This window comes from Carassius carassius, chromosome 6, assembly GCF_963082965.1.
Source record: "Carassius carassius chromosome 6, fCarCar2.1, whole genome shotgun sequence".
Lineage (NCBI taxonomy): Eukaryota > Metazoa > Chordata > Actinopteri > Cypriniformes > Cyprinidae > Carassius > Carassius carassius.
Genome location: NC_081760.1, coordinates 30,800,381 through 30,854,638, shown reverse-complemented (window position 1 = coordinate 30,854,638; position 54,258 = coordinate 30,800,381). Strand labels below are relative to the sequence as shown.

General features: G+C 40.1%; 2 protein-coding genes and 2 long non-coding RNA genes across 9 annotated transcripts in view; 2 read left to right on the top strand and 2 right to left on the bottom strand.

Annotated features, from left to right (window-relative positions):
• The window catches only part of LOC132141982 (uncharacterized), a 9,547-nt gene extending 8,274 nt beyond the window's left edge, over positions 1–1,273 (bottom strand). The window contains exon 1 of the long non-coding RNA XR_009433986.1: positions 1,259–1,273. This is a non-coding gene — a long non-coding RNA (uncharacterized LOC132141982). The remainder of the gene's footprint in view (positions 1–1,258) is intronic.
• Positions 1,274–12,101: 10,828 nt separating this feature from the next.
• On the top strand, positions 12,102–28,690 carry LOC132142621 (spermine oxidase-like). Of its 2 annotated transcripts, XM_059552623.1 has the most exons (7): positions 12,102–12,253; positions 21,566–21,800; positions 21,917–22,143; positions 22,820–22,993; positions 24,461–25,160; positions 27,011–27,171; positions 27,861–28,690. In XM_059552623.1, the coding sequence occupies exons 2-7, from the start codon at positions 21,593–21,595 to the stop codon at positions 28,011–28,013; spliced, it is 1,623 nt and encodes a 540-aa protein (XP_059408606.1). In that variant the 5' UTR covers positions 12,102–12,253; positions 21,566–21,592; the 3' UTR covers positions 28,014–28,690. The 2 variants fall into 2 exon arrangements, with proteins under 2 accessions (XP_059408606.1, XP_059408607.1); XM_059552624.1 differs by lacking the exons at positions 27,011–27,171; positions 27,861–28,690 and adding an exon at positions 25,815–25,992.
• On the bottom strand, positions 25,767–26,491 carry LOC132142622 (uncharacterized). Its single transcript, XR_009434088.1, has 2 exons — positions 26,362–26,491; positions 25,767–26,004 (listed from the first exon to the last, which is right to left on the bottom strand). It is a non-coding gene; the product is annotated as an uncharacterized LOC132142622 (long non-coding RNA).
• An 11,184-nt stretch (positions 28,691–39,874) lies between the features above and the next one.
• LOC132142620 (atrial natriuretic peptide receptor 1-like) lies at positions 39,875–53,888 on the top strand. 5 transcript variants are annotated; one of them, XM_059552621.1, is made up of 27 exons: positions 39,880–40,314; positions 40,522–40,716; positions 40,809–40,930; positions 41,265–41,354; positions 41,465–41,610; positions 41,937–42,058; positions 42,161–42,307; positions 42,396–42,550; positions 42,765–42,900; positions 43,092–43,183; positions 43,310–43,439; positions 44,612–44,690; positions 45,061–45,160; positions 45,436–45,528; positions 45,682–45,759; positions 45,853–45,957; positions 47,043–47,114; positions 47,205–47,367; positions 47,506–47,658; positions 47,778–47,952; positions 49,395–49,538; positions 51,055–51,178; positions 51,794–51,862; positions 51,952–52,126; positions 53,040–53,138; positions 53,325–53,416; positions 53,815–53,888. In XM_059552621.1, exons 1-27 carry the CDS (start codon positions 40,308–40,310, stop codon positions 53,860–53,862), a joined length of 3,111 nt encoding a protein of 1,036 aa, XP_059408604.1. In that variant the 5' UTR covers positions 39,880–40,307; the 3' UTR covers positions 53,863–53,888. The 5 variants fall into 5 exon arrangements, 4 of the variants coding, with proteins under 4 accessions (XP_059408605.1, XP_059408603.1, XP_059408604.1 ...); XM_059552620.1 differs by lacking the exon at positions 53,815–53,888 and having other exon boundaries at positions 39,879–40,314; positions 40,525–40,716; positions 53,325–53,789; XM_059552619.1 differs by lacking the exon at positions 53,815–53,888 and having other exon boundaries at positions 53,325–53,789.
• Positions 53,889–54,258: the final 370 nt, after the last annotated feature.

Here is a 54,258-nt window from a genome sequence, read left to right as displayed (position 1 = left end):
GCTTGTACACTTTTTTCTACCACATTTTTTCCCTTCGCCTCTCTATTAATGTGCTTGGACACAGAGCTCTGTGAACAGCCAGCCTCTTTTGCAATGACCTTTTGTGTCTTGCCCTCCTTGTGCAAGGTGTCAATTGTCGTCTTTTGGACAACTGTCAATTCAGCAGTCTTCCCCATGATTGTGTAGTCTACAGAATTAGACTGAGAGACCATTTAAAGGCCTTTGCAGGTGTTTTGAGTTAATTAGCTGACTAGAGTGTGGCACCAGGTGTCTTCAAAATTGAACCTTTCACAATATTCTAATTTTCTGAGATACTGAATTTGGGATTTTCCTTAAATGTCAGTTATAAACATCAAAATTAATAGAAATAAACATTTGAAATATATCAGTCTGTGTATAATGAATGCATATAATATACAAGTTTAACTTTTTGAATGGAATTAGTGAAATAAATAAACTTTTTGGTGATATTCTATTTATATGACCAGCACCTGTATATAAAAAAGAATATGGGTGAGGTTCCATCTTAGTGCTTTCGTGGCATGTTTGTGGCTGCCAAGTTTGTTCACTCTCATTGGCTATTGTGGATATCACGACAGAGGCAGCCCGATCAAGAGTCGGAAATATTAAACATGTTTTATATTTACGATTTGAGTTCGGAGACCCTCGGTCTCGATCAGGAGCAATTAAATAATCATTATCAAATCATCACAATAGAAGATTTTTTGGACACGTCAAGCCTTGAATTGGGCCATGCCATGCCACCCCCAGGAGACGAATCATTTGTAGCCTTGTCATTTACCTTATTACCAAAGGTTGACGGTAGTGTTTATGTAAATTGCTGATTTTTATCTAAAAATATATGAATTTAATTATGTCATAGTTTAAGATTTAAATGAAGCCATTATAGGTCTGGGACAAAGATAAAATAATAAAATCTATACATAAAGTGTATTTGAAAATTCTCAAAAATAAATAAATGCTGTAAAATGTAATATGTATAAAACAACAAACTAACGTAAATTGTACAGTCAGTTTTACAAAAATAAGTTAAAATCCCCTGGGACATAAAACTGTCCATTAAGATAAAGAAACATCCATATCCATATGATCCATTTGAAAAGACAAATTTGGGGGAACCTTAAACTTCCCTGACGCAATCCAGGCATGATCCCTGTTATGACAACACCACAAAAAAAAAGAGGTTTATGAAAAGCCCAAACCAGATTCCTTATGTGCAGAGGGTCTTTAAACTCACCCCAGGACACACTTGCAAAGGACCTGTGTCCTGTCCCCCACAGAGATCTAAAACTCTTGAAGGCAAATCTAGTCCATCCTGCTCACTCCAGTGGTGCCTTTTCCATTTTGAGTTAATACCTTAGAGGAGGATGGAGATAAATTGTTTGAGTCCATCACAGTCACAGGCATATTTCCTATGATTCAGAGAGGAGGATATAGCCATTACACACCCAAAGTGAGACCTCACCCATAATACCAGTGTCACCCCATCCATAATATCACTGTCACCTCACCCAGAATTATATAGAGTTATATATATTTTTTTTATTCAATACATTTCAGTTTGGATGTATATGTATTATAGTTGGGTAGATTAGATAGCAAAATTTGGTGTAGAAACTATTTTCGCTCAGAAATTGTTAGTATATCTAATAGAAACAGAAAACCGAGGAGCACAGAATTAAACATGGTTTTATTTATTTTATTTTTTTCAGTTTAGTGGCCAAAGAAACAAATGTATTGTTTAAATCCAGCTTTGAATTAAATCACCAAATAAACATTTTTCCACTCCTGTTTCTATTTAAATAGGATAACAGGTATTTCAGCATAGTTTACAAAACACAAAGGCCATTTAGGTGTGCACTGATGACAGAAGCACAGGTGCAGCATGAATTAATAAATAAATATAACCTTGTCCTGAGCACAAATTGTGGTTTCATGTTCCTAAGTAACATATTTGTTCTTTAACTGTTAAGTCTTTATATAAGCAGCTTAAAGTGGAAGGGTGTGTGCAGGCCTGATGAACTGTGGCACACTGGAAAACAAAATTATTGATAATGCATGGTAACACAGCGCTGTGCCACATAGCCTCAATGAAAAGAAAGCCAGCTCCCTAGCCAAGAGTGTTGCGCAACCAGAGCTGTGAGGAAGCAAGAGTGAGATAGTGAATGAGAATGGGCAGTGATGTGACTGTCTTGGTTTGCCTTTTCTGACTGGGACTCATTCATTTTGGTTGCAAAGAACCAAGTCTTTATGTGTAGTCAATTAAGATTCCTCTCACATTAGGTACAGCATGTTACAGCTGACTGTGTTTGCAATAAAATATTTTGCATGTTAATGTGGAATATTTATTGCCTTTATTAGGCTTTTATTAGTAGGGAGTTTGTTACACACACATTAAGGTCATATACCTGTAGTGCTTAACAAATTTTTGGTGGACACATGATGGTGTCTTCAGAACTGCTGGAATTAAAAATGTTCTGAACTTGTTACATGGAGGAACTACACACGTGGTCAGGATTGCTGGTACCCTTGGTAAATATGATCAAAGAAGGCTATGAAAGTAAATCTGTATTGCTAATCCTTTTGATCTTAAAATCTAACTTTTCATTGGAGAATAAAAATTTTAAATGGGGGCAAATGTCATTATGAAATAAACCTTTTTCTCTAATACATATTGGAAACAATTAACGGTACCCTTTTATTATATAATATTTGGAACTGAAAAAAAAATTACATTGAAATACTTGGCAAAATAGTATAGGAGTTTACGTCTATAATGCCTGATGAGCTTAGAGAACACCTGACAAGAGTTCAAAGACCATTCCTTCATCAAGAATCACTCCAGATCCTTCAGATTCCCAGCTCTATGACAGTGCTTCTCCTCTTCAGTTCACCCCACTCTTTTTCCATAAGGTGCAGGTCAGGGAACTGGAAAGGCCATAGCAGAAGCTTGGTTTTGTGGGCAGTGACCCTTTGTTGTAGTTGTATTTAAGTTTTTTTTTAATATATATATATATATATATATATATATATATATATATATATATATATATATATATATATATATATATATATATATATATATATATAATTGTCCGGTTGGAAGATCCAAACATGGCCCATCATAAGATTTCAGTCACTTTTAAGTTTTTTTATCTGTTGGTATTTGATAGAATCAGTGATGCCATGTGTCTAAACAAGATGTCCAGGACCTCCAGCAGAAATATAAACCCACGATATTAAAAATACAGCGATGTATTTCACATTTTCATATTTGTGCACACTTTTTATTCCTTTGTTCACCAAACCTATCCTGAGTGTTTGCTGCTAAAAAAGCTAAAGCTAAAAGCTAATTCATTAGTTACATTTGACCATATTAGTCCAAATTCCAGTTGTGTCTGAAAACTGAGTATGCTGGAAATTGTTTTCTTTGGTGAAAGCATTTTTTCTTTTCTTGATTTTTTTTCTTGAAGCCCTCTCAAACAATGTGATGTAGGTGCTGTTTGATCTTTTTTTATTTTTATTTTTAAGTTTTCTGACCCTGAAATTAAACCTTTTTCTGTATTTATCCAGCTGTGATCCTTGAAGAGTCTTTGGCCACTCAAATTCTCTTTCACACCATGCATTAGGACGATACAGACACATGTCCTCTTCCAGACAGATCCATAACATTTTCTGTTGATTGGAACTTCTTAATTATTGGCCTGATAGTGGAAATTAGATTTTTCAGCCTGATCTGATGGCAATTCATACATATTTTACGAGGTGGCTTATTTGTATGAATTTTTTTGACCTCATTCGTACAAATTCATACAATTTGTGCTTATTCATACATATTTTACAAGTTGCACAATTCGTATGAATTTGTACAAATGACATATACCTTCAAAAAATTGTGAATTGGATTATTATGAATGGGATTATATTTCAGATGTATTTTACTCCTAAGAATTTCTAAGGTACAATTAATTGTGTCCAACGTGTATTTGGAAAAAAAAAATCATAGTGATACCCCCCCCCCCATTTTAAATTCTTGTTCTCCAATGAAAGGTTAGAGTTTTGTGTTTTTTTTTTATAAATTATCAGAAGATTAACAATCTTAACAACTGCTTTCTTTTTAATTATATTTTAAAATTACCATTTTCCTTTAAAGTTGAAGATTAAATTTCAGTAGCCATTACTCCAGTCTTCAGTGTCACAGTGTTATGACTTGGTGCTAAAACAAACAAACATTACAACTTATTAATCACAGATGAAAACAGCTTTGCTGCTTCTTTTTAAAAAATGATATGCTTTTCTGGATTCTTTCAATAGTTCAAAAGAACATATATATATATATATATATATATATATATATATATATATATATATATATATATATATATGTTATATATATATATTTATATATATATTTATTTTTATTTATTTATTTTTTTTATTTTTTTTTGGAACAATGTCTTTTGTAAAAAAGTGAAGACATTGAAAAAACTTGTTCTACAGGTCGAACCAAAAGGCAAACAAAAGTTGTTGTTTTTTTTCTTTTAGGTTAGGTTTCCCAGGCTGATCCTGGATCAAATGGCTCTGGTAAAACCTTTATACAGGGAACTGTATTTGAGTTTGGCCTCAATCTTTAGAGAACAGCAATGATTTTGTGCAAGTGTTTTATTTATTTTTTATTTTTTATTGAAATATATGAACTATTCCTACAAATTTCAAAAGAAACCATTAAATAAATTACTGTAAAAAAGCCTCCCAGACAAAATTATATCATTATTCATAACAAGCAAAACAACTCAAATCTGCCAACATTCACAATGAAGCTGCCTAATGACAAGGATTCCACCCAGTTCCTGTGCTTGCTTTTTCCTCCCAATCATGAAAAGACACTTTCTTCCTTCTTTTTTGTACTGTTGAGGCACATGGCCACTGGCCAATGCCAATTGGACTGCTAGAGAAAGGCTAGGCGGGCAGCATTCACAATATGCAGGCTATGCACCCCACTGAAGTCACCAACAGAAGAGCCATTCTAGTAGACTAGGCCACTGGTGAAGGCCTATTACCACATTCCACTTAATTCCACATATAAGAGGCTCGTGTCTATTCACGTGCTGGCCACATAACAGCAACCTTTCTATGTTGCCAAGCTTGCTTTGAAATCATCAAGATAACAGATACAAAAGTGGAGCCCATGTATTACTGAAACCAGTGACCGTGTGGTTTGCATGCAACTACATGTACTTGACTTGTTTCATCTGTTGTTCAGCAAGTACAGCGATTCAAAGTGGGTGATCTCTCAAAGATTAGAAAGACTCATTGTGTTTATACTGTAAGTAATTATGCCCGCACACATGTATGTTTGTGTGTAATTAAACTCAGTCAACAGATAACTTCTATCCAACAACAGCCTTTTCCTTCCAGTCAACACCAATTTAGAGAATTTACAAAACAGCACCATAAGCATCTTAATTGGTGTATGCGAGTGAAATACTTCATACGCCAACGGCAAATTACTTTTTAAAACCAAATAGAGGATGTTAATGAGGTATTTGCAGTGTTTTCAAAACAGAGAATTCTGACCAGCATTTAAATGTGAAAAATTATACCATCAACAAGTACCCCTGCTTTACCCGGCACATTTTTTTTTTGACCTGAGTATATGTAAAACTGAAATTTATTTAGATTAAAACTTTTTAAGTCACTTGATGTAATAACATCCAAAATAAAGCTTTAAATGACACAAATAATATTGCTATATAATGAAACAGTCCAGAACACAGGCTGGTATTGGACCTTTTTAACTACTGTATATCTGGAATCACAAGTATTTTTTTTTCCAATTCCCAAATGGAATGCTACTAATCCTTAGTGTTTTAATTTTAATGAGTTGTGCTTTGGCACTCATTCATAAATGGGTTTTAGCTTTACATCTCAGGAACATACTGACCACTGCTAATCCTCTTGTGATTTTTCTTCTTCTTTTTTTTTCCTTTTTTTAACCCAAAGCCTGTAGAAAGCAGGCCTTTAATAACATGACACTGGGATATACCAGGCATTTACTAAATTAGATTTCCTAATATAAGTTATATTTTGTATTCTAGATGGAGTTATTAATCTGAATTTGTTGGTGATGAACATAGTTGTCACGGTTCGCGAATGCACCGTCTCCAGCTGTAGTCATGTTATGTCATGTTGATTGGTTCTTGTGGGTGTTGCCACTGATCGCCTGATCAGCGGCAGGTGCATCTCATTCCACCGCCTATTTAACGCCCTGTCTTTCGTCTCCTGTTTGTCAGATCGTTGTTTGAGGTCCTCGTGTCGATGTCTGTTCGTGCTCCTGTGTTCCTGTCTTTGCTCTGTGTCCTGCTTCAGTCTTCATCGGATATTCACAGTCATTCACGGATTATCACCGCCGATCACCGATCTACCATCACCGCCATCGCTACCAACGCACTCCAACCACCTACCCACCTGTCTGTGCTGCCATCGTGGTTCCTGCGTCACTCACCAGCATTCATCCATCATACTTCTGTCAATAAACTACCTTTACTTGCATCTGCCTCCTGTCCTCCATTGTTAGCGTCACAGAACGATCTGACCAACATGGAGGCAGCGAGTAATCAACCCTCCTCTCTCGAAGCTTTCCTCAGCGCCAGTGTTCGGAGGATGGACTCCCAGGAGCGGACTCTTAACGACACTGGTCGCGCGGTTCAGGCTTTAGTGACGCAGGTGTCCGAGCTCACCCAACAGTTCCAGCTATTACGAGCTCCCACTGCGCCACTCACACTGCCTGTTCCACCAGCACCATCGGAGGCCCCCTCCCAGCCGGAACCACGCCTCCCGATTCCGGAGGCTTACTCAGGTGAACCCGATTATTGTAGAGCTTTCCTTAACCGTTGTGATATGCATTTTGCCCTCCAGCCTAGAACGTTCGCCACTGAGAGGTCCAAGGTGGCGTTCGTCCTGACCCTGCTCTCTGGGAGGGCGGCATTGTGGGGAACAGCGGTGTGGGAGTACCAGGACCCATGCTGCGCCTCGTTCCAGGCCCTCTCCGCCGAGATGAGACGGGTCTTTGATGAGACGGGTCTTTGATCAGGGTCCGGAACATCGAGTTCCGGACCCTGGCGGTGGAGTGCCATTGGAACGAGGAGGCGCAGTGGGACATGTTCCTGCATGGGCTGGCTGACCGCGTCCAGAGGGAGATCTACGCCCTGGACCTTCCCCCGTCATTCAATGGACTCATTGAGCTGGCCCTTCGGGTCGACGCACGTCTGGCACGGATGGAGAGGAGGGGGCTACTCAACACCCCATCCAGGGGACCGGCAGACGTGCGGTTCAGCGGCGGGGACGGGGCCAGCCCCGTCTACGATCACGAGCCCATGCAGGTAGGGCGAGCTCGGCTTTCCCGGGAGGAGAAGGAGAGGCGGAGGTCCCTGGGCCTTTGCCTTTACTGCGGGGGAGCCGGACATCAAGCCCACGCCTGTCCAGTAAAAGGCCAGGCCCGGTAGTACGTATGAGGCTACTATCGGGTGGGATCTCCGCCGAGAAGACCTCATCATCATCATCATCATCACCATCATCTTCTACGCTCCTTCCGGTATGGCTGCGGTGGTCAGCACAGACACATCACTGTCAGGCACTACTGGATTCCGGGGCAGAAGGTAACTTCATGGACAGCACATTAGCCCACAAGCTCCACATCCCCCTCAGACCTCTTCCGCACCACATCACGGTTCACGCCCTCACTGGTCAGCAACTTCCCACCATATCATACATCACTGAAGACATTACACTCATCACCTCTGGCAATCACTGCGAAACCATCTCTTTTCACATCCTTGACTCTCCCCTGGCACCCATTGTCCTCGGACACCCTTGGCTCCTCCTCCACAACCCTAGCATTGACTGGCTCTCTAACTCCGTTTTGTCTTGGTGTAAAAGGTGTCATGAGTCTTGTCTAGTGTCTGCCTGTCCGTCTGTGTCTGTGTCTGTGTTGCAGGAGGAGGCGGTAGATTTGTCTAACGTGCCCGCTGAGTACCTCCATCTGAAGGAAGTGTTCAGTAAGTCTCGGGCTGCTTCTCTTCCTCCGCATCGTCCTTACGACTGTGCCATAGATTTACTATCAGGTAAGTCTCCGCCTAAGGGCAAACTCTATTCACTTTCTGTTCCAGAGAGGGAGGCTATGGAGAAATATATTTCTGATTCTCTAGCTTCCAAATTCATCCGCCCTTCCTCTTCTCCTGCGGGGGCGGGGTTCTTTTTTGTGGGAAAGAAGGATGGATCTCTGCGACCTTGTATTGATTACCGGGGACTGAACAACATCACGGTAAAGAATACTTATCCTTTGCCGTTGATGTCTTCGGCCTTCGAGAGGTTGCAGGGAGCGTCAATTTTCACAAAACTGGACTTACGCAATGCGTATCATTTGGTTCGGATCAGGGAGGGGGATGAATGGAAGACCGCTTTTAACACCCCCAGAGGGCACTTTGAATAATTGGTTATGCCCTTTGGGCTCTCCAACTCCCCAGCGGTCTTCCAGGCACTCGTCAACGACGTGCTGCGAGATATGATCGATCAGTTCATTTATGTCTACCTGGACGACATATTGATTTTTTCCTCTTCTCTCCAGGAACATGTGCAGCACGTCCAACGAGTGCTTCAGAGGTTGCTAGAGAATGGGCTTTTTGTCAAGGCGGAGAAATGCGAATTTCATGCACAGTCAATTCCATTTTTGGGGTATATCGTGTCGACTGAGGGAATACGCATGGATCCCGAGAAGGTTAAGGCTGTGGTAGAATGGCCAAGCCCAGATTCCCGTAAGGCCCTACAGAAGTTTCTGGGGTTCGCTAACTTCTACCGGCGTTTTATTCGCAACTTCAGCCAACTAGCCGCACCTCTGACCGCCTTGACCTCCGCCAGAACTGCGTTCAGGTGGTCGGACACAGCTCAGGCTGTGTTCGCTAAACTGAAGAGCCGTTTCATTTCAGCCCCTATTCTGATTACCCCTGACCCTACACGTCAGTTCGTGGTGGAGGTCAACGCATCAGAGGTGGGGGTAGGAGCGGTGTTATCGCAACGTTCTCCCTTAGACGACAAGGTCCACCCTTGCGCGTATTTCTCATATCGTTTATCTCCGGCAGAACGAAATTACGATATTGGTAACTGAGAATTGTTGGCAGTCAAGATGGCATTGGAGGAATGGCGTCACTGGTTAGAGGGATCGGGGGTTCCCTTTATAGTATGGACTGACCACAAGAATTTAGAGTACATTAGCACCGCCAAGAGGTTGAACTCCAGGCAGGCTCGGTGGGCACTTTTTTTCGGACGTTTTGACTTTACTATCTCGTACCGCCCGGGTTCCAAGAATATCAAACCCGATTCTTTGTCGCGTATTTTTGACCATTCCGAACGCCCGTCCACTCCCGAGTGTATTTTTCCTGAGACATTAGTGGTCTCCACTCTCACATGGGAGATCGAATCGAAGGTCAGAACGGCCTTAGAAGGGGTAACGCCTCCGCCCGGGTGTCCACCGAACCGTTTATTTGTGCCGGAGGGATTAAGGTCCAACGTTATCCAGTGGGGACATTGCTCGAATGTAGCTTGCCATCCAGGGGTTAACCGTACTAGATTTTTAGTCAAGCAACGATTCTGGTGGCCACTTATGGCTCGCGACATTCACAGTTTTGTTTTGGCTTGCTCGGTTTGTGCCACTGGTAAGACTTCCAATCGGCCCCCTGATGGGTTACTCCAACCGCTGCCGGTTCCTTCGAGACCCTGGTCCCACATCGCTCTAGATTTTATTACCGCCCTCCCGCCCTCCCAGGGCAACACGGTAGTTTTAACCGTGGTGGACCGGTTCTCGAAGGCAGCCCACTTTATTCCCTTGCCCAAATTACCTTCAGCCAAGGAGACAGCGTTGACTGTCGTAGACCACATCTTTCGTTTACATGGCCTCCCGATAGATGTGGTTTCCGACAGGGGACCCCAATTTGTGGCTAAATTTTGGCAAGAATTCTGTAGACTACTGGGAGCGACTGTAAGTCTGTCCTCAGGGTTTCACCCCCAGAGCAATGGTCAAACCGAGAGAGCCAACCAAGATTTGGAAAGGGTGTTGCGATGTTTGGTCTCCAAGAATCCTTCCTCCTGGAGCCAACAATTGTCTATGGTGGAGTACGCCCACAATACCTTACCAGTATCTGCTACGGGCCTATCTCCTTTTGAGTGTAGTGTAGGTTACCAGCCACCTATTTTTCCTAGTATGGAATCCGAAGTTGCGGTCCCCTCCGCTCACGCCTTCGTCCAGAGGTGCCACCGCACTTGGACCAGAGCTCGTGAGACTCTACTCCAAGTGGGGGCGCGCACCAAGGCCAAGGCCGATCGCCACCGGTCTAGGCCTCCCGTATACGTCGTGGGTCAAAAGGTGTGGCTTTCAACCAAAAATATTCCTCTCCGGTCCGTATCTAATAAGTTGGCTCCCAAATTTATTGGCCCGTTTACTGTCACCAAGATCATTAGTCCGGTGGCAGTCCGCCTTAAACTCCCTCCTACGTACAGGAGAATTCATCCCGCTTTTCATGTGTCCAAAATCAAGCCCGTATTTCATTCTCCCATTAATCCGCCTACCCCGGTCCCTCCCCCGCCGCGTCTCGTAGATGGGGAGACCACCTATTTGGTAAATCGTATTCTGGACTCTAGAAGGAGGGGACGCGGATTTCAGTACTTGGTGGACTGGGAGGGTTACGGTCCGGAGGAGAGAAGTTGGGTACCTGCTAGGGACATCCTGGATCACTCCCTTATCGATGATTACAATCGACAGGTAAGAGATTCTGGGGACGCCAGGAGGCGTCCTTAGGAGGAGGGGTACTGTCACGGTTCGCGAATGCACCGTCTCCAGCTGTAGTCATGTTATGTCATGTTGATTGGTTCTTGTGGGTGTTGCCACTGATCGCCTGATCAGCGGCAGGTGCATCTCATTCCACCGCCTATTTAACGCCCTGTCTTTCGTCTCCTGTTTGTCAGATCGTTGTTTGAGGTCCTCGTGTCGATGTCTGTTCGTGCTCCTGTGTTCCTGTCTTTGCTCTGTGTCTTGCTTCAGTCTTCATCGGATATTCACAGTCATTCACGGATTATCACCGCCGATCACCGATCTACTATCACCGCCATCGCTACCAACGCACTCCAACCACCTACCCACCTGTCTGTGCTGCCATCGTGGTTCCTGCGTCACTCACCAGCATTCATCCATCATACTTCTGTCAATAAACTACCTTTACTTGCATCTGCCTCCTGTCCTCCATTGTTAGCGTCACAATAGTAAGGTTTAAATGTGAGATTTATAGCATAACTTCCTTCTTTATAACAAGCACATGATTTTCTTCTTTTTCACATGTGAGTGTTGAACTATAATACCTCAAGGCTAATTTGGAGGAACACTGAGGAAAAACATTTTACAAAGTACAGACTACAGAGATAAATGCAAAAACAGCACATCCAGAACTAAACCACCATCACGTTTTATTTCCATTCCTAGGATAAAATATCTGTTTAGGATGAATCATATCAGAACATGAATTGTACAGACGTGACTCTCTGTTCCACAACAAGGAAACAATGTTCCATTGAACCTAAAAAAGGGAAGTTGTGAATCTGCCGAACTGGGTTTTTCATATATATATATATATATAGCCTAACTAACTAACAAGCTATAATAGCTATAGTTAACTAACAAGATGAGAGCTAGAAAAAAATCAGTGCAAGTCTAATGGGATGAATCTTTTTAAAGATAAAAATACACATTGAAATCAGATTGCAAGTTGATACAATCAGTCTCAAAGGATGCATTTAATCTTCGTATTCTGCATATAACGTAATTATAAATATAGTGTATAAACACTTAATTTGAAATATTGATTAATTCATTAAATGCATGCTTAAGAATAGGCGCTTGGCGTCATCTAACAAGACTGAACAAAACCAGCTCTACTCTCTCTTTTGGTGTTGTGTTGGTTCAGATGCCCTGTGACAAACCGTGAGTCACGCCGAGACTCGCTCGAGCGCCGGTGGTGGTTCCGTTGCTGTACGTCACGGGTCCTCATATTTATTCAGCGAGGAGGCAGCGGCATCGACTGAACTGGCTGCTTCTGGTTTCAAGACACATAAATACAAAGAGAGACGCTGCGAATATACAAAGAACAGAGGAACGATCTCCGCTTTACGCTGAAGACGACAAAGTCCGGTAAAGACCATCCTAAATAAGATGATTTGTGTGCGGTTTTTACCATTAGGCTACAGTACTGCGCGTGTTAATGATGTAGGCTGTTAACGGAGAAATGGTGGATCCAAACAAAACTGTAAACAAAACTGACTCGCAGGACTGATCAGTGCTTTCATATTGGACATTAGGTGCTTCTGTCTTATATTCGTTTTTCTTTCTCGAAAGCACAGTCCATTGTCGGTTACAATTCTTTTCACTGAGCTGCTTCTAACAATGCGCTGTTATATTAGGATATATGCTATAAATTGTGACTTAAAGGTTAAATTAGCTGAAAAAATGTAGTATAGTAAAAGGTGATGGTTGATTTCATGAAAAGGATATTTGGTAAATGTTAAAGGTTGACGTTTCTTTTCTTATTACTGGAGGCCACTCGCCCGTGACAGTATGTACGTGGCAGCGCTGACTTTGTGCTGCTACTTTATCAGAAGCCAAACTTCGCTTATATAAACTCAAATGACACGCTGCTATCTTTTTTTCTCTCCATAGCCTATACGTTATTATTATTATTATTAGTATTATTATTAATGAGCATAACAATAATAATAAGCTAATATAGACCAAACCTATTTATTTGGATAGATCAAATCCTTTCCTGTAGCTACTGTACAAGACTGTATCTCACCAGGAAAGAGATTAGGCTACTCTGCCGGCTTGGTGAAGGTCTGTTCTGTTTTATTTCCTGTATTTGGATTGTAAGTCTTAAATATCGGTCTGTTTAACAGTTCCAAGTCTGCTTTAGATAAGGGACCTGCTGATAATGTGGGATGGGATGAAGGGAAAACTTTACAGTGATGATGTACTTCCTTTGTCTTACAGTGTGTGAGTAGAGGGACAGGCATCATAGAGGTGTAGGGTGTGATTTCTAGGTCATCTAGACTAGAGTGTGTGAGTCCCTCAAAGCCCGCCCTCTATGGCAAGTGAGATGCCAGGACATGTTTTGTAATTATTATCCTGCTACAAGGTCCATTAAGTCCACAAAAAAAAAAAAAAAAAAAAAAAAAAAAATATATATATATATATATATATATATATCCCCCAAAGCCACAGTGATGTAAGATTAGTGCTATGTGAGGTTGCTGAAATAGTGGAATTTCAAAATACATAAGTTAGTTATCTTTTCACAATGTCTTTGGTTCATTCTACTTTATTTTGGCATCCGATTTGCTGTTGTTCTGAAAACTTAGCGGTTTCTTGTGTTCTACACTGTCTAAAGTACTAGACTCTGTTGGTAGAAAAGGGGCAAAAGTGCCTTCAACATCAAAACTTGTAGTTAATGCTAACAGGGAACCTACTGCACTCTTAAAAAAATATGTTCATTGTGGTTCTATATATTCTCTACTCAACTCCAAAGAGGTTCTATATAAGGGGAAAAAAACACTTTTTGGCACAAAAGGGTTATTTGGGCTAAACAGTGCTTTGCTGCTGTGATACCTGTTAATCAATGAGCATAAGAAAAAAAAAAGAAGAACAATTTTTAAATAAATGTAATGTTCAATGGCTATAGTCAATGGTTAAATATTAGTAAAAAAAAAAATCGATAAAAATTCAAAAAACCTTTCCTTGACAATTTAGTATTACTATCAGTGATGCTCACTTTCAGACAACAAAAATATTTGACTGAACAAATATAGAAATATATATATATATATATTATAAAGGGGAAGTCGTGGCCTAATGTTTAGAGAGTTGGACTCGCAATCGAAAGGTTGTGAGTTCGAGTCTCGGGACGGCAGGAATTGTGGGTGGGGGGAGTGCATGTACAGTTCTCTCTCCACCCTTAATACCACGACTTAGCTGCCCTTGAGCAAGGCATCGAACTCCCAACTGCTCCCTGGGCGCCGCAGCATAAATGGCTGCCCACTGCTCCGGGTGTGTGTTCACTGCTCTGTGTGTGTGCACTTTGGATGGGTTAAATGCAGAGCATGAATTCTGAGTATGGGTCACCATACTTGGCTGAATGTCACATCACTTTTTTTTTTTTTTAATATATATACACACTGTCTGTTGTTTTTGCATTTGAAGATTGAATGTGAAATTATTGCAATATAAACTTATATTTATTGCAAAATAAAAGTTTAATCGCGATTCATTTCAGAAAAAAAGTGTGATAAATCAGTGGATGGACCAATAATGCTAATGAGAGTTCATTTTATAGCCTGTTATTTTCTTTGTAATGTAGATTGTATTGTACAGTACCTAAAAAAAACATATGATGAAACAATGTTTCAGGAGCAGTCAAATCACAACCAGATTGCAGTCATAAAACATAAATTCAAGAGAAACCAAGAAGAACAAAGAGAAAAGCTGATGGAGATATATCAATTTTTTTTCTGCAGACAACTGAAAGTATTTTGTGTTTGCTGTTATAGTAAAATATCATTATTTGTTTTATTGAATTAATTAAGCTAAACACACTGTATTTGGTTGCTGAAGATGCATTATGAAATGAAGATGAGAGCACTTTTAAGATTTTAACCACCAACCTCAACAGAGTGGTGAAAAGTGGAAGTCAGAGGATACATGACCAACCTGCTGCAAAACAATGACACAAAAAGGTACAATATTTCTTTTTCCTCACTGTATCAACTTTGGCAAACTCGTAAATCTACTAATCAGAAGTTACTGACATCTTTTTTTTCTATTTTCTGCATTTTATCATGCAGGTTCCAATGCTAATATGTTAAATGCATAATAAATAAAGAATTTCTGTTTGCACTGTCACTACAGTTCTGGGGTGCGTTCTCCGAAACTACCTTAACGCTACGTTGTTCTTAAGTTGTACCTTAAGAAGTACCTTATCATTAATACGTGGTTTCCGAAACCTTCTTAGTTAAGTATAGGCCTACCTTCTGTAAGTCATGCGTTCGTAAGGTTGGTCTGGAGCGCTCTTAGCTATACCTTATCGCTGCTGACGGTTCATACCGCTAGTGGCCACCACTACGCAAAAATATTTTTTACATCGCAGTTTAATTACACATAGAAAATTTTATATGAACATTTAATATAAAATCTGATTTAATATTAAAATTAAATTTTTACTTTACTTTAAAATTATACACATAAAATACTTAAGTTGTTATAGCCTACACCCAGTGTATGGAAGTGTTTTCATTAATAAAGTTTCCATATACTAATGGTTGTTAGCTTTTTTTATTACTATCCTAAGGCACATCAGCTGGCGAACCATTTGACAGAAAAGGCTTAGGAGTCTATATAAAGAAAGATGAGTTTACACAAACTTTATAGCTATGGCAGCGAGACAGCGAGTAGCCTACTTGTTTTAAATCAAAGACGGCGGCGTCCGCGGAGCCAGTTAGTGTATGTCAACTACTTTATAAGAGAACATTTTAGTCCACTGACTACCATGTCAGAAGAGACCATTGTAAAAAAATTTCGCCTGCCACGGGAGCAAATTCTGCAGCTCTTGCATCTTGTTGGCCCAGATTTGTCAAGACAAACTCGACGGAGCTACCCCCTCAGCCCCGAAATTCTGCTGCTGGCGGCTCTTCGTTTTTATGCCGTGGGGAGTTTTCTGGAGGTTGTTGGGGATGGATATGGGCTGAGTAAGACCTCAGTGTGGCTGGGCGATCTCTTTTTGCGGACTTTTTTCCCCGACATAGTGAATGTCGGTATGTCTCTCATGTTTGCGCTTTTATTGAGGAAATCATCCAATTACACAAATGAGCGATTTACGCCAATAATGTGATACGGCTGGTGGATAATCAGCATACGTTGTGGAGAACATTAACGCACTTATGGCCGTGAGGGTTTGGGATTGTACACTTGCTAAATTATAAACACATACTCATATTTATTTCTGCATGTACTTATTTCAATAAGCCCCGATAAATGCAGTTTGTACTACTATTCTTTATAAAGAACTCTCGTACTCTCGCTTCTTTATAAAGAACATTGTTTTCTCAATACTTTACCTATACCGCTGTGAAGGAAAGAGCGCACAATCGATCATCGAGGCGTCGATATCAACCTATTCAGCACCTCCACCATGGACAGCAACTGCTAAGGTCGAACTTAAGAAGGTTTACCTTAAGCAACATATAACTATACTAAGGTATAGTTCGGAGAACACACGTAGCAAAGGTATACCTGTAGTTAAGGTGTACCTTTTGAGTATTCGTAGCGCGCTAAGACACAACGTTATCGGAGAACGCACCCCTGGACTCTGGAGTACAGCATTACTTGTTTGGTCATCTGCATTCAGACGATATCACACTTCTCTGATTTGAGTAAGTTTTAAGATTTTATCCAATTGTGTGAGATTCCTCTCTGTTTTCCTTTGTATTGTATATTCTCAGTAGGTCTAATAAACGTTTCTCCGACTTGCATCTCCATCTTAGGATATCAAGCCTCTTCAATGCAAGTGAGTTAGCATCAAAATGGACATGTCACTGACTGACAACAGAGATGTCAAAAGCTTCTGTTTGCTGTCTCCCATTTGTTCATTATGGAGCATCCAAAAGCCATCACTCAGTTTGTTTCATTCAGCACTGTATACGTAACTGTATAAATATACTATTTGGTGTCATTCTAATTTTATTTATTTACTTACTGTTTTTTGCAGGTTAACTTTCAGTTTATTTATTTGTGTTATTTTTTCAGTTATTTTATTTTATTCTTTTTGTGGATTCTAGCAATCAACATTGGATGGGTGAGTAAGGGGGAGGGGTTTTGATAAAAACTAGTTTGTACTGTTAATATTGCAGTGAATGGTGAATGCACTGTTTTCTCAATTTAAGGTAAAAACAATAAAAAGTAAGAATAAAAAAGAAACTTGGATTTATGTCAATTCTTCTAATTGTTACACTGTGAATTGCTGTGTGTTATATATTGCGTGTGTCATTGTAAATGCTAATAAAAGTGTCTTAAATGATCACATAATACTTTGATTTTATCCTTAGTAATTTTATTCTTTCTAGTGATAAAGTATCTGAGCTGTTTAAGTCATAAAACTTAATAAAAAAAAAAGTACAATTTCATAAAATGATCCCATTCAGTGGCGTACCGCACATCTTAATGGTCCCCCTGCAAAGAATGAGATGGGGCCCCCTCCCACCAGCAGTGATGTCATGTACAAAAGTTATTGTGTATCTGCTGCAAGTATACTACGGAGTCTGTCTCTTCCATTTACATAACTGATTAAGCAGTCATGAATGTGGTAAATTATCATTGCATTGATGCATGTCATAGGTAATGGCCAACACGTTTAAAACAAAAACAAATTAAAGGAATAACTATATATGCTACATTTTGAGTAAAATTTACTTTCTATACATTTACCAACTTTATTATTATTAACTGACAACCAGTGAATCGCTAAAGCGTTTGCCATTGAAAAAGGTCATTGTCGGTGAAGCACAGCAGCGGACCAGGGCCCACAAACATATAAATATATTTCACTTAAATCATTAACAGATGAACAGAACAAAACGAAAGGAAAAAACGTGCTGAGTTTCTATTCATGTGATGCGATTGTGACAGAAAGCTTTTATCTATTTTGCAAAAGTTTGCAGTTTTCTTTTCATTCTTTATTTCTTTATTAGGCTATTATTATCATTGTTATTATTTTGCCAAGGCTTTACAGTGATGAATGATGTCTTGCTTGTATGACCAACCAGCGTTGGTATGTGACTAAATTGTGAATAACCGGCGCCTCATGCGGACACACAACATTTTTATTCTTCCTATTTACAACTCCTGTTTATTATCAAAACAAAACACATACAAAGAAACATATAAAAGTAACAGTGCTCAATTGAAATAGTCTGTTGTTGAGTTCAGCGTGACCAGAGCATCACTGTGCTGCTATAGTTGTATAGCCTTTGTGAAGGATGATGATTTACGTAGATAATGCGAGCTGTGTAAAACCTATATGTAATAAATATTATTTTAGCATCCAAATAAGTTGCGAATATGGAAACATTTGGTTTTGTGCCGAACGAGTGGTAGGCTTCAATTTCCCTTTAATTTAATTAGTTTTTGGCTTGACATTTATATAGCCTTAATACTATTAAATATAGAGTATTTGTTGTGGAGGGAACGGAATAAAATAGCCTGTGTTTATAATGTTTGTAAACATTTGATTTTCCGGTATTTTAGCCTACATTATTTACATACATCATTGTTTTTCCCTGTCAAATCACAATTTTAGTAGCGTTTTTTTTTATCCATGCAGCAAACATTATAAATATCGTACCGCGGGGGCTGCGGGGATGTCCCATACGCCACTGATCCCATTATAGGAACCCTTAAAAGGTTCTATATGAAACCTTTTAGGGGTTCCAAATATGTAGCACCTGATAGAACCCTTTAAGAACCTTTTCTATTAAGTTTACATCTAATATTCTGTTATAGCTTTGTTCTAACTTCATTAGCTGTGACCTTCTACCACTACCTTGAAACCAGATGTGCCACAAGGCAAAGATGTTCACATGCATAGTTTTTCTTACACAAACCCTCTCAACCATAACCACTGTGTTAAGAAAAAGGTCTGTAGTTATGTTTTATTTGGTACAGCTGTTTGTAATGCCTTCAGAAACTTCTGATGTGCTCCACAATCTAGAGAGCACTGGTTATATCAGAGATGTGTGTCTGTTAAACATTGCACATACACTCTGATTCACCTCAAACTGCATGAGACTGGAACGGGTGGGGTGAGCACCGGCAGACAGGCCTTTCCATTTCAGGACCCCATCTAAGAACCTTCTTCACCTCACTGTAGAGAATTCATTCTATAGGAGTTTCTGGTTGTGAGTCAGTGATAAACACCTCACTGCTACTCTGATTAACAGGAGGTCAGTGCAGATCAATGAGATAACACATTCACAAGCTTTGTTTGCTAAAGGGATCCATTCACTAGACAAGCATTAATCGAAGAATCAGGCACTTCTAATACTATCACTGCTGGCACTAACCAACTTCCTCTGCTTAAGTTATAAATTACAAAACTAAGGTCAACTTCTCAAAGAATTAATGATAACTTTTTCATAATCTGGAAAAACTGGTCTTCACTCTGTAATTTTGGATATACAGCTTCAAAGCTCATCTATATTTGGATTGTTTTTCTAGCTCAGGGGTAGGCAAGTTCGTTCCTAGAGAGCCACAGTCCTGCGGAGTGTAGCTCCAACCCTGAAAGAAAACCGCACCTGCCTGTAGCCTGAAGACATTGATTAGCTTGTTCAGGTGTTTTTGATTAGGGTTGAAGCTGAACTCTGCAGGACTGCGGCTCTCTAGAACCGAACTTGCCTACCCGTGTTCTAGCTGTAGACCACACAAATAGATGCTGCATCAAAACTTAGGCAGGTGACTTGCTGCCTCTCTGCCGTATCAGGCAATGACTTGCACGAAGGCACCTCATGAAACTGATTTTGGACAGGCATCTAGTAATGGTGCAATGATCTACAGCAAAACATTGAGAGCTTTGGTGACAATTAAGTGGATATTACATTACTGCAATATTAATTTTATCGCTAGAAATTACATAAAGTGGAAAACGTTGATCAAAAACATACATTTACACACAAATTGACCACCGACCGTAACTTTCAGAAGCCATCTTTATTTTTTGGCTTAACTGTCACAGAATGGAACGCACAGGATTGTGGGATATCAAAGTTAGCAAAGGATACATATATGCTGCCTTCAAAAACCGGCCAGATGAAGGTATCTCAGGAGACAGGAACTGAAGCTAACATTGAATTTGGATGAGCCTTGATGCCTTCCTACCTTGGAATGCATCCTCAGAAGGCAGCATTTTTCAGTTTTCAGATGCAGCAAGAGAGTTCTATTATGCTTCATGCTTCCAGTTCAGTGTAACAAAACATTATGTGTTTACTTAATCCTTATTACATACATATTACTTCACAATAAAGCTAGGATAAGGTTTTATGTTTTGCTATTTTTCCCTGACACTTGTTGTTTTTGCATGGTGAATTGATTATCTTTAGAAAACTGTGTTCCATTTGTTTAGGAAATCTATTTTACAAATGTAACAAACCATCTAAAGTTTTTAGTTCATCCACATTTATAATCTAAATTCACTTGAGGTCACATGCTGAGAATTCTCAAGAAGGAAACAACCCATTCATGCCACTGACAGCCCTTCCTGTCCTCTCCACAGTCTGATAACAAACTGTGTTTGAATTATGAATTTGGCCTGTGCACACTCCCAACACGAGGTTATTGTGGTGTCTACTAAGAGCATAGTAGCCACAACCGCATTCATTTAAATCAGATTCATTCACAGTTATCCATCTCTTCCTCATTGCACGTGTGTGGCTATACCTGCAGGGTACAATGACAATACTGACAGATAAGCAGTGTGTGCAGTTGGATATAATGAAATATAAAGAAGAGAACATTGTCCTTTCACAAGCCTCCGGGTTTTCATCCACAATATCTTAAATTGTGTTCTGAAGACGAAAAAAGCTTTTACAGGTTTGGGACGACATGGGTGTAAGTGATAAATGACAAAATTTTCATTTTGGGGTGGAGTATCCCTTTAATTGATTATAATTTAATGTGAGAGCATGATGAACAAAGATGAGTATGAACTAAGAATCTGCTTTCAGTGATTATATAGCTCTTGCACCATAGCAATGAATTGCACACACACACACACACACACACACACACACACACACACACACACACACACACACACACACACACACACACACACACACACACACTGACGTGTAATATGTATATATATATAGCGAGAAAAAGAGAGAGAGAGTGCAGCCTCACTAATTTAAGAAGCACCTTCAGTGATTTGATTCTGGAGCCGGGCCTGGACATTTACATTCTATAGCAGGGGTCCTCAACTCTGGACCTTTTCTGCAAGATTAGGTCCAACCTGGATTGAACACACCTACCTGAAACTTTGTAGGAATCCTGAAGACCTTGATTAGCTTGTTCAGGTGTGTTTGATTAGGGTTGGAGGAGCTACACTCTGCATGAAAGTGGATCTTGAGATCCAGAGTTGAGGACCCTTGGTCTATAGTATGTTGTTGCAAGTCTGTTGCCCTGTTCAATGTGTATATATATAATATGAGGTTGGAGATAAGAAATGGGTATGGTGTTATTTAACACTGTGTTGCAGTCATTTCTATAAATGCTCAATGCTCAAATATATCAAGTTTTATATCTTTGATGTATTCTTTTCCTACTTTCAGTGAATAATCAAAAATTTTCGCCTTACTGGAGGGCTTGGTGTTCACTCTAATAGTTTCTCCCCATCTTACCCTTCCCCAGATTCCCTAGAAGAAGAGTTTGGACGGCATGCAAAGTTGTGAAATATCTTCAGACAGCACTGATGATCCTCTTAGTAGTGCCTTACACAGAAAACGACAACCACGAATAGTAGTAATTGGCGCGGGCTTGGCCGGCCTTGTCACCACCAAAACCCTCTTGGAGAGTGGCTTCACCAATGTCACGGTTCTAGAAGCCTCAGACCGTATCGGAGGCAGAGTGCAAAGCATTCAGCACGGTGAGACAATTGTATTTGTCATATGATAGCATCCTTTTTTATTCCTTCATCCTTAACCTTCTCAGATAAAAAAACAAAACATATTTTCAAAGTGGCTCATTTCCCTCTCTTTACAGGTAAAACCACTTTGGAACTTGGAGCAACCTGGATTCATGGGGCAAATGGGAACCCCATCTACCACCTGGCTGAGGACAATGGGCTGCTGGAACACACCACAGAGGAGGAGAGGAGTGTGGGCCGCATCAGCCTCTACACCAAGAATGGTGTGGCCCACTACCAGACCAACAATGGCAAGCGGATCCCAAAGGATCTGGTGGAGGAGTTCAGTGATCTGTACAATGAGGTAATGGAAGAAAGCAGAGTGTCTGGTTTTGTGCAAGTAAAGTGAAAGTCGTGACATTTGCCAAGTATGGTAGCCCATACTCGGAATTGGTGCTCTGCATTTAACCCATCCAAGTGCACATACACAGCAGTGGGCAACTATAGATCCAGAGCCCGGGGATCAACTGGGGGTTCAGTGGTTCAGTGGTTCAGTGCCTAGCTCAAGGGAACTTCGGCCATGGTTAATTGACGGTGGAAGAGAGCACTGTTCATTCACTCCCTTCCACCTACAACTCCTGCCAGCACCGAGACTCAAACCGGCAACCTTCCTTTAGCTAGTCCGGCTCTCTAACCATTAGGCCACAGCTGCCCCTAAGTAACTAGCTGGAACCTTTCAGTGTAGCCTCCTGTGGATTCTAAGGCTTGAATAACTATGCAGTATGGCCCTGTTTTCGCCTGGTATTAAGAAGAATTTTTGGTGATTTAATCATGAATGGTCAGCCGAGATTTCAGTTTCCCTTACAAATAATTTTTGAGTGAACTATCCTTTTAAAGTTTTGCATTATTTTGACACTAGTGTATTCAAACCTCATTAACTAATGCAATTAAGCCCTTGTTTTGTGGTAAATATAGCTTCATGATCTGATGACTCTACGATCTCTCACTCTTAATCTTGTTATACAACCTCCTTTCTGCAGGTGTACGAGCTGACTCAGGAGTTCTTCCAGAATGGAAAGCCTGTGGGAGCCGAGAGTCAAAATAGTGTGGGGATCTTCACTCGGGATGTTGTGCGCAAGAAGATCATGCTTGATCCCTATGACTCAGAAAGCACCAAGAAACTCAAGTTATCTATGCTACAACAGTACCTCAAGGTGAGCAGGGCTCTTATGTTTTGGAGAGATTTTTCATAAGCACATTGTGGTTTGTTTAGCCACAGAATAGTTACAAATCATGATATCTATAGACCTGATTTTGAAATTATAGATGTGGCATTTTGTTTGCCACCTCCGTAACAAGCCACAACCAGAAGTTCCTGAAAATGAAACTACAACATGATTCATGTTACTTTTTCTTTATTAACCCTCTGGTTAAAGAAAATTATATTCTAAGTGCAGCACACATGAAGTTGTTAAACACTTGTTAAACATCTTTGCAAAAAAGATGCAAAACCTACAACTACATATTGTACTTGTCTTATACATATTATGTGTTCAGAAATAATACACTACCTTTGTAAGATAACAGTGATGTCAAGCTCACTGCCATGCATGCTACCCACTCTGTTGCAACAGTGAGTTTCTCTTGCAAAATACTCTAGAGTTAAGCCTGTGTTATACTTTCTGTTTCCCCGAGTCCGCTATGGTAAGTGTGATGTAAAATCGTCATCGGAGAGTGTGTGCGGAGGCTCTGAGCGGACATCCGCGCGCCTCCCATTTTTTGTGACCGCACGGACAAGTGCGTGGTCAGTAGGCTTCAAAAGCACCAATTGCACATGCGCAGGCTGTATGAAGAAACCCGTTGCTACTTGAACCTTTACAATCCATCGATAAAACAATATAAAGAGAGACAGATGTGCAATAATTCTATAAATAGAAGTAGTCCACTTACACGCGTTCTGCATTCTTTCTGCTCATGCGGAAAGTATAACACTGGCTTTACACCCACAGAGGTGTGGATTCCAAACATACGTACTACTGATTTAATAATTTATTCACCAACCCACACTTTGACCTAGACTCACAATAGGCTTGTATTTAAAATTAATGGAACAATTAAACTTCTTCATAAACATCACAAGGTCTTGTTGAAAAAAAAAAAGAAAAGACAAAAAAAAAAAGGTTGGTTAGGTATGTTTTGAAGCATGGCTACAGCTCAAACCAGCAGCAATGCTTCAAAACATACCTAACCAGCATATGCCGTTTTTTGTTTGTTTTTTCAACAGGGAGTACTGTTTGTCTCGTGTTAAGTCTGGCTATTCACATAATAGCATGAACAGACATTGAATGTCATCTTGTAATGCTAAAGGTTATGAGAGGAAGGGGCAGGATCAGAAAAAGAACTCAGCTGGCTGTATGCCTGCTAGACCATTTCTGCCTGTGTTTGTTTACAGCAGTATAGTTTAAAACTTTTACCTTAGAGTAAATGGTGTATTTAGCAGAGCTAAAGCATTTATTATGTGAAAACAACAGTAAATGAAGCTATGCAAGGCTACAGTATACACAATGTGAATGGTCACATAATCAAACTAAGCAGACTTCAGTTTTGGTTTGAAGAAGTACCTTAACAGCAAGTTTTCTGTGCGATTTCTTCTTTTCTTAATATTTTCTTCTGTGCCTCAGGTGGAGAGCTGTGAAAGCAGTTCCCCCAGCATGGATGAAGTGTCTTTAAGTGAGTTTGGTGAGTGGACCGAGATTCCCGGCGCTCACCATGTCATTCCTGCTGGTTTCATTAAAATCGTTGAGATCCTGGCTCAGGACATCCCAAGTCGTGTCCTCTGCTTCAGCAAGCCTGTCCGCCGCATTCACTGGAACTGCAGCTCCCATGATACAGAGGAAATTGTAGACCAGGTTGACCATAACCAGGACCAACGGCCCAGTCATTCTCCGGTCTGTGTGGAGTGCGAAGACGGCGAGTGTCTGCTGGCAGACCATGTGATCGTAACAGCCTCTCTTGGGGTTCTGAAGAAAGCTCATGAGACTCTCTTCTCCCCAAGACTGCCATTAGACAAGGTGCAGGCCATCCAGAAACTGGGCATTAGTACTACCGACAAGATCTTTCTGGAGTTTGCAGAGCCCTTCTGGAGCCCCGAGTGCAACAGCATTCAGTTTGTGTGGGAGGATGAGGCACAACTGGAGAGCCAAGCATACCCAGAAGAGCTGTGGTACAGAAAGATCTGCAGCTTTGATGTGCTGTATCCACCTGAACGCTATGGCCACATGCTGAGTGGTTGGATCTGTGGAGAAGAGGCCCTGCGCATGGAAAGGTGTGACGACGAGACTGTGGCGGAGAAATGCACCGAATTACTGCGTCAGTTTACAGGTCAGCATATGCGCAAGAGTAACGCTGCAATTAATTTACTGTAATTATACAGGCTTTCATAAATGCAGTTTGGGTGAAATCCTGTTTAACCTGAACTGTAATCGGGGTGTGACAAATCTAAAAATCACACCCCTCAGTAATTCTCAGTAGTACCATATGTCATTGAATTGCAGTTCGTTTCTCGCTACCACATTGACTTCAGAGTGCTGTTGAAAGTTTTTAGGCATTTATCAGCAGAAAGAGCATTGTTAATGCGTTGTTTTGCATAATGATTTTAGCTTCTCAGTACCATGCCCTGATTCATACTGTATAATACCCCATTTTGACCCTTTTAGAGAGCTGCATTTACACAATAATCATGGTAGATAATATCCAGCTGACAGGAGATGTGCGTAGGGCTTCATGATTTTAATGCAATCAAGTTTGTCATCCAAACAAAGAGTCAGAGTTTTGTCACATGCACATTTAACTGGTTACATTAACGTTGTCTGCTTGTCATGCTTAAGTTATATTTCTCTGTGACAAGAAGGCACACGTAGCTGCGACAAGGTCAGGTCTCTAGTGTAAATTTATAAACAGTGGTTCTTAAGTTTCCAAGGTGGTGTGAAAGATTGTTCTGTAAACAACTCTTCCATTGTAACCCTTTCATGACAGAACACAAGTCAGATTCTGATCCTCTGTAGATGATGTCAACAGACCGGCATGCCTCTTAACTAGGTCAGACTGTTTTAATCCAGATCCACAACAGATTCCCCTCCCATCTGCCCAAGTCCTATATAATTAGTATGCTGAAATTGGATTCGGTCACACCTTACCACTGGTAACTGAAAGGTATGACGGTAGACTTAAGATTAACTTCCCTTGTTCAACACACGTCCACTCAACCACATCACCAAAACAAACATAGATCAGCATAAAAGAACAACACTTCAAAATGTTTTACACTTTAAACAGGGTTTCCGCGGGTCCTTAAAAAGTCTTAAATTTAGTTGTATCAAAAAGTTGTATCTTAAATGGTACAATAAAGTCTTAACTGTGATTTCAAGAGGTCTTAAATTTAGGAATGGAAAGAAAAGAATTGTAATGCAGCTTAATGTGATGCTTCAACTTAAAAAGGCTGTGAATTCATTAAATAAACATAAGCGATGCATGTTTTAAAGTCAGGAGTTGTGTTGCTGTGTACTGCGGTTACCGGGGAAACCGGTATATTTATGGCATTCCGAAAGCATCATCTGCTGGAAGAGAATGAATTTGCATTTTCAATAAGACCGTCTGCTGTTTTGTTTAGACCAGTGTAAAATCAAACCATGTTTTTATGTAGCACACAACACACAGCGTTGTAAATGTGAACTGGTGGATTGACAAGAATATAATGCATTAATAATATCGAAACAATTAAGACACCCAAATATATTTAGATGTTATATCATTAATAAAATTATTGTTTGTATTTCTGACTCATCTGATTTCTTAAAAATGATTTAAAGCCTAAAATGCGAAATTTATTTACTTTTTAATGAAAACCTATATCTGAACGGTCAATCATACTTTTTTTGGTCATTTTACAGTTTAATATGTTAACATAGAACTTACCCTACCCTGCTGCTATATGGTATTAATTATATTTATGCAGATCTTAAAATGTTTTAAATTTGAGCTTAAAATCCTTCAGATACCCTGTTTAAAAGAAAGAAGGATTTGTGTACAAAGTAGTCTCTTGATTTTCTTGGTTTAAAGTTGTAGCAACAATACGCACAAGTTTAAGATAAAAAAAATAAATAAAATAAAACTCAATAAGTAGCGTTTGACAAATAGTCAATTTATTTTCATATGTTTGATGTTTCTAACAGGGAACCAGAATATTCCGAAACCAAGGCGGATCCTGCGCTCCTCATGGGGCAGTAATCCTTATATCCGGGGTTCTTACTCTTTTACTCGAGTTGGCTCCAGTGGCAGAGATGTGGAGAAGCTAGCTGAGCCCCTGCCTTATATTAAGAACACTAAGGCTCCGGTGAGTCGAAATTTCCACTGAGTCGTATGAACTATTCAAGCAAATTTTGCACAACTGCAGTACACGCATCAGAATTTATGCAGTAAAATATATACTGCATATCTGAATATCGCTGCTCTTTGTTAGTGCATGTTCTCATGGTGGGCAAATAAGTGTATGGAGGGTAAATTATGTTTTTAACTTATTTTTAACTTATCTGCCAATTAAACCAAAAACATCAGGTGCCCTTTCCAAGGCTTAAGACTTGTTTCTGATTATTTTAAATCAAAGAGATTTGAATCCGGTTTAGAACCACTTACATGGCTTCTTTACCTCTTGTCATTGTTCAAATGATTAATGTCAAGCTGAGCCGAGTTGTTTGCGTGGAGATTTTTTAAATACGTCTTGCTGAGCTCTGCAGAACTGATACTGAAATTTGAGTCCGATGAGAAGGTTGAGTTGTACAAGGGCCAGACAAACACATACATATTCGCATAAGCACACAAACATGCTCTGGCCAATTAAAGGTCTGAAAGGAACAGTCTGTCCCCACAGAGCACACTGCACAAAAAGAGGCTAGAGACTGCTAAATCACTTTTCTACAGCAGAAAGATTGAGACTAAAATAGCTAACTGGGCCACAGGGCAGTAATGTTGTAGAACATATGTTTGGTCAAGCTAACTTTTGTTGTTCTTTTCTTCTTTCCAAAGCCACTACAGGTGTTGTTTGCTGGGGAAGCCACCCATAGAAAATACTATTCCACTACCCATGGTGCTTTGTTGTCAGGGCAGAGGGAGGCCAACCGCTTAATCGAGTTGTACCAGTACTCCTTCGGTGAAGAAACCACAAAGCCTAACATTTAAAATAATCGTAACAAAAACAAGAACCACTTACTAGTGACAACAACAATTGTGTTATGTGCTATCTGTATTTCAAATTATGAAATTATTATGTATGAAAACCTAGTAGGGGCATTAATCTAATAACATTAAATCCTCTTTATACTGTACTTAGATTAGCACTCTTTAGATTTTACTTGAGATGTACTGTACAAGGCAGCCATGTGGCACTTTCTCTAGTCCTTATTTTTTCTTATTATTTTTAATCCATGTTAATATGTTTCTATAATTTAATAATTTTTGTAAGTGCCTTCTGTATTTAATGTTGTCTTTAAAAAAAAAAAAAAAAAAAACTTTAAAGTGTAAATAAAAATGAAGTGTATGGTAATGTGAAGAAAAATGTGTTTTTCTTTCCAAGTATGTTTCAGCTTATTATTCAATTGTCTTTTTTTCTTTCTCTTACAAAAATACATTTCTTTGAAATACAGATGATCGAACTAACTTATGAGGCTTGCAAGATTTTGGTCTTTTTTATAGTGCTATTCAGTGGATTGTCTTGTGCCTAGTGCAACTACAGATTTTTTTTCACTGTTTTGGCTCTGTACAACTATACATTGTAGACTCTAAGAGGTCTGCTCTATTTTAAAAACCACTGTAAGCCACAAGATAAAAATAAAAATACAAAATCTATGCGACCACAAGAGGGCAGTGTTGACCTTTAAAAAAAAAGATTTTTTAAAACTTACTGGCTTAAGACGAGAAACTAATAATAATAATAATAATAATAATAATAATAATAATAATAGTAAACCCAGTGAAAGACCTCATTTTAAATGCTACAACATATAATAAAAGCTGAAAATTGTAGGCAAAAGGAGTTCAGACTCTGTTACTAGGAAATCTATTGGCTAAAAAACCAAAGGGGATTAAATAAGAGAGGTGCTGACTTTACTATAGGGACAGATGTGGAATCAAGTATATAAATAAAGATCTGAACTCCATTTCACCTGGTGGCAGTAATGTACCAAAAGCTGGTTTGCTAACTGCCAAAAAAGTTAATACAAAAAAGCAGGAGAAGATTCTCTATGGCTACATTTACATGCACACTTTTTTGGTTCAATCGGACTGAATTCATTATGATTGATGAATCTGATTGTAGTGTTTACATGAACGATAAATAAAGTGATCGGGTTGATGTGCTGGTTTATATGTCACAAGCTACAAATTGGAATAATGTAGATTTTTTGACGTGCAAACTGCTCAAATAGTGAAAGTGAAAAGTGAAAGTGACAGATAATATAGAGTTTCTCACTGTTTGCACATAATAACCACTCTCCTACATGGTTTCTTTATTTGTTTTAATATTAACCCATTTATGGATAAATATACATATAAACCGCTGTGCTGCTCATATTTATCATGAAAAAAAAAAACTCCCCGCACCCAAACCGGGTTGTCTGTGGATGAGTCTCAAAAATAAGGCCATCCTGCTCACTTCACAGTTGCCGAGCGAAAGGAGAGTTTTATAATGACAGGACACGCATTTATGCAACACTATATTCAAAAGGAAGAGCCACTACAAAAAGTTCTAAAAAACAACAAAATTATACACACAGGCATTAGCTTCATGTAGCATGCACTGTCAATGCAACAAGTTAAAAAGCATTTGTTAGATGAGTATAAAAATACATTTTAACATCATTAGCAGGGTCTTACAATAATACAATTATTGTAATTGTATTATTGTAAGACCCCCCCCCCCAAAAAGGCACACATTCGCGACTGTAACACAAACAGGCAACAGCAAAACTTTAATGTTGACAAGTCTGATTACTAACATGTCAACGTTTCAGATGTGATCGAAAAAGGCTATATGTGTTGATATCTCTGACTGATGACGGAATGGTGTTCCACTCCTGAGAAGCCCTAACGGAGAAGGCGGATTTACTAAAAACACTTTTTCTGAATGGAATAATAGTCACCTCTTGACACTCCTCTGGTAATTCTGTGTGTAATTAAAAAAATCACAGAGGGGTGGCGGGGCCATCCCATGTAAGATTTTGTAGACCTGACAGCAATTTGTGAACTTGATTTTCCCAACTTAAAATATTGTATTTTAATAAAATGGCGCAGTGGTGTAAATGTTTTGGTTTCTTATCAAGTACTTTTAGTGTCTGTTTGTATAAAGATTTGAATAGTTTCAGGGTAGTGAAGTTAGACTGGGAACTAGCTCGTTAAACAGTAGGTAAAATGAGATAGAATCATTGAGTGCATAAAAGTTTTGGCAGCTTGAATAGACATAGAATTTCAAATCAATCTGAAATTTACTAGATTAAATTGGACTTTTTTACTTGTTTGCCTTATATGTGATCTAAAATTTAATTTGATGTCTAAATAAATGCCAAGATATTTGTATTTTTTGACAATTTGTATTTTTTTTCTCCTGACACTAGTATATCTGCATCTTTAGTTACCTTATGTGATTTAGTAAAGAACATACCCACAGTTTTTGACAGATTGAGTTGTAAACACGATTGATTCAACCATGTTGTAACTTTAACCATCACATTTGTAAGCTTGTCAGCAACCTCGGTTTTTGAAGATCCATGTACATACAGAACTGTGTCATCCGCGTACATTTGAATGTTAACCTTCGGACACACCAGTGGCAAATCATTAATGTACATACAGAATAAGATAGGGGATAGTATGGAGCCTTGTGGCAGGCCGGTCGACAGAGGGAGGGGCTCAGACTGGCTATTACCAATGCGAACGTTTTTAAAAGAAGAAGAGATTAAAAGAAGATAGTTTAGCCAATAGGACACAATGGTTTACTGTGTCAAATGCTTTTCTAAGGTCAAGGAAGACTGCTCCTACAATGCTATTGCTGTCAAGTGATAACTTGATTTTATCAATAAAGTAGCAATTTGATGACTCAGTTGAATGGTTAGGTTGAAATCCAAACTGTAGTGGGTGAAAGAGGAAAATAATTTTTGTTTAAGTGGTCTTTTATATGATCAGATTTCCATTTCTCTAGGACCTTAGACATTACAGGTAAAGTACTTATAGGTCTATAATTAGAGACAAATTGTGGGTTTACTGATTTAAAAATAGATGATACAATGGCGGTTTTCCATATGTTTGGAAATTCTGCTTGACATATGGATTGATTCATAATTTTTGTGATGGGACTGGTTAATGATAAGCTGAAACACCTGCTCCACCAACACTGGTGCCCCTCAGGGATGTGTTCTCTCCCCTCTGCTCTTCTCCCTGTACACCAACGACTGCACCTCTAAAGACCCCTCTGTCAAGCTCCTGAAGTTTGCAGACGACACTACAGTCATCGGCCTCACCCAGGACGGCGATGAGTCTGCTTACAGACAAGAGGTTGAGCAGCTGGCTGTCTGGTGCAGTCTTAACAACCTGGAGCTCAACACGCTCAAAACAGTGTAGATGATCGTGGACTTTAGGAGAAACCCCCCTGCACTTTCCCCACTCACCATCATGAACAGCACTGTGACTGCAGTGGAGTCATTCAGATTCCTGGGAACCACCATCTCTCAGGACCTGAAGTGGGACAATCACATTGACTCCTTTGTGAAAAAGGCCCAACAAAGGTTGTACTTCCTTCGCCAGCTGAGGAAGTTAAACCTGCCACAGGAGCTGCTGAAACAGTTCTACTCAGCCATCATTGAGTCTGTACTGTGTTTCTATAACTGTCTGGTTTGGTTCAGCAACAAAAACAGACATCAGAAGACTACAGAGAACTGTTCAGACTGCTGAAAGGATTATTGGTGCTCCTCTGCCCACCCTTCAAGAACTGTATACATCCAGAGTGAGGAAAAGTGCTCAGAAAATCACTCTGGATCCCTCACATCCAAGTTACCCCATCTTTGAACTTTTGCCATCTGGCCAGCGCCTCAGAGCCGCAAATACCAGAACAGTCAGGCATAAGAACAGTTTCTTTCCCCAGGCAATCTACCTCATGAACAGTTAAATGTTCCCCACTTATGCTTATGCAATAAAAATGTGCAATATCCTTATATTTATTTGTTACCCCTCCATCCTAGTACATCCCTGCATCTTACTCAATCCTATTCCATTATCATTTATAGTACAATTGTTTATACACCTATTTATTTGCCCAAATTATTATTATTATTTTTTTTGTCTGTGTGTTGTTGTCTCTGTGTACTGGAAGCTCATGTCACTAAAACAAAATCCTTGTATGCGCAAGCATACTTGGCAAAAAAGCTCTTTCTGATTCTGATTCTGATTCTGAATCTGAATCTGAAATCTTTGAGCATTGCTGTGTCCATTCCTTGGATATCTTTTGCTTTGGACGATTTAAGTTTTGTAATGATTGCTTCCTTATTTGCTTCTGTGGCACAAGTAAAGACAATACTAGGTTCTGTTGATGGGGTTTTATATAACGCAACATTTACAGATTTGAAGCTCTGGGCAATGGCTGTAACCAGGTCAACAAAATAATGATTAAATGTCGTAGCTACTTCTACTGGGTTCCCAACGCGCTTTTCATCCACCATTATTTCAACAGGTTTTCTTGTTTTATGCTCTTGGCCCATTAATTTTTTTAGCTGGTCCCATATTAACGTCTCTAGGTTACGTATGTAACCCTAGTTCCTCGAGGGAACGAGACGCTGCGTCGAAGCGCTTTGGGGAACGCGTTCAGCGTACGCGACTCTGAATATCGTGTGTAATCAGTCCAATGGAAGGGTGTGACGTCACCGACGTGGTGACGTAAGCGACCAGGAAGCTATAAAAGCACGTGCCACGCAGCTGGCGTCAGCTTCGAGTACCAGCAAGCGCCGGCAGGGGTGCCGGGGGTATGGCTCCGAGACGCAGCGTCTCGTTCCCTCGAGGAACTAGGGTTACATACGTAACCTAGAGACGTTCCTCTTCAGGAACTCGAGCTGCGTCGAAGCGCTTTGGGGAACGAGTCCTAACGCCGCCAGACTACCAAACCCCTGCCTGGTGTGTATCCGAAGAGCACAGCTCAGGACAGGAGGACAGAAGCACCTGGAGTGACTGGCATATCTAGGCCATAGAACCTAACAAATGTAGAGGGCGTGGACCACCCCGCAGCGTTGCAGATGTCCAGCATGGATACACCTGCTAAGAAGGCCTTAGAGGCCGCCATACCCCGAGTAGAGTGAGCCTTGGCTCCCGACAGCGGGGGACGACCAGAGGACTCATAGGTGACGTTGATAGCCTCGACTATCCAACGACTAATAGTCTGCTTAGAAGCAGGAGAACCCCTCTTGGGGGGACCGTAGCACACAAGCAATTGGTCAGTTTTTCTCCACAGGGCAGCTCTGTGGACGTATGCGTCCAGTGCTCGAACCGGACACATACAGTTTAGCTTCGCCTGGTCGGGCTCCCGAAAGGAAGGAGGACAGAAGGCCTGCAGCACTACAGGTCGTGGTGTAACAGAGGGAACCTTGGGAACATATCCCGCTCGAGGGTATATGAACGCTTTAGTCATGCCTGGTGCAAACTCAAGATAAGAAGGGGCCATCGAGAGGGCCTGAAGATCTCCTACTCTCCGCAGAGAGGTAATAGCCAACAGAAAAGAGGTTTTAAGTGTGAGATGTCTGTCTGAGATATCTTGAATAGGTTCAAACGGGGGTTTGCACATAGCCTCTAACACCACAACCAAGTCCCACGGGGGAATACGGGACCGTACTGGAGGTCTCAGCCTCAGTGCACCGCGGAGGAAACGTGTAACTAGGGGGTGTCTTCCCAGAGACTGACCGTCGAGAAGGGTGTGGTAGGCCGCAATGGCCGCCACGTAGACCTTCAGAGTAGAGTGGGTCAACCCTGCAGAGAGCCTAGCCTGTAGAAACTCCAGAACTGTACCAACTGGGCAATTTGCTGGGTCTAGCTGGCGGTCTCTGCACCATGAAGTGAAAAGCTTCCACTTCAGGGCGTACAGTTTCCTCGTAGAGGGAGCTCTGGATTGGAGTAGGGTCTCCACAACCTCAGTTGAGAGACCAGCTGCTACCAGTTGTGCCCCCTCAGGGGCCACACCCACAGCTTCCACAACTCCGGGCGAGGGTGAATTATCGTGCCCTGCGCCTGTGAGAGTAGGTCTGTCCTGATCGGTATCTCCCACGGAGAGCCGTCGAGGAGCGAGACTAGATCTGAGAACCATACTCGGCCCGGCCAGAACGGGGCTACTAATAACAGACGGACCCCGTCCCAGCGTACTCTCGCCAGAACTCCCGGAAGCAGAGCGATAGAGGGAAAAGCGTACAGACGAAGCCTCGGCCAGGTCTGTACCATAGCGTCCAGTCCCAGAGGAGCTGGATGAACTAGAGAGAACCAGAGGGGACATTGTGACGTCTCCTGAGTCGCAAAAAGGTCTACTTGAGCCCTGCCAAACACTCTCCATATCTGATCTACCACCCGTGGGTGAAGTCTCCATTCCCCGGGCCTCGGCCCCTGCCTCGACAGTATGTCTGCTCCCATATTTAACTTCCCAGGAATATATACTGCTCTTAATGAGAGGAGTTTGTTCTGGGACCACACCAGGATCTGGTGTGCCAGCTTGTACAAAGGGCGCGAACGCAGACCGCCCTGGTGGTTGATGTAAGAGACCACTGATGTGTTGTCGGTGCGCACCAACACATGGTGACCTCTCAGGTCTGGGAGGAAGTGCTTCAGTGCACGATAAACTGCTAGCATTTCTAGACAATTGATATGCCACGTTAGATGGCGATCGCTCCACAGACCACGGGCAGGGTGGCCACTCATGACCGCACCCCAGCCGGTGAGGGACGCGTCCGTCGCTAGTGTCACACGGCGACAAGGAGCTCCCAGCACCGGGCCCTGATTCAAGAACCAAGGTTTCTTCCACATGTCTAAGGCACGGAAGCAGTGCCGCGTGACCTTGATAGTGCGAAGCGGATTGCCCCTCGGGGAAAATCCCTTGGTCTTGAGCCACCACTGTAGGGGTCTCATGTACAGCAGGCCAAGAGGTATCACGTTGGACGCAGCTGCCATCAGACCCAACAATCTCTGAAATTGTTTGACAGTGAGTGACTGGCCTTCTCTGACTCTCTTGACTGAGATGAGGATCGACTCGATACGAGCAGGGGACAATTTAGCCTGCATCGCGGTCGAATCCCATACTACGCCTAGATAGGTGGTTCTCTGAGCCGGAGAAAGTACACTCTTCTTGGCGTTCAGTCTTAAACCCAGCTCCCCCATATGTGCGAGAACGACATCTCGATGTCGAACCGCAATCTGCTCTGACTGAGCTAAAATCAACCAATCGTCGATATAATTGAGAATGCGGATGCCCCTCGTGCGCAGGGGGGCCAGAGCCGCATCTACACACTTTGTGAACGTGCGGGGTGAGAGTGCGAGGCCAAAGGGAAGTACTCGATATTGGTAGGCTTCGCCCCCGAAAGCGAACCTCAGAAACTTCCTGTGTCGAGGAAGGATGGAGATATGAAAATATGCGTCTTTGAGATCTATCGTGACAAACCAGTCCTCGGACCTGATCTGAGCTACAACATGCTTGATTGTGAGCATTCTGAACTTCAGTCTCATAACTGAACGATTTAAGACCCTCAAGTCTATAATCGGACGCAGCCCCCATCCTTCTTTGGAACTATGAAATACCGGCTGTAAAATCCGGACTCCCTGTCCTGAGGAGGGACCACCTCGATGGCCCCCTTCTCTAATAGGGTTTCCACTTCCTGTTCCATAACCAGACCCTGCCCGGGGCCCACTATCGTGTGAACGACCCCGTTGAATATAGGCGGCACGGAGCCGAACTGAATGCGGTAGCCTTTTTCTACTATATGCAGGACCCAACGAGATACATTTGGCAGTAGTTTCCACGCTGCTAAATAATCTACTAAGGGAATCAGTCTCTCGAGACTGACCTCTGGTGTAAGAGACCCCCGCAGGGGCGGCGAGCGTCCCAGCCCCGCTACGCGCACGGGCGGAGGATACTGAGAACGATGCTCGCCCGGGGCCGCTGCGCCCTGGAGCACTGGCAGGGTTGGCAGAACGACCCCTAGAGGGCACTGAGGTGGGACGGGCACCGTGGACTGCGGTGTGTACCGTTCTACCCCAGCGGAGGCTGCCCTCTGAAACCCCGGGCCATTGGCGTCAGGGTTTCTTGGCCGAGGACTTCTTAGCTTCGATAACCGCCCTTAAATCTAATTTGGGCTTAGAAGACCTCGGCCTAGAAGACCTCGGCCGACGCGGAGGAGCACGAGAGGCGGCGCTCTGTTTCTGGGCCTCGCGGTGTGAGGAGCTAGGGTGCGGCTGGGGCATCTCCTTCCCAGATGCCCCGAGGGAGCGACGAGGGAGGAACTTAATTCAGAAATATCATGGGACTTGATCTCCTCTCCCTCGTCTAGCTCCTTGAGCAGGTCGGCCTGGTACGCCTGTAACACCGCCATGGTGTGCAGACACGCACCAGCCTGACCTGCAGCCGCATACCCTTTGCCCACCAAAGCCGAAGTTGTTCTTAGTGGCTTTGAGGGCAATGCCGGGGCCTTCAGAGACGATGCCGCGCCAGGGGACAGATAGCTCGCAAGCGTCTGTTCCACCCGGGGCATCGCTCTATAACCGTGCTCTCCCATCCCCACTACATTTCCGTAGTAATCAGACGAGGGGATGTAGAGGCGGGCCAAAAATGGACGTTTCCATGACCTGGCGATCTCATCATGCAGGTCGGGAAAGAATGGAAGGCCCCGGCTGGGAGGTGGCTGACTCGCGCGCAGGAAGCGTTCATCGAGCTTGCTTCTCTGCGGTTCGGTAGACTTTTCGGCGGGCCAATCGATACTTAATTTGGCCACCGCGCGAGTAACCACCTCTAAGAGCTCCTCATACTGTAGCGAGTGGGGTGGCGAATCCCTATCGAGCGACTCCACATCGACCTCCTCGGAGGAAGAGAGGCGGAGCGTCGATCCCTCACCCTGAGTGGATGGAACCGCTGTGCGTGCTTCCGACTCTAGGGATTGGGTGCCGGATCTGGCAGAAGTGGAAGGAGATAGGGACTGGCCCGTCTCCATTCCCTCTACCAGATCGACTTGCGAACCCCACGAGTGCAGCCGCCGTTCTGCCTCGGCAGAAGCGGGACCAGCACCGCGGGGAACGCTGGCGAAGGCCCCCTCCTCGAAGAGGGCCCTCCGGGAACGAAGCAGCCGCACCGACATTCGCTCACAGTGCGGGCAGTCGGCCCCCTCGAGAGCCGACTCAGCGTGCTTCGAACCCAGGCAAACCACGCACAGGTTGTGTGTATCCCCACCCGTTATATATCTCGGGCAGGGAGGAACACACAGCCTATAACGCGATTTGGAATCGCCATCTGAGTGCTTAACTTTCGCCTTGCTTTTTGGCATGTCTAGGAGCTCTTTTAACTGGACAGACAACAGTAAATAAGACTCACAAGACGGACAAATGACATTCACACACAGAGCGCTTGCTGAAAGATGCGAAGCTGACGCCAGCTGCGTGGCACGTGCTTTTATAGCTTCCTGGTCGCTAACGTCACCACGTCGGTGACGTCACGCCCTTCCATTGGACTGATTACACACGATATTCAGAGTCGCGTACGCTGAACGCGTTCCCCAAAGCGCTTCGACGCAGCTCGAGTTCCTGAAGAGGAACTTTGTATTACCCCTTGCCTCACTAATTGTGGTCAGAAAAAAGTTAGCCCTAGACTTTCTCAACATGGATGTTACAGCATTCCTTAGCATAGCAAAATGATGTTTATCATGTGGCCGGTTTGTTTTAATAGCCCTTTTCAGTGCAAGGTCACGCTCTTTCATTCTGTTTAGGACATCTGCATTAATCCAAGGGAGACTACTTTTCCTTCGTGTATACCTACAAGTATATTTTTTAATAATACACTGTAATTTACTTGAAAGTGTCCTGCTTCCCTCATGGACATCTTTTCCAGTTAACAGAGAATCCCAATTAAAATGGTTTACCGTGTTTTTGAAATGTTCTTGATCTTTATTTGGTATTCTAAAAGATTCCTGGTCTTTAACAGTAGGGACACCAAATCTCTTTTTTGTCAGTTTTCTCACCACAAGTACTAAATTGTGGTCGGATATTCATGTGATCATGTTGAGAGTTTTTTTTTTTTATTCTTTCTGGTCTATTGCTCAATACCAGGTCAGTCTGCGATTTGGTTGACCGAGTTACTCCTGTTGGGCCCTTAATTACCTGTGTGAAGTTAAAACGATCTGTTATTTGTTTGAGTTTCTTCCCGACTAATCTATCCTCCCAATTTACATTGAAATCCCCCATTATTATTACCTCTTTATCAAAATTGCAGTTTAGCAGCATTTTTTGCAATTTTTCATAAAAATCTATATTTGAACTGGGTGGACAGTAAATTACAATGAGGCTAAAAAACATTTGTGGTGATAAAATCATTTTCAGCCCAATACATTCTAGGTCACAGTTTGCCAAGTTTATCTCCTCACACTGAATACTGTTCTTTATATAAATCATAACTCCGCCTCCTTTAAATTTCACTCTATCGCGTCTATAGATTTGGTAGCCTGGTACCATGATTGGAGCTGATGGTGAATTTGCCTTTAGCCAGGTTTCTGACAATCTAAATCTAATTTTGATTCTGTTAAAATATACTGAAGTTGGTCAAATTTAGATACAAGGCTTTATATATTGAGGTGCCCACCAAATAATCCATTTGATTTTAATTTGTGATCCCATATTATTTTTGAGTGGTTAACAGTCTGAAAAACATTCCACATCCTGTTTTTTACGACAGCTGGATTTGTAGACCACTTCCTGTGTGGACAAGTTTGACTTCCAGCTATAGGGTTGGTGAACCTTCACTTGCAATCCTTGACAAAAATGGCAGTCTCGGATGATCCGATGCCTCCCGAATGCCCAACATGCTACCATTCCGAGCCCAAGTTGGCGCCGATGACACTCCTGGCAAAGGTGGTGCACGCGGGTCTGCACAGGTCTGCACCCCTTGCCCGGTCCCAATCCCCATCCATATGCATTGCATATGCGCATTCCTTTCAGTTTCATGGTTCAATCCGATCCAGTGTTTACATGCATGCTCAATCGTATTAGAAGAGGAATAAACCACCCCCTTCAATCTGATCGAAAATTCATTCGGACCGAGCTCAGTCGCATTGTGACTCTGATTGAGAACATTCATACAGGCTCACACAAATTTACATTTTTTGTTAGATCTACATGCGCTTTACCTCGGTACACTGGAGTTCAGTGTTCATTAAGCATAAATACCATTAAGGAAGAAAGTGCATTAAACAGAAAGTGGATTTGAGCTGTGGTAATTCACAGAAAGTGAGACATTGTTTTGTATTGTTCTTTCAGATTGTTTCAATAAACCTGTTTTTGAAGCAAACTTCAGATGCAAAGAGTTTTGATACAGAACACTTTTCACTTATTCTTTTATTCTTTGTTTCTATTCCCCTGTGTATTCGTGCAGTGACACACCCTAACCCCAATACCGATTTAGTTGTTTTTATAGGCAGGCATATTTTTTTTTTTGTGGAAATGTCTGCAAAATTAATCTCTCATGATGTTCAGCTTTTTATACTGAGAAAGGTTTCAAATGTTTTCTGGCCTGTGAAATTGACAGATGCACTAGAGGCAATTCCCACGGTACAGACGGGATGACACGGTTCTTATTTTAACTCTAACCTTTTGACCTCTTGTTCCTGACCTGGCTGGTTCTTGCACTATGATTTTGAATAAATGTAAGGTATACATAAATATTATTCTTTCTATTTTTCATTAAAATAGAGAAAGTCAGCGAACATCTCAGAAAATACCAGTTTATTTGAGATCCTTACATCCATGTCATTTAATATGAGCAAAGCCTTGTTTATGCTGACATAAGTACTTTTGAAAAGAGCCCTTATGCATGTAAACGGAAACAAATGCTACAGTATCACTCAAAGCATTGACAGAAGACAGAGGACATGTGTTTTTTTTTTAACCTCATGGACATGAGAATTCCCAAAGACATCTGTAGACCAGTGTTTACTCATATGCTTGAATAGCTATAAACAAATGCCAGAGGAACACCAGAGCTTGAACCACAGAGCAGTATAAATGTGAGACCCTTGATTTACAGTCACTCTGGGGAGATCACTGCTGTGGATCGCTGGATTCAGAGCAAAACCATATGGCCACAATTTGCCACTGGATGTTTTTCCCGTCCTCATTACAGGTAGTTTCTGATGCAAGGTCCTATTTTATTTGTTTTCAACTCATTTTGATCAAACTCTGTGTTGAAGCGGGAATTGTTCTTCTGGAATGAGTGGTAAGCAATTTCATTTATTAACTTTACAGGCTTATTTAATGTAAACAGCTCATGAGATTTTCATATTGACTGCACTACAGTTAGAAACTAGTCAAACACATAAATCTACACATTGTTTGCTTTAATGGTCAAAAATGTATATATATAAATATATCCGTGTGTGTATTGTAAAATATGAATATAGATTTTGATTTATATGTCATCTAGAAGTAATGAAGCACTTCGAGAGACTTCCTGGCCCACTGCTCTTTTTGATGACTCTGGTTTCTCTCAGTCTGGGTGATAGATTCACCTTGCTGATCTCCATGCCAAACACCTCCATTCCTTTCAGTACTGGTCGGATTGGGGCCGGAGCTCTTATCGCAATCAGTTCTGTAAACAGCAGTCCGGACCTTCTGCAAGGTCAGTGAGCTATTTGTACTAAGTAGAAAAGGAGATGAGCAATATGTATATATCATCTTTAATTTAATATGTTGTTGAATTATTCATGTCAGGTCATCAACTGGATTACCATTATGTGGATGATGAATGCAATGATCTACGTGGCCCAGGGAAAATTGCGGCACTTTACCATAAACACAAATACAGCGCTTTCATCGGACCATCTTGCTCGAATGTATGTGGTTATATTAGCTTCATTTCCAAGACAATTGAAGGTCAAAATAAATAGATAATAAATACACAGCTATTTTAAACGGAAAGTGTCAAAATTACAATCGCTCACTCATTATATAATTACTCAGACAATAGACATTCAAATTAAGGTATCTGTCTTCTGCAAGCACAGTTCCAATTAAAGCTTAAAATGGACTTTTAATGCATGAAGGGCTATCAAAAAGTAATTACAAAAGTCGGTATAATGTCATTTGTCACAAGATATCATCATTACAAGATGAAGTCTGTTGAGTAGGAAATGAAGTATTATCATCCGTTGTTAATTCTTATTGAAGGTCTGTGCAGTGACTGCTAAACTAGCAGCTTATTGGAACATTGCTGTCATCAGTCCTATATGTGCAGATCAACAATTTCTAGATAAGAAGGTTGGTTGTAATGTGTATATTACCATTAACATGGTGATATCTGAAAATGCACTTTGCTTTTCAGTTGCTAAATGTTTTCTCTCTATCTCTCCCGACCCCTATACATTCAGGCCTATCCGACCTTAACAAGAGTTTTTGGACCTTTCACTAAACTAGGGTCTTTCTTTGTGGAAATCTGCAAGTGGTTTGGCTGGCAGCGCATCAGCATTATCTATGAAAATAAACCATCCTGGGCTATTCCTGTTGAGGGGATCAGGTATGTAATGTACCTTGAAACTGAGAGATGGAAAATCTATGTACATTTACATTATTAACTGCATTTATATTGCAAAAAATAAAAATAAAAAATAAATAAAATGAAAATAATAAAAAATTTCTACTAAGTCGAAAAGGAACTGTACAGTTTACAAGTAAAAAACAAAACAAAAAGTAAATTGGCATTCCCAGAATTTCCTGTGTGATAGCTCATATTTGAGAGTAATTTAGGAAGTACAGTAGATTTCACAGTAAGTACTGTTTTGAAGTCAAGAATTTCATCTTAGATTTTTTAAATATTTGTACTTAAACATATTTTCTCAAAAGGTATCAAGCAGAGCACAATAACATTACAGTGGCCAAGTATCAAGAGATCCCTGGCCCTCTCTCCCAAGGATCCTTGTCGACCTGGTCCTGGGTCTTAACTGAGGTGGCACAAGTCTCGCGCAGTAAGAAAAAAAAAAAATTCCCCTCTGATGAGAATTTGTTCTCACAAAAGCTGTGAGGAACTAAACAAGGAAAGTATTGTTTGTGTCCTTTATCCTGTACAGTCATTGTGATCTCAGCAGATGGCAAGGTGGTCCGCAGTTTGCTAATTGAAGCTCACAAGAAAGGCCTCACCAGCGGAGATTTTGTTTTCTTTTGTTTCGAGCCATATAAGCAAAAGGTGTTATTTGGCAGTTTTGAATGGAAACAAGGTGTGTCATAACCACAAATTCATAAAATGAGAGATTACTGAACCTGATGCAATTTATTTTTATAGTACAAGGTTTTCTTCTTTCTCAGGTGATGAATATGACTTGGTGGCCAGGCAAGCTTATCAGGCTCTGTTTTTCCTGTCTTTGTATAAACCCAGTCATAAACTGTATCAGACCTTCTCAGAGAATGTCATCAGAAGATCCAAAATAGACTTTGGCTATACATATGATTCTGATGAAAAGGTTTGGTTTTATAATGCACATCAGCTAAGGTAGAGTCTATTTTCAATGATTGAGTTTTGGTGTGAGGGCATGTGGTTGAATGGATGGAAAGCCATGTGATGGAAAGCCTGATGTGAAATGTAGTTTTATCACATTATCACTATGCAAGTGATATGACCATTTAGCACAACCGCTAGGTTACTTCATTATGAGTTGAATTGTTTTAATTCCACAGGTGTCAGTCCTAGCAGCCATAGCTCATGATAGTGTCTGGCTGTATGCCCAGGCATTAAATGAAACTTTGGCAGAAAATGGAAACCCATATGATGGTTTAGCCATCACTAGACGAATGTGGAACAGGACTATTACAGGTTTGTAAAGCTTAAAATATATCCGGTGATTCCACAATAATTCAACTTTCACAAACCTTTATGGAGTTAAGATTACATGCGCATATGCAATGCTGAGTTGGTATTATTTAGTATAATACAAGTTAAAAGGAACATATTTCTGGTTTTGGTTTGTTTTTTGGTTAGATGCTTTGTGACTTTTTGTTAAACAGGCATCCAAGGAGATGTAACTATTGATGCAAGTGGAGATCGTGAGTTAAATTACATGATGAAACAAATCCAAGGTAGTAATAACCAATTTCAGGTGAGCTACTGTCATATGCTTAAATAATCTTAAACTACTCTAGGCACAACAAATTCAAGATGTCTGAAAACTGCTGTGCTATTGTGAATGTAATTTGTCAAATGAGTCATAGGGTTCTCCACACAGGTCATTGCGAACTATTTTGGGACTTATAAGGCAGTACAGGGGCTTCACATCAAGTGGCCTGGAGGACGGACAACTCCTCCCAAAGACTCTCCAGATTGTGGCTTTCATGGAAAACTCTGCATCAATCTAGGTATCAGTCAACTGGGGCTCACTGGGAGAACATGACTGTGGCAACAGTTATGCAAAATTATATTATAGAACTTCTTGCACATTTCGTGATACTTAAAAAAAAAAGTCCAGTCAATGGCGCTAAAAACGTGTTCTTTTTTTATCCAGACGAACATGAATCTGGCAACGTTTATGTTGGTGGTTGTATGTATAGCAGTTCTGAAAAGAAATGTGAGTGGCACTAAAAGGATAATGCTCTATCATGTTTGAAAAGAACATTCCACCTGCATTAAACCATATCCTAAACCTAACTGATAGTGGTAACAAAAGCAAAAACACGTTATTGGAGTTTTGCAGAGATGTAGGTAGAGGCTTGTTTTTCCAGTGAGTCTGGGTTGGTATTTGGACTTTCATGGCTTCTAAGTTGAATGCATTTCACAGTTGGTCGAGCATTCATTCATTATGAAGGTGTGCTAATAACATGCACCAACATGAATAGAAGCCTGGAAGCATGTTCATCTTGTTCTAGCTTATCAAATCCTTCAAGAGGCCAGTCAGAGGCTACAATGCAGTCACTTTAGTTCCAGTAGGGGGCACCAGATGCCCAACTTTGCTCCATACATTAGTGCATTCACACTGATTGTCTTTTTATCCCTTCATTTTCATCTTTTGGGCATTGCTCCATACCATATATTTGATTAAAAAATAAGAAAGAAAAGAAAAAAAACTTAAATAACGAACCAATGCCTGCAAGATCCAAATTGTGTGTGTGTGGGGGGATGACATGCTTGCGCACGAATCAGGTCATGCACATGCTCATAAGAACTGTAAAATCAACTGCATAATAATAATAATAATAATAATAATAATAATAAAGCAATTAAACAAGTAAATAAGAATGCTAAAATAAGTTCTAGGTTTGTATTAATATAAAGTAGTCATCAATTTACACTATTTGAAAATAATATTTTACTTTAAAATGTGCACATTATTGTCTAATAGTCGAAAACGCAAACATCTCTTGTAACATTCATTTATGATTTACATGAATCATGATTGCATATTTTCAATTCAGAATGGTGAAATTTCATAAAAACAAAAAAAAAGTAGTTTGCATCACTAGTCTATTACTATCAGTCGCTGAACATTTCTATCGTAGATTGCAGATTACAAATGTATGTGTTTTATTTTCAGAGAGAAAATTCTTGATTGCTTTAGGGATTATTGTTGGCTTGGTGGGTGCTGGGACCCTTGCAATCTGTGCTTTATACAGGTAATAGAAAAAGTGTGTATTTTCAGCTGCTTTTAAATATTAAAATTGCAGATTCACAATTGCGGAATCAAGTGCAGAAATTATATAATTTGCATAAATGAGATACATATGTTTTTGTTTTGTTTTTTGTTGTTACACCATTTTACTTTATTCTGGATGTAAGATTTGCATGTTGTACTGCAATTATGTTGAAATAATCTTTTGATTATATAGTTCATGAATGCCAGACTAAATGCTTAAGCTAAAACGTTAGAGCAGATGCCCAAAAATGCAAGCCTAATTCAGTCAACCCCACTGCTGTTCTTCAGTTTTGCTTTGTAGAAATGTACATAGATTACAGTCTTCAAATTAAAGTAATATTTATTACCAGGAAGTTCAAAATCCAGGAAGAAGCTTCCAAGATGCTGTGGACAGTCAACGCCGATGATGTCATAATGATGGAGCATCACTCCTCAACTGTGACAGCAAAGGTTTTGAGAGGATTTAATGCATTATAAGTTGATTAAGTATCTCTTCTGGCCCACAGTTTACTTTATTTTGCTATGCAAGAAGTATGAACATAAGTACTAATAGCAATTGTTAGGCAGAAATATTACATATAGTTAACAATGCAATAGACACTGTCATCTAAAGAGATACCCCCTTCTACACCCTTATCATTGCTGTTTTATTTTTTTTGTTTGTTTGGATGGAATTACTACACAAATGAATCTATTACATCTAGATTCTCCCCTCTGTGGTTCAGTCTCACAGATCCAAACCCATCCAAGCTTCTTTGGAGTCTATAATTTGCAGCATGCAAGGCAAGCCATCAGCACACAGAACCGCAGTCTACAAAGTGAAGTATTTGGGATCTGAGCGTTTATACATTTACGTCACTACATAGCAAAATTATGGAGAAGACAGTTTATGATAACAAACATTTGGCACGATATAGTTGCCCAATAAAACAATAGTTCAGTTGATTAAATAAATGTTCTCTCTCCTACAGGGAACAATTTGTTCTGTTTGCTTTCTGAATTTAAAGAACCCTCATCTGAGCAGCGAGCTCCTGGCGGAACTCAAACAGGTGAACTGTTAAAACATTAAAAATGCATTTCATTTTTTATACAAATTTTGCATTTACTCATGTACTGTAGATAATATGCCTCTGTGTCTTTAGTGCAGAGATTTGACCCACTATAACCTTTGTAAATTTATTGGAGCGGCCCTGGATACCCCTCAGCCCTTCATTCTTACAGAGTACTGCCCTAAAGGAAGCCTACAGGTGCTATTACATCATTATTATATCATTATATCTTCAAGTAACTTATTTTAATCATAAATTTAAATTAAAATTAAAAAGAGAGAAATTTAATGAAATTTATGAAGTATCATAAAACTCTAGATGACACAGGCTTTACAGGTTCTAGCTCAATCTGATATAATCACATCATCATTCACATGGCTCAGCTGACTGGTTTCTTATTGCATCAGCAGCCTGATACTTGGCTAGTGCTTGCTGTAGCAGTTGCGGTGCGCTTCAAAAACCCTCCATCTTCTCCAGCTCCACCCAGCTTTGCTACAGGGTTATTTCCTACATGCTCACATCAGCATGTCTGTGGATGCAATGCTATCTCACTGCCAATTTGTACGTATATTGAAATATAATGTGCGGATTCGTACTAATTAGCCACCTTGTCAAATATGTACAAATTGCCGTGTTGGTGGATGTGTTGGCAGAAGTAAGTCTAGGTACTTGCTCTGCAGCAGCAGGCAGCTATAGCAGATCTATTCCACCAAGACCAAACACATCAACATTGCCATGTATATTAATGTGCTTGACTCTCCGAGAGTTGTCATGACAGAACTGTAGTAGATTAGCCTTTCTTGGTTTACCTACAAAGTAATATTGAGACTAAACAGATCTATTGCTAGACAATAACATTTATGGTTTTACCTCATTAATTTTTAGTACACCAACAATCAAATAATTTGTTCAATGTAAAATCTAATTACTTTCTTAGAAAAAAAAAAATATTCACTCAAAAAATAAATAAATACATAAATGTAATTCTCTCAATATTTAACACAAAAAAAATGTAAATCCTTGACTTGTTTTTTTTTTCTGTTTCTTTTTTTTTCTGGAAAGATGAAGAGAGCTATGCAAATATATAGAATATTCTAGTTCTACGGATTTGGAACAACATGAACTGAATAAGTGCTATGTCCTTTCATGTGATTGTATATGAATGAATGAATGAATGAATGAATGAATAAATGAATGAATGGATGAATGATTGAATGAATGAATACATGATATATGTTATTATTTTATGAATGACCATTGTAACGAAAGGTTTTCTCCCTAAGGACATATTGAAGAATGAGTCTATCAAGCTGGACTGGAGTTTCAAATTTTCCCTCATGCTAGACATCGTAAAGGTTATTGTGTCTGTGTTTTACATAGTCTAAACCGTTTTCACTGACAGTAGAATATAAAACAGTGATGGATAAATTTTGACTCTCATGTAGGGTATGGACTATTTGCACCATAGTCCCCTGCACTTCCACGGTCACCTCTCATCAGCAAGCTGTGTGGTGGACAGCCGCTTTGTCCTGAAGATCACTGATTTTGGACTTAATATACTCAGGATTTCAGACTCAGAGAAGAGTCCCGGATTTGACCCCTGGACCGGTAAGCTGAAAATGTGGAACTTTCAAGAACAAATGCATTCATTTAGAGTTCAATATATGAATGTGTTGCACACATAAATGCAAGATGAGGACCAATTAGTTAGATTTAGTCAGTTCTTTGTTTTCTTTAAATTTTAAGCTCTGCTGTGGAAGGCACCAGAGCTACTGAGGCAGTCCATTCCAGCTAATGGTACACAAAAAGGGGACATCTACAGTTTTGCCATTATCGCTCAAGAGGTAGTATATCGTAGAGGGCCTTTCTACATCCCCAACTGTCACTTCAGTTCTAGAGGTACGGTAATACACTCCACTCCATCTCGCTGTAAAGTCACTCTTCATAACATAAAGTAAACAATTTCAGATCGACAACTGTGTGGGACTGTTGGCGACTTTCCCCTGTCTGTTTTTTAGAGATTGTGAATAGGGTCAGGGCAGGGGGATGTAGCCCACTGAGGCCTCACATAGATCCAGCAGATGATGTAGAGGAACTGGAGGGAATCATGGTCAGCTGCTGGAGAGAAAAACCTGCAGAGAGACCAGACTTTTCTTCTCTTAGGACTGCCATCAAGAAACTGTGTCCTAATGGGTCAGTAATGAAGCAAGATGTAGAGCCAGTGGCGTCTATGTCACAATATTAACTGTTGTTATTAATAATTATTTTACCCTTAAAGTAATTACTACTACTGAAAAAATATATAGTCACAAACGTAATCATTATCCTCATAGAAGCTTAATTTTAGATGGAATAGGGCACGTCCTAAGGGCTGACATGTGGCTGTTTTTCCCAAGGGAAAAAAACTATTATTTAGTAGGACTGAGTCAACCTACTACATTTAGTTCAGACCAAGAAACAATCAGCTTTTACACTGTGCAGCTGATTGGTTTACAAACGTTTTGAAACTAGGTTTGATTGAATCAAGAACCAGCTTCATTAACAAACTGGATATCACTAATCATTAAACTTCTGATTGTATGTTTGTGTATTTATCTATGGCTATCAGTGTCTTTATTATTAACTAGAACTATTTAAAATGCTTTCCATTGATTAAAATAAAGCTGAATTAATTAAAGATATAAATAGATGAAAAATTTGAATTAAAAGAAAAACTGAAAATATACGAATGAAAGCAAATTCAATAGGCTATACTATTATTTCTATGTCTCCTGGGGTGGTGTTGGCGCAGTGGATAAGACACATGGCTTTGGTGTGAGAGACCCGGGTTTGAATCCACTGTGAGACACCAGTGTGTCCCTGAGCAAGACACTTAACCCCTAGTTGCTCCAGAGGTGTGTGACCTAATTAGCAATTGTAAGTCGCTTTGGATAAAAGCGTCAGCTAAATGTAAATGTATTTCTATTTGTGCAACACTTATCTACACTCATTTGTTTATCTCAATCGGCTAATAAACATAATTCATATTTTTACATTTACCCATATACAGTACATTATAAAACAGTGACGTGTTAGCAGTTGGCACTTACCAGACCTAAACAAAGAGAACCACAGCCTCTCTGACTTTTATGGTTCTCTGCGGACTGCACTTTTATTAGTCTTTCTGCTGATACAATCTTCACCGCATTCTTCCTCTTTGTGCTTGTTTAAACTCTAAATGAGGGTAGTTTGACTAATGAACACTTTTGAGATAATAAAGAACAAGCAGGGACACAGAGGATCATCAATTACACTAAGAAATGACAGTGCTTAATCAAGTAGACAAACAAACAGGATATGGCTACCCCGGGGACCAGTGACACACAACCCAGCGATCACAATGTCCCATGAGAACAACACTGTCACAACATATCACGCTAAACCATTATACTGGCCTTGGAGGATGAACAGAGAGAAAGAATTAAAAAAAAAAACAATAGTGTTGTGAGTAAAGTGCGCTGATAAATGTTTCTTTTGCACCAAAACGGGCAATAAAGAATTACTGCTTCTTTAATGTGATACATTTAATAGTACTAAATCTAGTTAATGGTAATAATATTAAATGACTTTTGCTTAGCATTTGAGTGTGTGCCCAGGGGGTCTGAGAACATTCTGGATAACCTGCTGTCCCGTATGGAGCAGTATGCGTGTAATCTGGAGGAGATAGTCAGTCAACGTACCGCTGAACTCCAGGAAGAGAAGAAGCGAGCAGAGGGACTGCTCACGCAGATGTTGCCACGGTAATGCTCCAGATTATATATATATATATAATTCTGATCCAAAGCTACCTTCTTTGATTTACAAAGTAAATATGCAAATAGACTTTGACACACCAAGCCGAAGGTCAGCCATTGACCAGAGTCAGGCTGTCTTTGAACATCTGTTGGCCTAGTTTTTGAAGTATGCTGCCCTTGTTGGACCAGCCTTGGTAGCTTTTTGGCAGCATGTTGAATCAACAACGGAGTCTCTTAGTGATAGAGCCTACACTGATGGCTGTTCAACTTTTAAAAACAGTGCAGGAAGTCAAGAGGGCACACACAGAATGCTCTTTTGGCTCTTCCAGTTTGTCTTTTTGTATGATGAATACAGACCACTGCCACCTGCTGGTATCGTACATTTCTCATGCAGGCACAAAAACTATGTGCTAGGCTGTTGGCTTTTAGTCTTTAGTCAATTTTTTTTACTATAGTGAGCTTCTGTTTCTGCTTTTTTATGTCACTTTGTTGTGTCTTAGCCTTAATGCTTAACATGTTCAAATGTTTTGTACTGAATGCAAATTTAAAATGTACAATTCTGTGTGACTGGATATATTTTACCCCCAAAAAGTTGTTCACCCTAAAATGAAAATTCTGTCATCAATTATTCACCCTCATGTTGATCTAAATCTATATGATGTTTGTTCGTCTTCGAAACAGAAATCAAGATATTCTGAATGAAATCTGAGAGATTTTTGGACCCTCCACTGACAGTTTATTCACCCCAAAATTCGACTATTCAAAAAGTTCATAAAGACATAGCAAACGTAATCCATATAAATCGAGCTGTTTAATTCTTCTGAAGATGCACAATCGCTTTTTATGATGAACAGATTTAATTCAAGCTTTTATTCACTTTTAAACATTGATCAATGCAGACAGAGCAAATCAATATGCTAAATGCAATCTCCAACATGCTTGCTTGACACACAAGAACCAAAGAGGTTTGTTCTTGCATGCCAAAAATGGTTGTTTGTTCTGTTTATCATATTTCAGTAGAGGGATGGAAATCTCTCAGATTTAATTAAAAACGTTTGTGTTTCAAAGACAAATGAAAGATTTGGAATGACATGAGGTTAATGATGTATGCATAGTGAATTACGTACAGCACAAACAAAGTTTGGAAACATTACTATTTTTTATGTTTTTGAAAGAAGTTTCTTCTGCTCATCAAGCCTTAGAAAACTATTATTTTAAGTTGTGATAATATTTCACAATATTACTGTTTCTTTCTGTATTTTTGATCAAATAAATGCAGGCTTAATGAGCAGAATAAACTTCTTTCAAAAACATAAAAAATAGTAATGTTTCCAAACTTTGTGGTGTGGTGTTCTTGTTGATATACTGCAGGCAAAAGTGGCACAACTGTTCAGTGAATTCATCCACAACACTTCAGTCACTAAAAACTTGCTTGCACCTGGCCTTACAAGCCTACGTGACAAGACCAGTGATCATCACCAAGCCCCCTACTTGAAACCTGTCTTTTTTCTCGTATTTTTAGATGTGTAGCTGCTCAGCTCATAGCGGGAAAGACAGTGAGAGCAGAGACCTTCGACTGCGTCACCATCTATTTCAGTGACATTGAAGGCTTCACAGCCATGTCAGCATCCCTCACGCCAATGCAGGTGATGAAAGACACAGAGACTCAAACAGCATCTTAGAGAGTTTCTGCACTTTTTCTGTGTAGGCCTTGCAGGCAAAAACACTTCACAGAGGTTTTTAAAAATGTAGGTCCTTTGTGGGGCCATTTGTACAGATTTCGATCATATTTTGAAAAATACATATGTCCAGGGCTATTTGGGGAGGCTTGAGGAGCTGCTGTATTCTGTTGTCTAAGATTTTGAAATATACCCTGCACTTGTTAAATAGTGCATGTGTCTATGTGTTTGTTTGTGCAGGGGTCTGTTGTAAGATCAAATACCAACATAGTAAGCTCTGGAATGGGTTTCATATGTCCCATAAGAGCTCTTGACATTATTAGGTGACATGGCACAAGTGCTGAAAACTTAACTCTGTCATGAGTAGCAGGCTTCTATTAGCATAGCTGTTGGCTCAGTAGCCTGTTTGATCCTTAACGTGGAAATAATACATTCACATGAGGTTATTTATTTTTGGACCATGCTGAAGCCCACAGCTGAACCCCAATGGAAAACTATTGTCACGTTACAGAAACTTTGATCTCTGTATCTTGATCCATAAGCTGACAGCTATAAACTGACTGCACGTTTTCTTTGCTGTAGGTAGTGAACGTGCTGAATGACCTGTACACATACTTTGACAATATCATTGACAACCACAATGTTTATAAGGTACATAATTTGAATGCTTCACTGCCTTGCAGAACGATTTCATCTATTGTAGGATATAGGTTGCTTCATGTGTGCTTTGCTGTATCCAGGTAGAAACCATTGGCGATGCCTATATGGTAGTGTCAGGCCTGCCTACAAGAAATGGAGACGACCATGTAAAAGAAATAGCAAGAATGTCATTAGCTGTAGTGCAGGGCATGAGGAGCTTCTACAGTCCACATATACAAGAGCAGCAGCTGAGGGTTCGCATTGGAGTTCATTCAGGTAATAACTGGATGGTGACAGCTCTTTGGCTGTGATATTCGTACTGGCCTGCAATGTAAATAATAATAATGTAATGTAAAATAACAGTTATAATAATTAAATGTCTATTTCAAATAAATGTTGTTCTTTTGAACATTCTGTTCACCAAAGAAAATGTATCATGGATTCCAAAAAAATAATAATAAAAAAAAAAATAATAATAATAGTGATTAAATAAATAAATAAAAAAATTATTTTGTACCAAATCAGCATATCTGAATGATTTCTGAAGGATCATGTGACACTGAAGAAATGACTGCTGAAAATTCCCCTTTGCCATCACAAAAATAAATTGCACTTCAAAATATTTCAAAATATAATACAGAATTAAAACTAAATAAATCATCCTCTCCATGTATATAAATATATGAAGATAAATATGAGCAATATACTGTGAGAAACAGATGGACAAATCATGCATTATTTAAAGTTTTAAGGAACTGCTTCTCATAAATATATTTCATTATGACTGGTTATTTATACAAAAATTGTATACAGTACATTTCATTTCTTCTATTTCTTGCCTTTTTCAGATGTGTTTTCAATAGAAAACCAATGACGCATTTGTATATTCATTCTGATTTGGTCAATTTATGCATCAGAGGAGTGTTTACACTACTCAGGCATTCGTGCAGTAATTCCAACTTGCCAGCTTGCTTTATGACACATATAAGAAAAATTCAAATAAAATACATCATTATACATTATATTACATAATGTCACCATTAAAGAATTGCTTTAGGCACACAAAACATAGGCTGAGTACTATTGCGTCAAATGAACAGAAGAAACTTTATTTGAAATGTGTTTGTTAAAATTACTAAGTTGTGGAAAAATACAGAGTCATTAAACAAAATCATATTACTTGTTACAGGACCTTGTGTCGCGGGGGTTGTGGGTCTGAAAATGCCACGCTACTGTTTATTTGGAGACACTGTGAACACTGCCTCCAGGATGGAGACATACGGATTACGTAAGATCATTCATGAAGGATGTGCTGACAACAGATTAGGATGATATGTGCAAGAAGCATTTTAAATGAAACCCATGTGATTGATCGTACTGCCATGACCTCAACACCTTTTTTTTTTTTGACCGGCCTTTTAATTATGTAATATCGTAGACAGACATCATATTGCTTTACGTTTTCCCTCTCCAGCACTGAGAATCCATGTGAGCAGTTCCACCAAGTCTCTCCTTGACACTTTCAGGATGTTCCGCTGTGAACTGCGAGGTGACATCCACATAAAGGTACAGAGTTTCTGCCACTTTGACATTCACCTCAGAAAGCATCATATCGCTTTCATCTCTACCGTCTTATCACATCACAACAATCTGATTCGCTCAACTGATTTTTTCACACATATTTATTGTAGGAATGGTGCTTCAAAATTAAACTTCAAAACAGTGACACACCTATTGTGTTACAAAAACCATAGTGTAATACTATGACATCTTAACTACAATCACGGCTGTAAACATTGATATCTGAAAAGTTGTGTATACATGGCAACATAATTTCAGAAAGAGTGGAAATATTTCTTCATTAACGAGTTACAGCTGGTAGAGAAATAGAGCTCAATAGTCTACTAAACAAGTTTTCATTGCTTCATTAACTGCTCTTACCTCTCTGTTCTTTTCCATTTCAGGGAAAGGGCTGGGTGAGGACATACTGGCTTCTGGGAGAGGACTACTAAACCAGATGTTCAGATGTTTTTTTTTTTTAATATATATATTTTATATTTTATATTTATACTTTATTCTGTGTGTCTGCTGTATTTTCAATTTTCTAAGTACAAAAGTTTGGGGTTGGTAAGATTTTTTATATTTTTGTATATCATATATTTGATGAAAAATACAGAAACCCCCCAGAAATATCATGAAATATTATTACAAATATATATCAGTACACATAACTCCAGCCTTTAGTATGATCATTCTGAAATAATATTTCTTGAACACCTAATCATTTTTGTCAGTGTTGAAAACAGTTGTGCTGCTTCATATTTGAGGGAAAACTGCACTTTTTCCTCTTTTTTAGGATTCTTTGATGAATTGAATGTTAAAAACACATCTTTACTGTTACTTTTGAC

Excerpts from the sequence above, each read along its gene's own strand:
- LOC132142621 (XM_059552623.1), top strand. The coding sequence starts at position 21,593 with ATGCAAAGTTGTGAAATATCTTCAGACAGCACTGATGATCCTCTTAGT. Across the intron at positions 21,801-21,916 it reads AGTGCAAAGCATTCAGCACG|GTAAAACCACTTTGGAACTT; the intron begins GTGAGACAATTG and ends CTCTCTTTACAG. Across the intron at positions 25,161-27,010 it reads ATTACTGCGTCAGTTTACAG|GGAACCAGAATATTCCGAAA; the intron begins GTCAGCATATGC and ends TGTTTCTAACAG.
- LOC132142620 (XM_059552619.1), top strand. Across the intron at positions 42,059-42,160 it reads GGTGGCACAAGTCTCGCGCA|TCATTGTGATCTCAGCAGAT; the intron begins GTAAGAAAAAAA and ends TATCCTGTACAG. Across the intron at positions 47,953-49,394 it reads AAGAAACTGTGTCCTAATGG|GGGGTCTGAGAACATTCTGG; the intron begins GTCAGTAATGAA and ends GTGTGTGCCCAG.